At 42.0% G+C, this 71908-nt stretch overlaps 3 protein-coding genes and 1 long non-coding RNA gene across 4 annotated transcripts in view; 3 read left to right on the top strand and 1 right to left on the bottom strand.

Moving 5' to 3' along the window:
• The window catches only part of TRAF5 (TNF receptor associated factor 5), a 29289-nt gene extending 10 nt beyond the window's left edge, over nt 1-29279 (top strand). Inside the window, 12 exon segments of the mRNA XM_033144824.1 lie at nt 1-129; nt 14590-14817; nt 17503-17560; nt 18788-18889; nt 20965-21040; nt 21043-21164; nt 21956-22033; nt 22376-22450; nt 22698-22790; nt 25047-25189; nt 26220-26386; nt 28612-29279. The exon segment at nt 1-129 is cut by the window's left edge and continues 10 nt beyond it. Of these exon segments, the coding sequence (XP_033000715.1) occupies nt 14594-14817; nt 17503-17560; nt 18788-18889; nt 20965-21040; nt 21043-21164; nt 21956-22033; nt 22376-22450; nt 22698-22790; nt 25047-25189; nt 26220-26386; nt 28612-29189 (1716 nt within the window). The 5' untranslated portion in view covers nt 1-129; nt 14590-14593 and the 3' untranslated portion in view covers nt 29190-29279.
• Nucleotides 29280-34042: 4763 nt separating this feature from the next.
• LOC117044653 lies at nt 34043-39384 on the top strand. The gene is made up of 7 exons (XM_033145463.1): nt 34043-34065; nt 34179-34433; nt 36541-36607; nt 37499-37567; nt 38388-38534; nt 39049-39102; nt 39238-39384. The coding sequence occupies exons 1-7, from the start codon at nt 34043-34045 to the stop codon at nt 39382-39384; spliced, it is 762 nt and encodes a 253-aa protein (XP_033001354.1).
• A 765-nt stretch (nt 39385-40149) lies between these two features.
• On the top strand, nt 40150-41780 carry LOC117044727. Its single transcript, XR_004426322.1, has 2 exons — nt 40150-40200; nt 41702-41780. It is a non-coding gene; the product is annotated as an uncharacterized LOC117044727 (long non-coding RNA).
• A 7736-nt stretch (nt 41781-49516) lies between these two features.
• Nucleotides 49517-65229, bottom strand: RD3 (retinal degeneration 3, GUCY2D regulator). Its single transcript, XM_033144823.1, has 3 exons — nt 65089-65229; nt 50825-51146; nt 49517-49879 (listed from the first exon to the last, which is right to left on the bottom strand). Exons 2-3 carry the CDS (start codon nt 51118-51120, stop codon nt 49582-49584), a joined length of 594 nt encoding a protein of 197 aa, XP_033000714.1. The 5' UTR covers nt 51121-51146; nt 65089-65229; the 3' UTR covers nt 49517-49581.
• Nucleotides 65230-71908: the final 6679 nt, after the last annotated feature.

Genomic DNA, 71908 nt, shown 5'->3' with positions numbered 1-71908 from the left:
CCCCTCCCCGGCCCGCTGGGTTTGCACCCCACGTGCTCCTGAGACGGAGCTCAGCGTTTCCTCCGTTGCTATTGGCTTGTTTGGAGTCGACTAGAACAGCTGCTTGGGCGGACCCGGAGCGCTGCGTGAGTAGGTGCCTCAGTCTTGGGTTGCTCTCGAGAGGCGCTGGGACTCGGAGGCAGCGGTGGAAGGACCGAAGGCGGGCGGGAGCTTGTGTGGCCTTTGAACCCCCCGGACAAGGACCTGAGAGGGGCGCCACAGGTGAGTCAGGGTGGTGCTGTAGTTAGAGAATGCCCGGGAGTGGGTGTTATTACCCAGCTATATGGCATGCAAACTGACACTAGCTCATCCGGCAGCAATTGAACACTAGTTTCAATTGCTGTGGAATTGATGTGTGGAATATAAAGACATAGCTAATTTTGTATGTTAAGGTAGAAGCAAGTCCTATAGAACTTGGGTTATTCCCTCAAGGGGGGGGGGTAATAGTGCTAAAATTGCATGCATGTAGTCTAATCTAACTCAGAAGTAAAAGCCCTTTAGGCTCAGTGCTACCTCCTCCCACATAAGTGTGCTTAGATTTTTTTTCTGGGCCAGAAACTGTTAAATAAATTTGTTTCCGACACAGGCGTTTGTTTCCACTGTCCCCCTTTTTCTGTGCAAGGGAACCTGACAGTTGCTCAAAATGGTGGGTGTGAAGGCTCAAGGAACAAAAGCACTTTAGGAAGTTTGGAGGGTTTTCTGAAAAGAAAGGGTGAGAAAAAGTAATCATCTCTCTTGCCATGTCTGTGAGAGAAGTCTGGGCTGCACAGTGGAATTCTGTACTTGTCTCCTCAGAAGCAACTCCTGAGTTTAGCGGGACTTAACCTCAGCAAACTGAATATATCAGATTGCAATAAAGGAATAACCCTTTACGTGGTGAGGAAGTGATGTGGCCCATAGAAAGATTAAAATAGTGTTCTATTTTAATCTGTCTATTTGATTTCTCTGTATAATCTCTGTGAAGCCATAACTATTTGTGTCCTTTGTTGTTGCTTTGTACACCTGAGGTTGGAGTTCTTGGGCTCTGAGAGAATCTGCTCTTGTCCTGCTTCTCCACATGGCAGTACTGTAATTGCTTTTTGAAAGTGAAATGTTATCTGTGTGGTGAATAGGCTGGTATGATGAGTTCTCTCCCGGTGATGATGCAGGAAATCTTGCGAGAGATGGCATTGTGCTAGTAGGCAGGAGGACTTGGAATAACTTTATCTTTTTAGCTTTTGTAGACTTGTTTCTCGGTGGGCTCAACAATGTTAAAATATCACAGTACAATCCTACTATATATGTCTGCTCAGAAGTACCGGTAAGTCCCTGGGGCTTACTGAGGCCATGTAAATGGGCACAGAGCTGCAGCCCTAACCTTGGTTCTGTTGAAAAGTGCCCACCTCAGTGTGTAAAATAACTTACCGGTAAATGAAAAATGCATTGAGGCAAGCTGTTAATTATATATAAAGCTGAACATTCAAATCAGCACAGTCTTCTGGATCATGTTATAAGGTCTGTGCAATTCACATACTGCATTTCCCCCCTTTTTCAAATCCACATGCTCTGTAATTTACTGAATATTGCAAATGGGGCTTTGTGAGATTCAAGGGGAATAGGACCAGTGGCATCAATGAAAAACCCTGGAGAGCAAGAAACCAATGACAGCTGCTGTGAATGTTTCTTGACAAATTAGGCTCATGTTGTGAGAAATCTCTGAAAGCATTAGGTTGCTGTTTTTTGCGTACACCTAAACATGGTATTTGTACTGGATTATAGTCATTCAGAAAATATTAAAGACTTTAATGGTCATTGGCTGTCTCTGTCTGTGGTTAGCACTTGCATTTCTTCCAGGAGACAATAATCATTATTAACTTTTGATGACAGAAGGGTACATGAAGGAATTCATCTACTTTGGGAATGCATATGCCGTAAATAAAGCAAGTCCAGAATAGATTGTACTGTAATGGAAAATCTGTAAATTTCTTTATCAAATCATGATTCTTGTGGTACTGCATATAGATATGAGGGTTTGGAGTTAGCACACTGAGATGGGGAAATAAGGTCTCTGAGTACCGGCGGTTCACACACTCTGAATCCCTGGGCAGCAGTGTTACTTTGTGTAGGGAAAGGCTATATATACATCTACTTTTGGTAAACGGACTCTTTATAAATGGAGCTCACCATCAGTCAAATAATTTCAGTGTGTCGTTACCCTCCTTCCTCAAATAAGGAGCTATTTGCAGCTGAAAATGCACTGGAGCTCTTTAAAGGGTTTCAATAAAAAGCTATTTCCTGCTCTTGCTTTGAGTTGTTTTCACTTACATTGGTAAATGAAAGTCTGTAATCTTAGTAGCAGATCGTGGCTCTCATGGGGTGAGGCGTAGCAGGTTAGATGAGGACTTCCGGACTCCAGTGAGGCACCCAGTGTCGTGTAATGGTTAGAGTGCCGGGCTAGAACCTGTGAGGGACCAGGGTTCAAATCCCCACTCGGCCATTAAGCTCAGTGGGTAACTTTGGGCCAGACACTGCCTCTCAGGCTAAGCTAATTCACAGAGCTCCTTGGAGAGAAAGGTGAGATGGAAATGCAAATTATTATTTTTTTAAGAGGGAGCGGGTGGCGCTGTGGTCTTAACCACTGAGCCTCTTGGGCTTGCTGATCAGAAGCTTGGCAGTTCGAATACGTGTGACGGGGTGAGCTCCTGTTGCTCTGTCCCAGCTCCTGCCAAACTAGCAATTTGAAAGCACAACAGTGCAAGTAGATAAATAGGTACCGCTGTAGCGGGAAGGTAAACAGCATTTCCGTGCACTCTGGTTTCCGTTACGGTGTTCTGTTGCGCCAGAAGCAGTTTTAGTCATGCTGGCCACATGACCCGGAAAGCTGTCTGTGGACAAACACTGGCTCCCTTGGCCTGAAAGCGAGATGAGTGCCGCAACCTCATAGTCACCTTTGACTGGACTTAACCGTCCAGGATTCCATTACCTTTACCTTTTTACCTTTTACCACTTTTCACCATATAGAAAACAGTGCTCAGTATAATCCAATTGTCAGCTGCATGAGAACATAGTTGACTTTTTTGCGTTCTTCCATCCTGTATTAATTTTTTATTTAATAACTACTTCAGTGTCCTAGATATTGGTGGGTGAAACATCTGTATTGCTGTACAGTTTGGGGAATCATAAGATTCAGTCCAATATGTAAATTCTGCTACACGTTGTCTGCCATTTGCAGCTTTGCATTATATTACTTTTACCACATCATTACTAATTTACTGTTTATTGAAACATGTGCCTTCCTCTGCTTCAGACGGGCTTCCTCATTTTCATAGAATACATTGTTCTTGTAATAAAGACTAGAGATGTATGTGTAAATAAAATGTTTCCAAGATGAGCATTTTAAAAAAGAAAATTGCGTAATACCAATCTCTTGTATGAAATGCTTAAGATAAAGTGATGAGTTTACAGGAACCTAGATCCAAAATCTGGCGGGAGGAACATTAAAATCAAGAAATCGTGGAGGAAAAAAATATTTTCTCTCTCTCTCTTTCTGCTGCCTTCTCTTATATTTAAAGAAGTCAGAGAGACAATAAATGTACACGGGTGGTATTTTTGTGATGTAATTGGTACTGTTTCTTGAAGCAATAGAGCTTTGAGCTGAAATCCTGAACATGCTTGCTTTGAAGTAAGTATCGCTGAAACAAATACGGCTTGCTTAACACTTATGGACTGAGCAGATAACTGTAAATGAAACCTGAGGGTGAGCCTGAGATAATTGATACCATCATACCAAGTAGTAGGAGAAGCTTGATCATCAAGTAGGAACCTTAAAGATAATGCTTGTGTGTTTAGTCATGACCTCTGCCCACTTATTACTTTAAAATAGTGAAAACTTCATAACACATGGGACACATAGATAGGGTTGAGATTAATATAAATTAAATGAAGCTACCTAAGAGAGGTGATGGGTAGATGAAGAGGGATCTGAGTGAGAGACAGGCCAGAGTGGGTTTTCCTCAAGGTGTGAGGCTAAGGAAAGGGAAGCTGGGAAGACTACTTACTTGTATGTGGATTGAAGGTTAAGAGGAAAGCTACGACAGAGGGCTATATGGTTTATTGACGCGGGTGGCGCTGTGGTCTAAACCGTTGCTCTGTCCCAGCTCCTGCCAACTTAGCTGTTTGAAATCATGCCAGTGCAAGTAGATAAATAGGCACCACTGCGGTAGGAAGGTAAACGGCGTTTCTGTGCGCTCTGGTTTCCATCACAGTGTTCCGTTGCGCCAGAAGTGGTTTCGTCATGCTGGCCACATGACCCGGAAAGCTATCTGTGGACAAATGCCGGCTCCCTCGGCCTGAAAGCGAGATGAGTGCCACAACCCCATAGTCTCCTTTGACTGGACTTAACCGTCCATGGGTCCTTTACCTTAACCCTTTTATATGTTTTATTATGATTATTACTATTCTTATTGGTGTTACTTTTAATGTTTCTTATCTCTCTCTGTTCTTTTTCTCTTGTCTTGTTCTCTCTTTTTCATCTTTTTGATTGTTCTAGATACTATTTTATTGTATTGTGAAAACTAATAAAAAAATTGCAGGGACTGGGAGATTCATGTGAAACAACAGAATAAAGGTATACAGGAGATAAGCAACAATTGGGGTACTCGTAACCTTTTAATATATTTTAATGCTTGATGCATCTAATAGTAACATTTGAGACTTAAGCTAATGGCATCATTTTCTGTGCCTCGTTCTGATGTTTTTCTCCCCCTGCCCACCTACTGACAAGCTGAAAATAGCAATACTTCTAAACTGGGGGTGTAAGTTTGTTTTAAAAGCGAACTTCTGAAGAAAGTCAGTAATGAAGCAGTAATGGATGGTTTGTAGTTGACCAAGGTGTAATAAACGAGCTGTTCCACTGTTCCTTTACAGGGAGGTGGGTGTCTTTCAGGGTTTCTTTTACAACTTTTTTTTTAAAAAAAAAACCAACATAAAGGCTCATAATTATGGTGCTGTGACTAAAACCATTGTATGAAATGGAGTAATCTTTGAAAGAATAGAAAAGAATCAAGTAGTCTTTTAGAGGAAACTGTGTTCATTGTAGGAAGAACTGTGAGTACCTATCGAACCCCTGAAGGGAATAACTAAAGATGTATTGTTCGTGATCAAGAATAGGAAAAGGGTGGGGGAATACATTGTTTCAGATGTTTTTAGTATGAAGCATTCTAGGGTCATAGTTGACTGATTTCTGCTTTTCAGTGTTTTAATAGCCTTTAATCATATTCATCAGTATTATTTTTCTAGAAAAAGAGGTACCAGAGCTCACCATAAATACCTCCTTTGTTCTCTTAGAATGGCAGTGGCGCCCATGAGAGGTGCCGGGACTGAGTTCCGGCAAGTTCCGGCTGGAAAAAAGCCCTGATATTGATTGATTTAGGATGTTCCAGGTGCTTACAGTTCGGGGTGTGATAGTTAAATAAGGCAAAAAGTAATGTGTGAACAGGTTCGGACTTTTTATGATGCTTAACCATTACTCAGGAACAATGTGTGATATTTGGTGTTGGTCAGACTTGGAGCAGGCCTGTTGAAATGAATCAACAAGTCAGTTGCTCTCAGTAAGTCTACTCTGAATATGACTAAAATATATTAACTAAATTTTGTAATATAATGCCTGAAGATTGCCAGATTATATTTCAAGAGCACACTTCTTCAAGCTCATGGTTTTTCTTATAGAAGGGCTTTAGATCTAACATATATGTAGAGTTTTTTAGGATATAAGCTCTCCTGTAGAGGGTTCCTCTTTTCCTTTATCTTTTCACCATAAATTAGGCTTGATATAGCTAAAACTAAGTGTGTACAGGCGTTCCCCCCCCCCAAAAAAAAGCTTACATGGGGGACACGTTCTGGGTGCCCATGCACATAAACAAAAATTGCGCAAGTGTGGAGCGCTCTCTGAACATCCTTTAAAGGCCACCTCTGCCGCTCTCCCTACAATCTGAACCAAAGATATTGCATCCATAAAGTACCCATAACTAGAATTGAGCCTCTGGGGCAGGCTGGAGGACACTTGGAGAAGCGGCTGTTGCTGTGCTACCATGCACGTCAGCTGTTAGGCAGGGAGGCAGCCTAAACAATGCCCCGCTGCACTTCCAGTCTCTTCAAGTCTCTCTCTGCCTTCACTGACATCCTCTGTCAGGACTCTCCAGTACTCTTCTGCCATTTCCAGGTTTGAATTGAATTATTTATTTTCTGGTGTCGTGCGTATATGCAGTAGCACCGGGGGGGGGGGGCGCCTGTACTTGTATTGCTCACATGGAAATCAAACAAAATTTCAGTGCACTCAGAATTGGTTTTCTTGTTATTTGAGCTTACTCGTCTTAAAGGTAAAGGTAAAGGTAAAGGTGTTATGTCGTGGGTTCTGGTAGCAATAAGTCCAGCAACACTTCTTAGTGAACAGCTCTTTATTATAGGGATAGGACAAGACTGGGGAATAGGGGGTAGGGAAAGCTCTATTTATAGACACATCGGAACAGAGGGAAAAGATACATTTTAGCGGGAACCAATAATATTCAAACTTTCCGGCGGGACCCAATCAGGCTGTGGATTGTGATTGTACCTTTTAAATTGACCAATAACATTACTTAACCCGGCTGACAGAATATCTTATTTAATACACAACAAAAGGGACCCCTGACAATTAGGTCCAGTCGTGTCCAACTCTGGGGTTGCGACGCTCATCTCGCGTAAATGGCCGAGGGTGCTGGCGTACAGCTTCTGGCGAACCAGAGCAGCGCACAGAAACACTGTTTACCTTCCCGCCACAGCGATTCCTATTTATCTACTTGCACTTTGATGTGCTTTCGAACTGCTAGGTGGGCAGGAGCTGGTACCAAGCAACAGGAGCTCATCCCGTCGCAGGGATTCGAACCACCGACCTTCTGATCAGCAAGCCCTAGGCTCTGTGGTTTAACCCACAGCGCCACCCACGTCTTAGTTTCCATTTATTATAACCATGGGCTTATTTGAGGTAAAGTAAAGTGAATTGGAATGATCGAGACTAGAGCTTTCTGCCAATAGGAAAGTGATTTCTGTGAACCGCCCCGATTTCTGTGAACCGTCCTGAGACCTCCAGGTATAGGGAGGTATATAAACCCAATAAATAATAATAATACCGTAATTCATCTGACTGGATTAGCCAGTCTTCACAGCCTTCTCCTTTGCATGAGGGTTTTGTCTGGGGTCTGCCGGTCTCCCTTCTGGTCCACTTCTCTGGTGAACAGAGCAGGAGCAACGTAGGAAGGTGTGTCTAGGAGGAGACAGGGTTAAGTACGCCAAAGTATGAAGAATGAACCTGTCAACCCAGTGTGCAGCAGCTGTGAAAAAGTCGAGATTAGGAAAGGGGCTGGAAATGACAGCTAGTATCATAATTCGGCTATACAAGTCTATGGTTTGTCCAGATTTGGAATACTGTGTTCATTTATGGCTGCCATACCTATAAAAAGATATTGCAGAGCTGGGAAAAGTGCAGAAAAAGACAACTCTCCTATGAGGGAAGGTTACCATGTCTGGAGCTTTTGGGGGGAGGATGGGGGGATATGTTAGAGATGTGGGAAATTGATTTCAGCAAGGCCTTTGACAAGGTGCCCCATGATATTCTCGTAAAGAAGCTGGTAAAATGCGGACTAGACAATGCTACCATTCAGTGGATTTGTAAGTGGCTGACTGACCGAACCCAAAGGGTACTCATTAACGGCTCCTCTTCATCCTGGAGAGAAGTGACTAGTGGGGTGCCACAGGGTTCTGTCTTGGGCCCAGTCTTATTCAACATCTTTATCAATGACTTGGATTGAGGGCATCCTGATCAAGTTTGCAGATGACACCAAATTGGGAGGGGTGGCTAATACCTCAGAGGACAGGATCACACTTCAAAATGACCTTAACAGATTAGAGAACTGGGCCAAAGCAAACAAAATGAATTTTAACAGGGAGAAATGTAAAGTACAACACTTGGGCAAAATAAAAATAAAAATGAAAGGCACAAATACAGGATGGGTGACACCTGGCTTGAGAGCAGTACATGTGAAAAGGATCTAGGAGTCTTGGTAGACCATAAACTTGACATGAGTCAACAGTGTGATGCAGCAGCTTAAAAAGCCAATGCAATTCTGGGCTGCATCAATAGGAGTATAACATCTAGATCAAGGGAAGTAATAGTACCACTGTGTTCCGCTCTGGTCAGACCACACCTGGAATACTGTGTCCAGTTCTGGGCACCACAGTTCAAGAAGGATACTGACAAGCTGGAACGTGTCCAGAGGAGGGCAACCAAAATGGTCAAAGGCCTGGAAACGATGCCTTATGAGGAACGGTTTAGGGAGCTGGGTATGTTTAGCCTGGAGAAGAGAAGGTTAAGGGGTGATATGATAGCCATGTTCAAATATATCAAAGGATGTCATATAGAGGAGGGAGAAAGGTTGTTTTCTGCTGCTCCAGAGAAGCGGACTTGGGGCAATGGATTCAAACTACAAGAAAGAAGATTCCACCTAAACATTAGGAAGAACTTCCTGATAGTAAGAGCTGTTCGACAGTGTAATTTGCTGCCAAGGAATGTGGTGGAGTCTCCTCCTTTGGAGGTCTTTAAGCAGAGGCTTGACAGCCATCTGTCAGGAATGCTTTGATGGTGTTTCCTGCTTGGCAGGGGGTTGGACTGGATGGCCCTTGTGGTCTCTTCCAACTCCATGGTGTGGAGAAACGAGTAGGAAGAAGTCGCCCGCTCATAATACCAGAGCATGGAGTCATCCAATTGAAAGCCCTTTTTAGAAATGCACAATATGCTTCTGCAGTCCGGAAAATATCTGACAATTTTTATGGCTTCCTTGGTAAAGAGCTATGTTTAATTGTTTATACTTGGTCAGGATGCTAGATGAGTACATGTAGTTCTGTATATCAGATTGGTGTGTGCCTTTATGCAATCTTCTTGCAGCTTGCCTAAAAAGGGAGAAATACGATTAAAACCTATTTAAGATCCAGAATGGAAACACCAAGCAATCTGCAAAGGGAGACAAATTTGCAGATTAAAAGCTTAAATAAATGTTTGTTTGATTTTAAACATCTTGGTAGCTTTCCTAATGTTTTAAAGATGGGCGGACACTGATATTAAAAACTCTCTGCGTGAGAGATAAAGGTAAAGGGACCCCTGACCATTAGGTCCATCGTGGACGACTCTGGGGTTGCGGTGCTCATCTCGCTTTATTGGCCGAGGGAGCCAGCGTACAGCTTCCGGGTCATGTGGCCAGCATGACTAAGCCACTTCTGGTGAACCAGAGCCTTGCACGGAAACGGCGTTTACCTTCCCGCCAGAGCGGTACCTATTTATCTACTTGCACTTTGACGTGCTTTTGAACTGCTAGGTTGGCAGGACCAGGGACCGAGCAACGGGAGCTCACCCCGTTGCAGGGATTTGAACCACTGACCTTCTGATCGGCAAGCTCTAGGCTCTGTGGTTTAACCCACAGCGCCACCCGCATCCCGAGTGAGAGAGAGCATATGGTTTTTTGAACACAGGTCTTATTCCTTGTTAAGTAGACACTACCAGCCTAGTAGTACTCTTACACCATATTGATTGATAACATTTTTAAACTATGCTGCTTAAGTACCCTCCTACTTGAATGCTACATTTACTTTTCGACTTACAAAGTTAACACACCATTCTCTCTAGACTTCATACCATGATATTGGGGGTCTCCATTATCCCTTTCGGACTGATTGTGTGCCCTTGTCATATTCAACTGTTGTTGAATTCTGTTTTTGTAATTCACACCTGACGGTTGTTCAGAAGTCCACATGTTCTTGATTTCACATCTGTGCCAGTAATCATTTCCATCTCCGTCCTTACTGATGCAGCACACTGTGTGCAAACCAAGTCTTGTCTGTTTCCTTCCTATTTCCTTTGATTAAAGTCTGCGAGGCACTGATAGCAGTAGGGTACATTGAAAGGTAAACAAACTTAAATGATTACTACCTGTTTCTCATTTGCCCAGATTTATTGGACCCAGACCCTGTTTAATCCCTGGGGCTTTCCCTGGGGCTCTTCTCAGAAGAGGAGACGTTTATTGGCAGTGTGCCTAGATATGAATTTTTAAAAAAGGTTTCCCATAAAGTGCTTCGCTGTGGGTGAAATTGACTGGGACAGCAGTTCTCAATCTTTTGCTCCCTGTGGACCTCTTGGAAATTGCTGTGTGCCTTGGTGAATCACTTAAGGCTTTTGTCTTCAATGCCAGCATCATCAGCAAACCAGCAACATATTATGAGAATTGCAGGGTCTTAGGACAGGCTGCTGAAAAGAGATATTTAGATGGAAATTGATAGACTGTACTACTGCTGTATTATGAAAATGATCTCTCTTGACGCCAATGCCGCTCCCTCTCCTCAGCATGGTGCAAAAAAAGGGTCATGGGACCTATCTAGCCTCTTCCATAAATCCAGGCCAGCAGTGGTCAAAAACATCCTGAGATCTCCATTGTCAGAAAAGAGCAGGGCCAAGTATGGATTTACTTGACAGTTATGGTGACCACTGTTCACTATAGCACCTTGCCCTAAAATATGAGGTGAATGACTAGAGGTGCCTTTTGAAAACAAGGAGTAATAGGGAAACCGTTGAACCTGGAAGGAAAAGGTTCTTGGCAGGTTGACTTGCAGAAACAAATTTTCTTCTGGGCCTGCCTAGATGCTTAGTGCAAAAATTCAAGCCTGTCCTTGGAGGCTTGCTAAAGCAATACAAACTTTTACACAAGTCCACCTTTCCTGAATTCCCATGCCATCGTCATCTTTTCGTTCTAACTTTTTAATGGTGCTTTTCTTGAACTTTTTTTTTTTTTATTAATTCTGCAAGTAGTCTTACTGCTTTGCACTTGCTGTTTACTACTCTTGAGTTCATGGGGAAAGTGCATTATTAATTTATTCGTTTTAAAATCAGTGTAATGACAACCACTGTTATGTAACTGAGCATAATACAAAAGTGACAAGCATATCAAAATAATTGTTGGTTGCTTTAAAAAAAAAAAACACCAACCCCACACAATTTAATACAACAATGCAATGCCTCCTTTACAGAAGTATCATAGCACCTCAGTGTAGGAACTTACTTACAGGCTTGTCCTCTTACCCTACTTAGAGAATAACCGTAAAGCCAACAGAAAAACATGTGGATTCCCATTAACAAAAACACTTTTGTCTGATTGACCTGGCCTGCAGTAGAAGTGGCAATTGCATGCATGACACCACGCACTGAGGTGCAATTCAAATGCATGGCAGATTGCTCATATGACAGCTTTGCTAAATCACTGTTTGCTGGATTAGTGGTATAAAAGGTAAAGGGACCCCTGACCATCAGGTCCAGTCGTGTCCGACTCTGGGGTTGCGGCGCTCATCTCGCTCTATAGACTAGGTGATAATTTTGATTTGTGTGTCTGAACCATATGAAAGCTTATGCAATAAAAAAAAACAAAAGTTATTCTTCCCTTGGGAAATCATGGTTTCAAAAAAATGTAATTATAGGCAATGAAGGCGTAGTCCCCTGGTTTTTATTAGTTAGTCCAAACCTTTACTTAGGATAGTAAACCCAGTTTATATTCTGCCGTTGAATATGTTCAGGACTGCCACTGCAAATTTCTCTATCATATCTTAGGTTTTTTTTAAAAAAAAAGTAAAGGTAAAGGACTCATGGACGGTTAAGTCCAGTCAAAGGTGACTATGGGGTTGCGGCACTCATCTCACTTTCAGGCCGAGGGAGCCAGTGTTTGTCCACAGACAACTTTCTGGGTCACGTGGCCAGCATGACTAAACCGCTTCTGGTGCAACGGAACACCGTGACAGAAGCTAGAGCACACGGAAACACCGTTCACCTTCTCACCGCAGCAGTATACCTATTTATCTACTTGCACTGGCCTGCTTTTGAGTTCGCTCCATCGCAAGCCCAAGATGAGGCTCAGTGGTTTAGACCACAGCGCCACCTGCATCCCTGTATCTTTGTACCAACCTTGAGTTGTGTAAGAATGAATGCTTTCACCCTTCCAGTCATCCACGTGTTTCGCTTGTTCTGTGCTGTCCCTTTTTGGCACAGTAGAATTCACATAAAAGACAAAAAATATCCTGTTTTCAGATTCTCAGTAATCAAGTTATTTTAGAATAAAGGCATACCAAATTTCAGCATTCTGCCTGTGCAAGTTTCTTAACAGTTTTGACATTTCCAAGAATGAGTCATTCCTAAGTATCTTCCGTGTGTTCAGCTGTTATGAAAGGTACCACAGAATTTCAGGCTGTGCACACTTATCCAGAAGAAAGCCCCAGTAAGCACACGGGGGTTGGCTTTGGAGTAAATGTGCATATGATTATATGGTAAGTTTTTGAATGCTGTATACGCTCAACTCCCAGTGCAAGTTCCTTGCATTTCTATAAAAAGTTTGTGTGTGTGTGTGTGTAACAAATGGAAACAAAAATTGAAATAACAAAAGCAAACAAAAACTGAAATACCAAAAACTGAGAAGTCCTTACATAAAAGAAAACAATAACTGTACAGTAATTGGAGCAAGAAAATGCTTTTTTATGTTGGTATGTTCTCTCATCTTAAAATATTTGCACAACTCTTATGGGAATACTTAATACCATCATTAATTTAAAAATGTAGCTCCAACATGAAGCTCCTTTTTAGGAGCTGCGGAGCTCTTGATTTCCATGTCTCTAATGTCTATAAATACATGAGTAAATATGCAAGAACTCAAGAACCACTTCTTCTGTTTTTGTAAATAACATGCATCTTGTTTGTTATAATATGGAAATCACAGGCATGGGGAGCAGAAAAGTAGAAAGAAGCACTAATTGGCATTAACCATTAGGAAAAACAGCAGCAAATTAGGGAGTGCTGGGGGAAAAAAACAATAAAGCCAAAGCAAATGCTGTACATTATATTCTTTGTTCCTTTTTAGCTTGTGTAAAAATGCACGTTTTGAATTTAGCCATAATCATGTTAAAACAATGCAGTGCTTTAAACATGAAGCATTCTTAATATGCAGTGTCCCTACAGCAGTTTGTTTTAATTCATATGGGGGAAAGGTAATTATACTCTGGATTTTTAATGAGGCATTCAAAGGATAATTAGCAGTGTTCCTCAACCCTCTAAAAACAAAGAGAGAGAATTTAAATTTGCCCTTTAAAAAAAAAAAAAGCCTTACTTTTGTTTGTAGATCTAGTGCTGTGTGGTTTTGTTTTGTTTTGTTTTTTGCAATAGTGATCATATTATGGGTGTTTTTAGCTTCCTGCCCTGTGCAAAGGCTAATCAAAGGCACTAAGTGTATATAAACTGAACTGCAGCAAATGTTTTTCACTGCAGGTTTATTTAGCAGCCTCAACCAATCAAGTACCTAAAGCTTGGCAAACAGTCCATCAAACCCCCAAACACATCTGCATCTGATTTGTAGCATAAAATGTTTCTTAACTGACCTGAACACACAGGCTACCATGCTACTTCTCTGGAGTAATTTGGCAACATGTTTAGGCTTTTTTGTTAGTTTCCGAAGGTGTCTGTTAAGCCTGTGATGGATTTTTGTAAAGGAAAATCCCTGTTCATTTCCTTCAGGCATAAAAAGAAAGGAGGACGAGTGGTCTGGGATGTGAGTTACTTGGGAAGCAGCTTGCTAGTTGCTGAAGGGAAGAAGTCCCTTACTCCCTTCCAGCCTTATATTTCTTCACAGTAGGAGCATAGGAAGCTGCATTACACTGAGTCAGTCTGTTGGTCCATCTCATAGAATCATAGATTCTGTGCTCAGTGTGTGTTTACATATGCAGACTAGCAGTGGCTCTCCAGTGACTCTCCGAGCAGAGAAGAAATCTCCAACCCTACCTAGAGATGCTGGAGATGGATCTCAGGACCGCCTGTGTGCAAAACAGATGCTCTTCCACTGGACTTGCTTCCTTTCCCCTAAATGAGGAAGTCCCATTAAGGAACACAGGCAACCTACAACCCGGCTAATGTAGAAGCTGAGAGCGTGAGCTGGGCTGTCCCATTCAAATCTCATCTCTGAGGTGCCCAGTCCTTGTCAATGTTGAATAGCATTGAATGGCATTTTAAGAAGATAGTGATGTAGAACTGTGTGTGTGTGTGTGTGTGTGTGTTTAAGAACCACTTGTGTGTGGAAAGTTAAATGCCATATGTTACGACTTGGGTTTGAGGCAGGAAACGTACAAAAGTATAAACGTAGAGCATTTGCTTCCTGTCTCACACGTTTGAACTCTGTGTCCTTTGAATGCAAATGGAAGAAAATGTGCACATAATATATATACACACACCCTGCTAATGTCTGAGTGATACTGTAAAACATACACCCTGGGAGAATAAATTAGTTTAGACCCATTCAGATATAGTCAAGGACCACAGAAATCAAAGAGGGAGTGCTTCCTTTCCCCCCATGACTGTACATATTGAGCTGTTTGTAGCTCCAAGCCTGATACTCTTTAAGATGTGAGGAAAGTATAATGACAGGTTCTCAGCTAGCACCTCTGTCTTCATTCTTGTGTTTGTAGCTCTATGCCCATGGCCAGTGAAGACCTTGCAGGCAACTTACCAAATCTCTACATTCGGCAGAATTCTACCAGTGCCATTTCCTTAGACTTTGAGCCTAATGCCGACTATCAGTTCGTGGAAATCGTAGAAGAGCGATACAAATGTGCCTATTGCCACCTGGTCCTTCACAATCCACACCAGACGGGATGTGGGCACAGATTTTGCCAGCGTTGCATAGTCTCTCTGAGGTAAGAAATGTCCCTTCTCTTATATTCAGATCCAAACCCTCCCTTTCCATCCCTGTAAGGTAAAGGTAAAGGGACCCCTGACCGTTAGGTCCAGTCATGTCCGACTCTAGGGTTGCGGCGCTCATCTCGCTTTATTGGCTGAGGGAGCCAGCGTACAGTTTCCGGGTCATGTGGCCAGCATGAATAAGCCGCTTCTGGCGAACCAGAGCAGCGCACGGAAACACCGTTTACCTTCCTGTCAGAGCGATACCTATTTATCTACTTGCACTTTGACATGCTTTTGAACTGCTAGGTTGGCAGGAGCAGGGACTGAGGAGCGGGAGCTCAACCCGTCGTAGGGATTCGAACCGCCAACCTTCTGATCGGCAAGCCCTAAGCTCTGTGGTTTAGACCACAGCGCCACTCGCGTCCCTGAAAACTATGTAAATTGTGTTTGTGTGAGGGCTGGGGAACAGGATCCTGCTGGGCAAGTGGGGGTGAAATCCTGAGCCTCCCCCACCCCCTAACAGACCAGGTGACCAGGCAGGTGAGTAGCGCTGCCCACCTGTCAGTCACCTGACAGCACCATAATGCCAGGTGACCCAACTTCAAAGGAAATAATCACGCACTCCTGGTTCTTCCTCTGCTGGAGAGCTTGAGCTCAAGCTGTGCTGCAAAGGAAGATCCCTGCTGTAAAAGCAGTGTTTGCAGCCACAAACTCCAACTCCGGATCAGCTACACTCAGGAATTCCTAAGTGAATTGGATCCCAGCAGGGTTTACAGAAACCCTGCTGTCAACCAGGATGGGCTCCACCCAGGAGGTCCCAAGTATAAGCAATCCCAGCAAATTCAAAAGGCGCCAAATCCTGCCTATTAAGGAACAGAAAGGAATGAACTTTAAGGCCCCTGATTCTTCCTTTACTGCTACATCTTTACCTGCCCCCAGTCACATTATGTTGGGTGTGGGCTGATGGATGTGGCTTGGGCAAACAGATTTGTGGGCCAAATGAGGACCCCAGCCAAGCCTAATTATTCCTACAACTCCACAAGCAATGTGAACAGCACATTACTATAATCCTAAGGTGTGTTAGTTTTCCTCTTGCTTTAGTCATCACATTTCCCCGGGGCAACTTTTTAAATTTTTTGTGGACATCTGAGGCATGAGCAGTGCAATATTAAAACATTCTGAAATCCCATTGACTTCAGTGGAGGCCCTTTAACCACATAACATACTTCACTTCTCAGTAAAATGAATGGGGATTGGATACACTTGTGTCTGGTTCACATCCATATGTTAGATGTGTTGTGATCTTAAAAGAGGCTTATTATTGCAGCTTCCTATAGAAGCTGGTGGGTTTTTCTTTCTGGGAAGTCCCTCTTTCCAACACTTGAAAAATTATAGCAGTGATATTAAAGTGCTACAGGCTTGGTGTGACTTTGCCATAGAGAAGAGATGTAGAAAAATTTAAAAACGAAACTTTAGCTCTGTCTTGTAAAAGCACCCTTTTGATTCACCAAAGTTTCACTTCAGAGTCATACTGGTTTCTTCCTTTCTGAAATGCCCGCACAGTTACTTTCTAGAGTGAAATTGAGACGCTGTAATCCTAAAGTGTCACTTTACAGGTAGGTAGCCGTGTTGGTCTGCTATAGTCGAAACAAAATAAAAAAAAATCCTTCCAGTAGCACCTTCGAGACCAACTAAGTTTGTTATTGGTAACAACAGTGTATCTGGAGAAGTGTGCATGCACACGAAAGCTCATACCAATAACAAACTTAGTTGGTCTCTAAGGTGCTACTGGAAGGAATTTTTTTACTTGGAAGTAATTCCCATTTGTTTCCGTTACGCTTACTCCCAAGATAACGGGGTATAGGATGGCAGCCTAATGCTGCACTACTGTGCACATTTACATGGAAGTAAGAACCTCTGAGCACTAAATATGCATAGGATTGTGTTGTGTGTGTATTAAGATTTATTGATGAGAAAGTAATAATTGATGTACCATGCCCTTGGATCACTAGTGTGGTGTAGGGCAGGTTTAAATGAAATAAATAAGAAGCAGCCCTTGCTTAATGACTCACTAGTTTCCTTTGTTTATATAACATAGTTTAACACTGGGTGGGGAGCCTACAGCCTTCCATATGTTGTTCTCCTACAATTCCCATCATTCCTGACCACTGCCCATGCTGGCTAGGGTTGTTGAGAATCCAACAACATCAAGAGAACCACAGGCTCCCCACCCCTCTTTAAAAGGACTGCTTTGATACTACGTTGATTTTTATTCAGTTTTTCCTCTTTCTGCACAGTTCTTAGCATTTTTATGTGCTCTCAATTTATGTGACGGTTATTACTTAATGCTCAGTTAAACTACTTGTTAGGTTGCCGGCTTTGTTAATTTAATTTCCTCTTGCAATTTCCCTTTTGCTCTCTGTTTGGTAACATGACAGCGGGACTCCAATTTAAAGAGGTGCTGCGAGTGTAGCCAACAGACTCTAGAATCATTTAAAATGGGTGAGGAGGACATTTTTGAGAAAAGGGTGTGCTGAAATCAGCACCAGTCTAATGTGCAGCAAGATGAGGGATTTTAAAAATAATTTTAAAACTGGAATTTAATGGGCCAGTCATAATAGGCATATAATTTTGATCCTTTTCCCAGAGCAGATTTTTTTAAAAAAAACAAAAACAAATATAACCTCTGATCTCTTTAGAGAACTGAATGCTGTACCCACCTGTCCTGTGGACAAAGAAATAATAAAACTACACGAAGTAAGAAAATAATTTCTGTTTACATTCTTTGGAGGGTGCGGGGAGTCAATCGATTCAGCAGTTTTGTCTGCAGTATTATTTGCATGTATGTGAAGAACCTATTAAAGTTTGGGGCCCAATGAGATTTTCATACCAGAATGTTTAAATAATTTTAATCATCAAAACATGAAGAACAAACTTGGAAATCCAGAACTCTCGGGAATGGCCAGATCTATTTCCCCTCCTACTCCTGTTTTTAGGGAAAGTGTGTTTTACAATTGTGAAGCAAGATTATGGCTTCCTACCAGCCCTTCCTGGTAAGATCACATCATGCTAACACACTCAAGAGCTTTTGGGCTGATCTTTATGATCCTGATCTGTATTATGAGGTGAGGCATTTCCTCTAAAATAGATACTGTCTCAAGCCATTTAGGGTTTGTAGCTCAAAGCCACCACTTTGACCTCATGCCCAGAAAATAAAACTGCACCTACTGCAGCGGCAGAAATATTATCTGTTCATTCATTCAGTTTATTTCCTGCCCTTTATCGATGGTGGCAAACACATCAGTAATAATAAATTTTGAAATCGGCTTAAAGCATTCTGGAAACCAGTGATTTTCAGGATTGACAGATGCCTGGGTAAATAGCAACGTTTTAAAAACTTCTCCTAAAAGTCAACAGTCGGGGAGAGAAACACACCTGGACAGGGAGGGCAATTCTGCAAATGGGAAACTGCCACTGAAATGGCCCTGTCATGGGTCAGCACCATCTGACCTCTGGCGGCACCCCCCAAAAAGGCCTCCCCTGCCAATTCTGGGGTCTGAGTAATGGAAAGGTGCTGCCTCGGACCCACCTCCACAATAGGGCAGCTGCGGGTTGGAGAGAACTCAAAAGACAACAAACCTGAATAACGGAAGATGGAGCTGTGTATGGAACTTGAGGTGGGTATTCTGTGTGGTGGGAGGAGGAAAGCTGTGATTTCTTCACCAGCATAATCCTTCCTGTTCAGGGGGTTTGTCTGATATAATTTATGCTCATCTGATGCCTAGTTGCCCTCACTCCTCTAGAACCTTCAAGCATTTGAAACTAGCATTAGCCTCACTCCCCAAACTTCAACACTGGATACTTGTTTATCACATAATTTCCTCTGTAGCAAGACTGGCTTTTCATTAAGTTTTAAAAGATTATAGTGAATTACGGCCCTTCTGTGCGTGCTTTGAAATAAGCTTTTATACTCTTTTTATTTAGGTTTTCAAAGACAATTGCTGTAAAAGGGAAGTTCTCAATTTGCAAGTGTTTTGCAGAAATTCACCAGCCTGTAATGCAAAAACGTCTCTGGGGCGATATCAGGTTTGCATTCCTCAATTCTTTATATCAGCTGAGCCAAGTTTTGATGTCTTTCTGCACATATTGCTGAAGCTACCTTTCCCCCCCCCCCTTTTTTTAATATACTTTTTCCCCATTATGAGTATGAGAAGCACCAGCCTGTGTGGGTGGGAACGCACTGCAAATAAAAGAGTAAACTGCTTGTTTTACTCACTGGAACCTCAGGTTTTTTCTCTCTCTCCCTATTAAATAGATCTCCTGTGGTTGTGGAAAAAAGGCAGACCACTGGCTTTGACCCTGCCAAATAAATGTGTGCTGAGGGCATAGGAGGGTGGGTGGGGGAGCATGAAGCGTCTGTATTCTTCCCATCCAATCCCTGCAAGTTCAAGGTGAATAGTGCAGCTTCTATGATCTTACCACTTGATGTTATGCGCATGGATTTATAAATCAGGCAGCAGTGAGCAAGATTGGATGCAAGTAATTTAGCTTGTCTACCCACAGCTTATTTATTACATTTATAAGCCACCTTCCCCCCCCCGAAAGATGCACAAGGTGGTGTAAATGGAGGAGCATAAATGAAAATTGTCTTAATTGTGCTAGACGTGCTTTATATTGGCATTTGGGGCATCTAAAAGCGGGGGGGGGGGGCTTCTTTACAGTACAGTGTAAAAGCCTAGGAACATGCCTAGGTAGAAACCAGTGTGGTCTGAAGGCGAACGTTTCGTAGGCAGAGGTGGAAGGGACCCTGAGAGTCAACTAGTCCAACCCCCTGCAATATAGGAATCTCAACGTAGAATAATGGATATAGAATAATACAGTCTATAGAATAATGGAACAATAACCCTCTGGGGCAGATTTGGGGACAGCACAGGGGGAGAAGGAGGAAATTATTTAGATGAATAAATCAGAAGCTGCCTTATATTGAAATATATAAAAATAAAAATTAAAAAATTGTCCAGTAGCACCTTAGAGACCAACTAAGTTTGTTCTTGTTATAAGCTTTCGTGTGCATGCATCTGAAGAAAGGCTTATACCAAAAGCAAACCTAGTTTGCTACTGGACATTTTTTTAAAAAAAGTTATATATATTTAAACTGCGTCAGACCAACACAGCTATCTACCTGAATCTGCCTTATATTGAGTCATGCCATTGGTCCATGTAGCTCAGTATTGTCCACTCTGGCTGGCAGCAGCTCTCCAAGGTTTCAGACGGGATCCTCCCAGCCCAACCTGGATATGTCAGGGATTGAATTTAAGACCTTCTGTATCCAAGACGGATGCTCTACCCCAGCTTTTCCTGTTAGTATTATTATTACTACTACTACTACTACTATTATTATTATTATTATTATTATTTATCATATGAATTTATATACCGGCCTACCGTGTTTCTCCTAAAATAAGACATAGCCATAAATTAAGCGATAGCAGGATTTCTATGCATTTGCGAAATATAAGCCATTCCCCGAAAATAAGCCATACCCCGAAAATAAGCCATAGTGACGCGGCACCTCCCATTAAAACAGCCTGGAGAGGCGTGGCTATGCAGCGTACCAATGCGACGTGGTTAAAATAAGACATCCCCTGAAAATAAGCCATACTGTGTTTTGTTGAGGGGAAAATATATATAAGACGGTATCTTATTTTAGGAGAAACACAGTATACCCAGAGGTCTCAGGGCGGTTCACAGAATAAAATCAAAATATAAAACCACAAAATACATAATCAAAATAAAAACAACCCAATAACACCCCCCAAAAATCCTACATTTTAAAAGGGCATAGTAGAAGGAAACAGGACTCTGAAACCACCAACAACAACAGAAGGAGGATTTGTGCATGGCAATGGGAAAGGCTGAGGCTTATGGAGGGGGAGAGAGAGAGAGATGGGACTGTCCCCACAACAAATGCTTTATTGAGAAGCTGTGGCTCACTGCATTACTCCATGATTGTGCGCCCAAAAGTCCAAGAAACCAACAGAATATAGGCACAATGTTGTAGACTGGGGGTTTTAGAGAGACATCTGACCTTCCTTGCAGATCCCAAAATGCAGCATGTTTATGTGCTTCCTGTACATACTATGGTGATGTTTACGATCCAGGTAATATATATGGTAGTACATGATTCTGCTTTACAGGATCACCTGCAACAGTGCTTGTTCGAAAGCGTGCAGTGCACTATGAAGGATGTTGTGAAAAAATGATTCGGAAGGATTTGCAAGAACACCTAGGTTTGCAGTGCAGCTATCGGAAGGAACTGTGCCAGTACTGCAAACAGCCTGTGACTTCAATGGATTTAAAGGTAAGATGTGAGTAAAAATGTTTCCAAAACACTGTGGAAAACCCTAAATGTGACTCCTCCCTCTCTACATATATGAGCAATCACACACAAACATATATATATCCCTCTTTTTTCTGTCACAGTCTTGGAGAGCTTAAAGTATGATGATAACATGTACATCTGTTTCTGTTACATTTGCGTCAGGTGTAGCATTGCAAGCCCAGGCCGCTGTGGTGTGTTGGGTGCAGGCCAATAAGCTGAGACTGAATTGTCTGTGCATGTTTCTAGAAATAAAAATTAAAGAATCCAAGAACTCTGGCCAGGCGGGAGATCAGTTTTAAAGTCTTCAAACAGTTTTATTATACAGAAGCAAATTCCAGTCGAAATAAATTCCAGGACAAGGCCCTGTTTCGCTAATTCTTCCGCAGCTAGATTTTCATGGTCAAGGTGTACCAATTCTCTGTATGCTCTGTAGAAGAGAGAGATAGAGATGAGAAGCAAGAAATAAATAAATAAAAATCAGGGAAGGACGTAATGACAATAAGTATGTAATATGCAGCAAGTTAGAAATGCCTACCTATATATGAAAACCACAATCGACTGGAGCATTGTGCATTCCTCCCCTCCCCCTTGGAGTGATGGAAATTGCGCAAGAGTGCTTGAAAAAGCACTATTGTTCTTTTCAGTTGGACTTGCACTGTCGATTCCTAGAGGGGTGGTCACCACGATTGCTTCTGCTTTTTGGTTTTGTGTTAAGTAGAGCCAACCTCTTCAATTTCTCTTGAATAACAGATTTCCCAATGTGTTTTCAGACTCACGAGAGAACAGATTGTCCTGATTATCCCTTGATTTGTCCCCATGGCTGCCCACAGATAATTCTGACAAAAGAGGTACAATGTTATTTCTGTTTCATTGCAAGATAACAGTGATGTTGAGAGAAGAGAAAAATAGTCCCTGGTTGTTGCTAGCCTGTGCATATGGCATTACGAGTTGCCGCCCTTCTTCGTGTTAGTACCGGTAATTATGTGACATTGCCATCCATGCATAATGTAAAAGCACAAAGTAGCATCCGTGGACCGCTTTGTTATTGTCATTGTCCATGACTAGATTTGGTGACGATGCAGAGAAGTAATCTAGTTCCTTTTCGTACTACTTTTTTAGGAAATTAAGGTCATAATGCACACACCTTCACCTATATTAATGTATGATTTAAAATTTGTTAATATTTGCAGGTAGACAAGCATGTCGTAATATGTCCAGAGGTGAAAATTGATTGTCCGTAGAAAAAGTATGGCTGTTCAACAAAGGTATTGTAAATGGTCCCTACAGTAGATGCTAATTCTCCAAGCACAAAACGGCAACTAGCTAACCAATGTCTCTTTCGCTTCATACTCCTTTTTTTGTTCCTCTGGTTTAATTTTTTCAGAGTATCCCTGCTGAGATTTCTCCTTGTTAGGTTTTTTGTTTTTTTGCTTTAGAATGATTTTTAATCTGTTTAGTTTATAATGTGTCAGGTTAGCTTTGTTCTCATTACATGTTTATATTCTCATTTAGATTAAAAGAGGAAAACTTTCAGAACATGAGAATATGTACTTGAGAGAACATATGCTTCAAATCTTAGATAAGAACTCAAAGCTGGAAGATCAGGTACAGCATGGTATTTCCTCCCAAACCCTTCAGCTTCTAAGTGGAAACAAGCAACAATTCTAAAAATTCAAAGAGGTTCAAAAGAGGCTAAACTTCCCTTAGTTCCACAAGTGTCTTACACATGTACTTGTGCAATTTGCTAATTTGGAGAAATTACTACTGCTTGCGAGATCTTTATTGGAGACAATTGTCCACACACACACAGTAGCTAGTGGGGGGGAAAAACACACTCCACTTTTACATACCCTCGTTACAGATTCACAGTAGCGCTTTGCAGAAGGGAGTATGCAGATTAGCAAGAAGGTAATTTGCCTCAAGTACTTTTTCATGTAGCAAACTGGAAGGAAGGATGAGGTTTGGTCGAAAGTATAGATGCAGACAAAAGTCTGGAGCCCTGGGCAAAAAAGTTGCTAATTCAGAATCTGTAGCTTGCCAGTTATCTTTTTTTTTATTACATGCAAAAAGTACCCTTCTCCCCCTTTGAAGCCCCCTTCCCTTTGCATTTCCATATGGTTGCAGTTTTGTTGTTATTACGTTAAGGTCAGGGTACAGTGAAAGCTTTTGTGTGAAGAAAGGGCAAGTAGTAACACTAATCTTCCATATATCTGTTTCAGTTGTATTTCTGCAGTGCTTTTGGCACCCTTATTGTTCTCTGAAGGGTGTTTATGTGTTAGGGGCCATTTGGTACCTTCCAACATTTATAATGTGTAGTGATCCTTCATTTGAATAAGATGAACTTAGAAAGTAGTTCTTGAAACAGGAAAGCATGATTCAGTTCCTCATGCCATGCAAAAACTGTGTGGGTGCGCGGGTGTGAGTTTGTGTCTACAGAAAGTCACTGTGAGGTTACATTTCACTTTTCTTATGAAAGAAAAAACCACCTGAATCTAGCAGAATGGTACTCATTGATGCATATTTAAACCACGCCCCCGAAACAATGGTTTTGATGTTGGCTACACTTGTTGGCTACCACTATTGATGTGTATAGCATGCATCAGTTGGGGGGGGGGGGGATTATACACACTGTAAACTTTCCAGGATGTCCTTGTTGGCATCCGTCTGCCTTGGGAGAGACAATGGAGGAGTGTGCCCTTTGTGGGTGAAGTCAAACTGTGGGAGAGTTACAGTGCCTGAAACCGATGCAGGACAGACATGTTTTGTTTGCAAACTGAGGCAAAATAATCTGTCATAGTCCCTAGGCCACGGGTGTCAAACACAAGGCCCGCGGGCCGAATCCGGCCCGCCAGACCTCGTCATGTGGCCCATGTAGCCGCCCGCCGGCCGCAGGGGCGGGAGGGAGGCTCCGCGCCGCCTGGGGCGGGGCGCTGTGACGTTGCGTCGTGATGTCACGACGCAACGTCAGGACTGAGTGCGCACGTGCAAAATGTTGCGCGTGCGCACTCTGTCGCTGGGCTCCCGCTTCCGCAGCGACTTTGCGAGCCCTCTGAGTGAAAAAAGCGGCTGGGGGGCTGCCGCGCATGATCGGCAGCTGCCCACCCAGCCGCCTTTTCACTCAGAGGGCTCGCAGCATCGCCGCTGATAGCGGCAGCAGAGCGTCAGCAGCAGCAGAGCCCAGCGACGGAGTGCGCACGCGTGAGATGTCGCGCGTGCGCAACTCCGCGCTGGGCTCCCGCCGCTGCTGACGCTCTGCTGCGCTATCAGCGGCGATGCTGCGAGCCCACCGGATGAAAAGGCGGCTTGGGGGCAGCTGCCGATCGCGCGCGGCAGCAGCAAGCCCAGCGACAGAGTGCGCACGTGCGACATTATTACAAAAAACAGTAATATTGAATGTCAGTGACAATAATTTATGATATAAAGAGTGGACACATAGTCCTACAGATACAACCGGCCCTTTGAGGGTGACCAAACTGCTGATGCGGGCCCCCGATGAATTTGAGTTTGACATCCCCTGTCCTAGGCAGTGGACAAAAACAGAGAGATTGTTAAGCCTCTGGTGGGCTACCATACCTGTTGTGTGGGTCTATGTAGATCACAAGCTTAAAAACTGGACCCAGTCGAAAGTGATTGTGGGAATTATCCTTGGGCTATTACTTAGCTTGTCCATCTCTTAACAGCTGAGCAAACCTCTGGGTTGTATTCAATTTTAGCTCTGTTCTGAGTTAGACATGACTAACATGGGTCTACTTTGAGCATTAGCTGGATATAACCCTTGTTTCATAATTCAGTTTTTTATCAGTTTTTCTGAATCTTTAAAAATAAAATGTTAAATTTACACCTTTGCATTTCATTTTGTAGATCTCTGACCTTTATAACAATCTTGAACATAAAGAGAGAAAAATACAGCAGCTAGCAGACATGGTTAAGAAGTGTGAGAGAGATTTCAGGCATTTTACACAGCTGTACGGTAAAATAGCAACTTACTGGCAAGCACTCAGGTAATCCCACCCTCCTTCTTAACAGAGTTACTGCTTCAAAGAAAACACAACAGTATCTATGTGGAGATACTGCCTGCGCTGTGTTAATTCAGCTTAAAATGTGAGGTTTTCTGGCTCTGTTTAGCCTGGGCATCGTTTCCATTTTGTTTTCATAGTTCATTCACATGCTGAAAGCAAAAATAGATTCCCACCTCCCTGTGCTTTCAGATTGCACATGTGTGGTGATTGTGGCCTGCATGCATTGGGTGAAACCCACGTAACTGGGATACAAAATTGAAGTTTGCACGCTCTTGATAAAAACAATTATTTATGCAGCTCCATAAGTGAGCATAAAAACATTGGAGACTTATGGCACATTAAGGACTTAACAATTGTATTATATCATAAGTTTTGCAATCTATGGTCCACCCAATGAAATGTTTTCCTGATTAGCATATATTCATTTTCCTGTTGGGAGGGGACTGCAAACTGTGAAGTCAGAAAGAAATGAAATGCAGAAAAGTACAGTTTGGGATATGTAACTTGAGAATTCCATAAACCAACAAAATAACAAACAAGTGTAAATCTCCAAGAACCTCCCAATCTAAATTTTAGCAATGGAGGTGGAAGGGTACTAGGAACAACCATTTTGTTAAAGCTATACCATGGCATGGTACTAAAGCAGAAGGGTTAAAACCGTCACAACAGTTGAGGAAGGAAGGAAATATCCTGAAACCGTTGGCAAAGATCATTGCTACAGACATAGCATCAACCGTGAAACGTGGGAGTAAACAAAGAGGACCAGGGGATAGAAAACTATTTGTGCAAGACAACGCCTTTTGACTTTTTCGCCTCGTGCAATTGAGATCATGACGACAGACGATTTATGATCCTAACTGAAAAGAAACCTTTGGGGAAACTCTAAGGAGGAGGGAAATGCAGTCAATGTTAGAAGGCTTTAATAAACAATTTATAATACTAGTTTGTCATCTTCAGTTTTACTTTAAAATTGCATGTCTTCTCCCTTCTCTCTCATCCCCACACCACCGAAGACTTTGGCAATTCACATTGATAAATCTGCCTGCCTGGAAACACAAGTGAAACAGCTGGTGCAGATAGCAAATCAGCAGCAGAGTAAATTCAGTCTGAGGCCACTTCTGGAGACCATTGATAATATAAAGCAAAAGGTTGCTTACCTGGAGTCATACGAGCAGCGTTTAGGTACCTTGGGGATTCTCTCTTCCTAAAGTGTTTTGGTGTTTATGGGGGTGGTAAGCTAGTTATCATTTGCTTAGGCTAGTTTACTTAAGATCTAAAATTTTAAAATGCCATTGAGGGGAGTTGAGGCTTTTACAAGTTCATTCGTGTACTTTTCTCAGCAAAACCACATGGCTACCTAGTGGCACACTGGTCTGCTTTCCCTATGTGCTCTCCTTTGGAGCGCTAATGCTTGAATTGTTATTTTGCTGGTCTTTTTTTGAGGGGGGGTTAAGCATGCAAGGGGTTGTGCTCTTTTAAGTTTTTTGTTTTTTTTACAAGAGGTTTGGATGTCAAGAGTTTAGAATCCAAATCCACATATCCTACTGAAAACAGACAGACTACTGACTTCAGCGTTGCCCCCCAATCTGCAGAAAAAGTAGGTTGCATCGCAAGGAATGGAGCTGTTATTGCCAGACTCTGAACAGTTGCTCTAGATCGGGGGTCAGCAACCCGCGGCTCCAGAGCCGCATGCGGCTCTCTGACAGGTTTGCCGCGGCTCCGGCATGCCCCCTTTCAATGCCCTTTCAATAATAATTAAATGGTTATCGGCAGGGGGCAAGAACCAGCCCGCGCGCCAGGTGCTGCCAGCAGCCCTGTGGGAAGCTTTCCGGGCAGCTTTCCTGCACTTGAGGCGAGCGGCGCTGATGGGAGAAAGGCGTCGCCGACCTTTTCATCTCTCTTCTCCCACCTCCAGCGCGGCGGCAAAGTTTGTTTTGGCCCGGTGGGATGAGCCTTCCTCCCTCCTTCGCGCCCTGACGGCGGGGGCTCCCTTCACCGACTTCCCCGGGCTCAGTCACCCGCTTTCGCCCCATGGAGAACCCGGCGGGCGGCAGCACCATCCCAGCTGTAGCGCCCACGGAGCACCAGCCCCAGCTGCCCCCTGCAGCGGGTGTGAATGGCGGGGATTCGTCGGAGCAGCCCGGCGCCGGCGCCGAGGCGCTTTCTGCGCCACCGCCGGGCTCCGAGGTGTTGCCAGAGAGCAACGGGTTGGTGCTTCGCCAGCGCTTGCTGCGGGCGGTGTACGTGCTCAACGACGGCCCCAAGGGTGGCGCGCTGCGATTCCCCCCCCAAACCTGTTTTTTGCTTTTTGGCTTTTTGCCTTGCTCTCCCATCCCCCCCTCTTTTTCTTCCTCCCTCCTTTTTTAATCCAAGGGGGGAAATCCCATTTTTAAAACAAACAAACGAAAAACAAACAAACACCCCCACAGCTGCTGCAGCCACTCTATTTGAATTTTTATTATTACCCTTTTCTCCCTCTATCCCCCCTTTTTTTTCTCTTCCCCTTTTGTTTTTGTTTTCAAAAAAGGAAAAAGAAGAAAAAGATTTTCCCCCTTTATTTTTATTTTTAAACTACTACATATTTTAATAGATATTCTCCCCACCCCACCCCACCCCCAATTTATATTTTTCCACCTCACTTTTCCATTCCCACCCCCATCTGTTTTCTACCCCGTCTCTTCCTTTCTCTCTTTCCCTTTGTGTCCCTCCCTCTCCCTTTCTAAACCAAATTTCCCCCCCTTTTTCTTTCTTTCTTAGTTCGCTTGCCAACCTATCTTAGAGGGGGAAGCCCTCTCTCCCACCCCCCCCCCCCCCCCCAAAACAACTTTGAGCTGAACCCAAAAAACCGGGGGTAGATCACTGCTGAAAGTAGATCACAGTTTCTTGGGAGTTGGCCACCCCTGGTATAAGACATGTAACTAGAATAAAAAATTTAAAAAACCAAGCAAATAATTGTAATAACTACTGTAATAAAGCACTGCTATAATTATATATAATTTCCCTAAAATTTTGGTTTCATTCGCCTTTCCATGCTGAAATGTCACAACCTGAACGACCATGGCTTGCCCCCCCCCCCTAGTTTTGATCCTGGGTACGCCCCTGAGTCAATGCAAAAAAGTAAGAACTTATTCTTGTTGTTTTTACTAATTATACTTTGCATTGGCTCCTATATGTTATTTATTATTATTGCATTAAGGTAAGAAACAATATATGCAGTGTTATATTTGTTTTAAATGTCGCAATGGTTTTGCGGCTCCCCCTTTGGAAATGGGTCCAAGTGGCTCTTTTTGTCTTAAAGGTTGCAGACCCCTGCTCTAGATAGTTAGATGTTAAATATGTAAAAAATGATGCCTAATACAAACTCTGTATGTAACCCTCTCTTATCTTCCCACATTTCTTTCTCTTAGTTGTTCTGGAAGACTTGTCCAACCAACATGATGTCCACCTCAGTATCCACAGGGCACAACTTAACAAAAACGAAGAACGGTTTAAACTTCTAGAAGGGACAAGTTACAATGGGAAACTGATCTGGAAAATTGTGGACTACAAGATGAAGAAAAAAGAGGCTGTGGAAGGCCACTGTCCCTCTGTAGTCAGCCAGCCTTTTTACACCAGCCGCTGTGGGTACAGGTTGTCTGCCAGAGCATACCTGAATGGGGATGGTTCAGGAAAGGGCACTCACGTTTCCTTGTACTTTGTAGTGATGAGAGGGGAGTTTGATTCATTGTTACCGTGGCCTTTCAAGCAAAAGGTCACACTTACGCTTCTGGACCAAAGTGGGAAGAAACATCACATAACAGAAACCTTTAAAGCCGACCCTCACAGCAGCAGCTTCAAGAGACCTGAAGGAGAGATGAATGTTGCCTCCGGGTGTCCTCGGTTTGTTGCACACACTGTGCTCGAAAATGCAAAGAATACATACATCAGAGATGATACACTCTTCCTGAAAGTAGTGGTGGATTTAACTGACCTTGAGGAATTATGAGAGAACTTTGAAGAGAACTGTTAAAGGTGATGGCTTGGTGATTTAACTGGATTGCTTTCAGACAACAGGAAAAAGCTGCTATTCACTTTGCTGACCTACTTTTATATTCTTTTTTGATAGTTTTGACTACTTCTTTGGTACTTCTTCAACTTGCATTAAGAAAACTGGTCAAGTCTCTGATGAATTTGAAGCATATAGCAAAACTTGGTATTTGAGAGGGTTTTTTATGTCTGAAAAGCTCTTAACTGGGTCGCTGTATCTCAGGAGACACATTATCAGGTGATAACTACAGCAGAATATTCCAAAACCCAAATGCAGGTCCATCAGTTTTGCTCACTCTGTTACAAGCATTGCTAGAGGTGCTATTCACTAGGGAATGTTTGGGGCATTTCACAAGTTGGCGGCAAACGAAAGAATTCTAATGTTAACTTGGGCTGAAGGTTAGATTGACACACTCCCCATCTACCCCACTGACAGCCTGATCCTATGTATTTTTGAATTCATTGGAGTTTGCTCCCATGTATAGAGAGGACTTACTTGAGAGTATTTCTTTTATATATACACACACACACACACATGATTATGTACTGTATAATAGGCCCTATTTCATAAAATGCATGACTGTGGCATCTTTTGAAAGCAAATCTGGGATCTAGGAAGATCCCTAGATCCTGATTTTAAAGCACTTCCGTTAGGTGAAAGTTTTACAAGTAGCAGTCCTGTGGCACTTTGAGGGTGAGTTCACATGTGCGCGCAACACAAACAATCTGATTACCCACAGTTCGATAGCTCCTGTAATGCCTGTTGTGATAGGAGTTGAATAGAAAGAACCAGTCCTTTTTTCTTTAAAAAATGTTTAGGGGTACTCTAATTTTGACTCAAGAAAATCACTATTTTATAGTTCAGATTGGGAAAAATAAATACAGTAAATGGACAAAAGTACAAAGATTCACAAAATGTTTAGGGGTAGCACTGGAAAGAACATAGTTGAGCATCCATAGTTCCACATGAACTTTTCTAGGGACAAATGTCTCCCGCCACCCACTTTATTAATCTTGGGGGGGGGGGTTGAACATTTGCTTTTTTTTTTTTTAATTGCATGGAATTTGGGTTCTCCGCATAGATGGATTACAGCAAATAACACTGAAAAGCACTTTACAAAAGCTATCCCATTATTTCTACGTAAATATGAATGTGATGTTTTCCTGCAAAGGAGAGTCTTGATAGTTCCATAAATGCAGAGATTAATATATTGAAACTAAAAATCCATGGTGGTTTTTTGGGGGGTGAAATCAAGAATTATGAGCACTGGGCTTATTTTTATAAGGCTTCCATACATAGGTGTGTGGCTGAAATCAGAGATACTTTGAAGTTGCCACAAGAACCTTGCTTTAATTCTCTTCCTTCTCCCTTCTTTCTAGTTGATGTAATTTGCCATACTAGGATGTTGTGAGGATTTACTGCATTGATGTTGTAGTTTTTGAGCATGAAAGGGTGGTGCTTTAATAGATATAGCGTGAGGGGGTTTGATGTTGAGTGTGTCGGTGTATTTTCAAAACAACTTGGAAAGCATGTTCACTTTTGTCTAAGCTGAATTGCCATCTTACAAGCACTGAATTATTTTTACTCTTTTTAACGACAGGTTGAAATGCAAGTAAGGCTGTGAGTTTTTTCAGGGATTTGAGATCCAGCCCTGAGGCATTACCATACACTTTGCAATACTCTTTCCCCATCCTCTCAGAGTATGTTGCCTCTTGGCTCACTGCTTTTAATAGCATTGTCTACTATTCTTGTTTCCTTACTATGATGGGGCTTGCAACCACAACTGGAATAGCAGGGTGACAAAGGAAGCATTGTGACATATACCTAGTGGGTTCCAAGTTCTGAAAGATGGAATTCTCTAGGTTGGATTTGCAGCCATATCACTGCCTTGTGTGTTAATTTTTTTGTAAAGTTTCTAATTCTTTTACTAATGAGAATTTGCAAGTCCTTCCCTTTTTTAATACAGGAGGGAATTTGCTTTAAATATTCCATTTTAATACCTGGGCCCCATAAAGTTTACATTTCTGTGCCAATTTGTTGATATGTTCTTAGATATGTTTGATGTATTTATTGCTGTAGTTTTAAACCTTTTATTATGAGTGGTTCACAGTTTTCAATAAATATTAAAAAGCCAATGGTTCTTAAATGACTCTCCTGAATGAAGTATTGCTGAATTCTTGAGCTCTCAAACAGTTTCTAAAACAATGCCTCCTTATTGCCGCCTTAATTTTAGTAGACACAGTAGAACACACAAAACTTGGGGTTGGGGGAAGAGGTTAGGTATACATAATCCTCCAACCCCAAGAAGGAAAAGTAGTCTAGAAATTGATCTAATTTGGGAGGTTATTATTGGGAAGGTAGTAAAATGTAGTAAAACTGTCTTCCCTGATCTCTCACCTGAGCTGCTATGCACTGAGCTGACTGGCTCTCTATAGAGGGGTGGGTGGGAGAGAGAACATTTTAGCTACATTTCTACACGTGTACCTATTGTTCTGTAATAATCCTTCCATAAACCTGTCCAAAATTATTCTCAACAAGTGAAAAGACTGCAATTCACGAGTACTGCAAAATTTTCAAGGGCAACTTTATCTAAGGAATGTAATTTACGTAATTCCTGAGTTACAATCAGGAAGACCACCTTGCCTCACTCCCATATAAGGCAAATGCAGGTATAGGACTCTTGCCTTACTCCTCCCCATTGTGCTACAGTAACAATGGCACCGGCAAAATCATCTTCATCTGTTTATCTCGTGGATACAGCATGAGACTCTTAAATCTCAAGGTTGTGGGTTCAAACCCCACATTGGGCAAAAGATTCCTGCATAGCAGGGGGTTGGATTAGGGGGGACCCTCATGGTCCCTTCCAACTCTTGAGTCTAGGTACCTCAGCAGCTCCTTGGCAAGGTTGCTATTCACGCAGGTAAAGGGAATAGCAATCTCATTTGCCTTTCTCTGTACATGCTGCATAGGAGCCAGCAACTGCTGTACCACACTGCCAAAGGGCTCTCTAACCTCTCTTCAAAACCTCTGCTTTTGGAATGATATAACAAATGTGTTAAAGGCTTTAACCTCTTTGTGCATAGTAATGCCTATTGTTACTACCGGATTTCCCCCCTGAATAATCAACTTTTCAATCCATTTTTGTTTACAAGAATAAACAAAACTAGTTTACAAAACTGGTGGGACCTCTTGCCCACTAGTGCCACATTTACTTTAAAAAAATTGTTGTTGCTTTTCAGGGTGTAAGCTTATATCAAACAACTAGATAAACAAGCATCTTAAAGAACATTAAAGTAGTGTGCACGTGCGTGTACACACACACACACAGCAGCTGGAAAATGTACTAGTTTTCAAACAAATCTTTCTTAATATAGCAAACATCCTCCCTCTCCAAGATGTAAAATGGGAAGTCTATAATAGTTTGCTCAAGCCAGGCTCAGAATGTAATGCGCTTTGGAAGATTAAGAATGTTATGGATAAATTTCTGGAATCAGCTTTGCCCAAGGCATGATGGATAACAGCAACAACCAGGGGAAAGAAAGACATAACATCTTACAAGGACAGGAAGAAACATCATGGACAGAATAATTGTCACACAAGGATACAGTTCCTCACTTGTAGTTTTATAAATCATTTAATGTGTCAACATAAATAGAAGTTATTAATATTGCAGTTGTATAAGGATTATTACAGGAATGTACTGGAAATAAGATTTTGGAACGCAGAAATACAGGTGAAACTCGAAAAATTAGAATATCGTGGAAAAGTCCATTTATGTAAGCAATTGTTTTCATTAGCTACTGGAGTTTAATATATGAGATAGACACACAAGACATGCAAAGCGAGATGTCTTGCCTTTATTTGTTATAATTGTGATGATTATGGCGTACAACTGAAAGTTGTAATGGTTAATTTGGGGTTCTCATCAGCTGTACACCATAATCATCACAATTATAACAAATAAAGGCTTGACATATCTCGCTTTGCATGTCATGAGTCTATCTCATATATTAGTTTCACCTTTTAAGTTGAATTACTGAAAGAAATGGACGTTTCCACGATATTCTAATTTTTCGAGTTTCACCTGCAAAGCAAATAATCAAGCCATCAATTCTAGCATGTGGGGGGGGGCACCTTATCTAAATTATATTTACAGGTAGGTAGCCCTGTTGGTCTGCCATAGTCAAAACCAAACAAACAAACAAAAAATAAATCCTTCCAGTAGCACCTTAGAGACCAACTAAGTATCTGAAGAAGTGTGCATGCACATGAAAGCTCATACCAAGAACAAACTTAGTTGGTCTCTTAAGGTACTACTGGAAGGATTTTTTTATTTTTTATTTTGTTTAAATTATATTTGTATTTGAACTATTGGTATTAATAACTGTATTATAAATGGTTATTGTTTGCTATTATTGGATTGTAATTGAAAACGAATAGATTCTTATATAGAAAAAGAATGTTGTGCTTTTATTCATTCGCAATAAAAACGAGAGTGGGTTTGTGTGTCAATACAGATACCGACAGGTTCAAAAAATAAATGATGACAACGGTTTAAAACACACGGGCGAAGCCAGGATTTATGGGGGGGGGGGGTAGGCTTTAGGTTTGCGGCGGCCAGAACCGAGTTACCTGCAATACAGTTGCTCAGATGAGTATTATTTATTTACTTGATTTTGGGGGGTGGCAGCGAGCTGCCCCCTCACCGCTCAAACAAACAAACAAAACCCCCACGGCGTGCTTCCCCCTCAGCAAGGAAATAAAAAGCTGCCACGTTGCTGCTGCTAATTATGAGCCATTTCCCTTCGATAATGCTCGGTGTGGTTGTCGCAGGGTTTGCCGTTCCCCTCCGCCAAACACCCCTGTCAGGTGGGACTCCTGGAGCGCTCTTACCAGGGAGTAGACCCCACAGAACACAGGGACTTACTCCTGAGTAAACGTGCACAGGCTTCCGGGCTCAGTCCCCCCCCCCCCCCCATATATTCGCTCCTCCAGCTCCCCTCAGCGCGGCGCCCCGAGCAGCCGGGAGTCGAGAGGGAGGCGCCGACCCCGAGTGGCTTTCGCCTCCCGCCATTTCCCGGATATCGGCGCTGGCACTGTCCCGGCAGGCGGCGGTGCTCCGCGTTGTGGTTCCGGGTTCCCGGAGCGCCTGGGGCCACGACGGCCGCCGGTTGCTGGTCGCCTTCGTCGCCGACGCCGCCGGTAAGCGCCGTCCTGGGCAGGCCGGAAGGCCCATTAGCTGCTGCCTCGTACGCCTGGCGCGCTTTCTGGGCATAGTCGGCCTCTTCCCGCTAGCCGCCCGGCCTGCGCACCGCCCGGTCCCTGAGGCGCCTCGTACGCGGTGGGGCTCTGAGTGGATTGTTGTGGTGAATAACTGCTGCTGTTACTGTCGACGGCAGGAGTCTCACCCCACGCGTGTAAACGGGCCCGAGGGACTCTCTGGTTAGGGGGCGGGGGCTGGGTTATATTCGTATTTTGGCTGCCGCGGGGCGCCCCGCGTAAAAAAAAAAGCGCTTTAATTCGGAGTAACTAACTGTCGCCACCGCTCCTAGGAGTGTGGGGTTGTGAACCCCCCACCCACTTCCCCCTCGTGAAAACAACCATCTTTTCCACGCATTACAAATGTGCTGCTGTGAGGGATAAACTTTCCATACTATCTCCTGCAGACACACCAAGGGGCCTTGAAAACCAACTAATGCATTGTTTTGTGGTTTGCTACTGCGCTTATCTGGTATGACTTTGACCTGTTGCCTGGAAACCTTGATAGAGACAGTCCATTGCTGTTTCGCTTTCTCTCTGCCTCTCTGCCTGCCTGATGTTGGACAGGCACACTGGCTTCTCCCTGCCTTGCTCTCCACTTAAGAGCATTGCAAAACACACACACACCCCAGGGGGCTTTCCTCTCTGAGCCCTGGGAAAAGACCCTTGTCCCTCTGCCCACTGGCCTAGGTTGCTGCAATGCTCTCCTTCTGGTCTTCCATTGCCTTGGTTCCATCATCTCCATCCAGCTAAGTTCCAGAGGGATATTTGCAAAAAACAACAGAGAGTCGAGTGGGCGTTTTAAATTTTATCAAATGTATTAATATGTAAGCTTCAGTGGACTAGACAAACGAAGTGTTGCTTGAGTGGGGTGTGTTTCTCTCTCTCTCTCTGTCTCTCTCTCTCTGTGTGTGTGTGTGTGTGTCCCACACAACAGTGAGGAGGAATTGTGAATCGGCGAAGTCAGAGGGAAATGAAATGCAGAAAGCACGGACAGCAGCAACTACATTATTAACAATGACCATTCCTAAAGGAGGGTAAAGGTAAAAGGACCCCTGACCATTAGGTCCAGTCACGGACGACTCTGGGGTTGCGGCTCTCATCTTGCTTTATTGGCTGAGGCATACAGCTTTCGGGTCATGTGGCCAGCATGACTAAGCCACTTCTGGCGAACCAGAGCAGCGCACGGAAACGCCATTTACCTTCCCATCGGAGTGGTACCTATTTATCTACTTGCACTTTGACGTGCTTTCAAACTGCTAGGTTGGCAGGAGCTGGGACCGAGCAACGGGAGCTCACCTCGTTGCAGGGATTTGAACCACCGACCTTCTGATCGGCAAGTCCTAGGCTCTGTGGTTTAACCCACAGCGCCTAGGAGGATTAAGGTGCCACAAAACCGTTTGTTTCTGCTGTTAAAATCATTCCTCCCTCTAATGATGTGATGCCCTGTCTGGTCCAACAGTTCCTTTTCCTTACCGTCAAAACCCTCCATGACTTTGCCCCTCCTTATCTCTCCATTCTTATGTCCTGAAACATCCCTGCTTTTGAGCTTTGCTCCTGTAGCTCCATCACCCCCAGCTGTCCAAAGCTCTTCTGCTCCCTCAGAAGGCTGGCTTTCCCCATTTGGAACTACAGGTACCTCACACATCACTTTTATGATGTAATTTTTTCTCTTTCCTCAAATCCTTCCTCAGTGCCCACTTTTCTCATAAAGCCGTTGGCACAAAACCTGGTGTAACTGCCCAAGTATGTGTAACAGTGAAGAAGGGGCGGGGGAATAACACATTCTCCCTATGTTTTCCCCCTGCTTTCACAGCTCTGCACTTCCTTTTTACCCCCTCTGTGTCAGATTTTAGATTGTATGTTCCTCAGGGCAGGGACTTGGCCTCTTCTTCTATCTCAAGCACTTTGCAAATGGATGATTGTATATAAATAACACATATAATGCTAGCTATCCGGATCTGATGAAGTGGGCTTTAGACCATGAAAACCTATTCCAGAAAGAGTAAAGTAAATGTCCCAAAATTCCTTTTTGTGTTTACTGTTACAGGTTAACACAGTTAGGCTTCTGGAACTTATTGCATGGTAGAGCGATACAGACAGCCATACTACCCCAGGTGAGAGAGAGAGGGAGAGAGCTCATTTTGGTGTAGTTTGACAATCTGTTCAGGCTCCAAAAGCATGACCAAAGTGTGTTGTTAAGGAGTAACTAAGTGTGTTTGTTACATTATTTAACTTCTGCAAGTACCCTGAGTGATTAAATGTGAATAATGTAGCATTTCCAAGGCTACTGTTTTATAGAATTTCAAGAGACTTTCAGCTTCTCTTGGATGGAGAGTTTTTTAGGTGACTAAATGCAACATGAAATCTTTTCAGCGACTCCCCAGGCTTGGCTCTACAAGCAAGTTGTATTGATGATGTGCCACTGGCATGAATATTTTTTCACATGTAGCCATGCAAATCATGCCTGAAGTTACTGCATAGCTACAAAACGTTATGCTAAAGCTGGTCCTTAAGAAATTCATTTTTGCTCATTAGCTGTTTACTTACACACATCATACTGTTGGTGTTACCACTTGTGCACAATTCTTGAACTGCAGTTGAACACTCTAAGCAGTTGAAACAGACTCTAATCTACAGTATATTCTGGCGTATAAGACTACTTTTTAATCCAGGAAAATCTTCTCAAAAGTCGGGGGTCGTCTTATATGCCGGGTAGAAAAATCTGTGGTCGAGTATATCTCAAACTCTGTATTTTAACTGGAAAAGTTGGGGGTCGTCTTATACGCCCAGTCGTCTTATACGCCGGAATATACGGTAAACCTGATATGCCCAAATCTGTTTCAACTGCTTAGATTAGATCAGATGCTTAAAATTCAGTAGTACCAAGGTCAATAGTCTTTCCTGGTAGTGGAAAAACTCCATCTCAACAGGTAGTTTCAGTTTCTTTCACGGAAAATATTTTTGACAATATTGTTTGTGTATATATAAATATATATGTTTCATAGATATGGATAACAGACATGAAGAGAAAGGTGGAGCGCTGTGTGCAACATCACAAGAGAAAAAAGGAAGAGGTAAGTGTAATTGTTGAGTCTGTGACAGTAGCTTCAATAGAGAGCATTCTCAGGTTTTACACTCCCTGAATGTATATCGCTTGTATCAGAGCCAATTAAATGCTAACTATTGGTATACACACCTTTTTTATAGAGCACTTGGGTGTTTTGAACTAGTCTTTCAGATGCTTTGGCACATTTCCAGATTGCAGCACAGTGTGTTTAAGTTCACTCAAATTCTTGAAGGTTTTTGAAGGCATTGTGGGTTGTGTTGGAACTAGTCACAATACTTAATCAGCACTCTCTGAACACTGCAAAGTCAACTTGCTTTATCTTCAGTATGTAACATGCTGTTACGTGAATTAGACTTATTTTCTGAAAGTGTTGTAGTGCAAGATTCAGCCACCTTGCTGAAGCTAAGCGTTTCTGAGTTTCATTGGTGCCTGGATAGATAACCTGGGAATTGCTTGTATATTGTCTTGTGTACTGTTCCATGATGGAAGGAAGATGGGATATAAATGATTCTGTATGTACGATCTAGTTGAGATTCCTGCATTGCAGGGGTTTGGCCTGAATGACCCTCAGGATCCCTTGCAACTCTGCAAGTATATGATTCTATGAAATGCAGTAAATAAATATATGTGTTCACTGTTTATTATTTAATTATCAATTTGATTAATCTGTGTTTTGCCTTTCAGTGGTAGCTAATAAGCATTAAAAATATACTGAAGTATTTTTTTAAAAAAATACCATTTAAAATCAGGATTTTCTAATCTAATGTACCAAAAAACCTAAATCCTAATCAGTGCTCCTGTACTCTGGGTTTTTTTTTTTCTTTAAGAGAGAGAGAAGAGGAAGCGAAAACGCAGCAGAAGCAGGTCCACCTCAATTTCTTCCACTACGTCGTCTAGTTCTTCAACATCCTCATCTTCAAGTTCTTCTTCGAGGTCCTCTGCTTCACACAGCAGAAGCAGCTCAAGTAGTAGAGGTATGATTTCATCTCTGCATTGAAGTAATATGTTTAGTATATGATGGTTTCAAATACTGACAGCAATTCAGCAAATACTGGCAACTTCCAAGCTTAGACCAAGCATAGATCGATAACCTGCATTTTGTAGGAGCTTAACTGTGCAATGTCTTAATGACTTTGTTGTTGTGAGAACCTGATTTAGCACAGTGCTTGAATGTAATAGACCTGATACTCAAGCCAGCAAGGAAAGGAGGGGGCACAACATTGAATTCCATTCATAGACTAAAACACTTCTCCGTGATCGTGTAAACATTGGTGCCAAATTTGATGGTGCCATCTTTAGAGGTGTCCAAATGAGTGCAGTTTGGAACATTTTGGTCTGCAATCTTGATTCAAAATGGTGTCTTGTATATCCAAACATAAATAGGAAAACTAGTTTCCACCATCTCAGGAACTGTTTTGTAACAAAACTCTGATTGTGTAACATTGTTCAAGCCGTATACGTGTTTGATTTTTTTAATTTTAATTATAGATTCTCCCAAATCAAAATCAAAGAAAGGAAAAAGGCAAAAAACAGAACAAAAAGGTAAGGCCAAGATTACGGTAACAGATGAAGCAGAAGATTGAAAATCAGTGCAACTGAAAAGTTCTTCTCTGTGCTTTGTTCACATGTCATGTTTTTTGAGCACAAATATTTTGTAATTTTCTTCTGTGGATTCAGACTGAATATGATTTGCACTCAAACGAGCTGACATGTGACAACCTCTCATGGAGGTGTCATGTGAAGGTTTGCTGGTCTTTCAGCTGCTTTGGTGATGGACCTATGAACTCCATATCCAGGGAAATGCATGTCTCAATTGTGGGTTGACTCACTGCGGATGTTGACTTGAGCTTACAACAGTGATCATCTATGATGGGTTGGATGCTGTTAGCAGATAATTGGGGTGGTCATATGGCTGCTAACAGTGGGTTCTGGAGAAAATGTATCAGTAGGAAGCATGCATACTGACATTTCCATGCATAGATTGGACTTCTATTTAGGATTGAACTAAATGGAGCTCAACCGCTGATTAGCAGGTACCTGTAGTAGCTGGGTTGAGGAACTAGAACTGGCCAGCAGGTCAGATCCATGGTTCCCTGATCCCCTGTGAGCCAAGTTGGATGGGCAGCACCTGTCAGTCTCTCCAGATGTCACAATGACATTGGGAGGCCTGTTTTCCTTTCCCTCATGGTTGAAATCAGGCTGTGTAGCGACAAAGGCACAGCTCTTCTACAAGCACCATCAATCACTCCACAGAAGCCAGTTTGTTTTATGCTGCATTCCCATAGCAACCATTTCTTGACTGTCACCCACAGGACTTTCTCAAAATTCAAACATGCCCACTGGCCTCAAAAGGTTGGTGGACTCTGGTTAGCAACTTATAAATGTTGCCATAAATAAATAGGGAGATTGGTCTGCTAGGTCTCTGTAGGCAATGCATAAATTAATGTGAATCTGTATAGGTGCTCTGTGGCTACTATCAGGCATAAAGAAATGCCTGTGCATGTTTTTATCTGTTTAGAAGAGAAAAAAAGATAAACTGAAGAAGAAAAAGAAAGAAAAGAAAGAAAGGAGAAAAGAAGAGAAAGAAAAGAAGAAAGAAAGAAAAAGAAAGAAAAGTCAGGTCCTGTACAGCTTTCTAAGGTAGGTGCAAGACTGAATGCCTGGCAGTGTCTCAATTTCCCCCCACAGAACTAGACTAGCTCATAAGTGTCTATGATTAAAAGTATTACACAGGCAGTAGAATTACTTAGATTTTCTGTTTTGATACCTTTCTAAATGTTGAACTACTTCTTGCTGTTAGGTCAAACACAGGTGCATATTTATTCTACATTTTTATCTGGTCTTTCTCCAAGCTGCTCAGGGTGACAGGACACAGTCTCCCTACCCCTGTTTAATCCTCACAACAACCTTAAGTTAGGTTTAGGCTGACAGTGTACAAATGCCCCAAGCTGAGCTTGGCTGAATAGAAACTGACACCCAGGTCTTCTCAGTCCTAGTTTGGCCCCATTACCACAAAACCACACCATCAGGTGTGATTGAAGGCAGAGAATGAACTTCAGGAGACTGAAACTCTTTCAGTATTACTTTCACCAGATTCATAGAATCTACTGGTTTAGTCTCTGACCCTGAAGAATCCTGAGTATTTTGTTTTTAAGCTGTTTCCATTGGGTCAGATTTCCCCCCTAACTTAAATCAGTTTAAGATTTTGATTTCCTGTTTGTTTTGGCTTAAGAGGTTCGTTCATTCATTACATATTTGCACATGTTTCTGTTTTCCCTGACATTTAGTAAGCCACACATAATTCTGAAGAAGCGGGCGTGTAGCTTTGAAGTACTTTTGGATCCTTTGCCGTCGCTTGAGACTCAGGTGGTCTAAGGGGCATGGAGTGTCTTCCATCAGTATTGGCTGATGGCCCAGCTGCGCCCCTATCTACACAGGGATAGCCTAACATATGTTGGCTATGCTCTGGTAACATCTAAATTAGATTACTGCAACAAGTTATATGTAGGGCTTCCTCTGAACAAAGTGAGCTGGTGCAGAATTCAGCAGCCGTGTTTCTCACTAGGGCAAGGCGGTTTGAACCAGGTCCAACTGCACTGGCTGCCAGTTAGTTTCCGGGCTCAATTCAAAGTGCTGGTTTTGACCTATAAAGCCTTAAATGGCTCCGGACCACAAATACCCTCAAGAAGCGCCTCCTCCCTAAACCCTGTGATCATCTTCAGATGCCCTTCTTCATGTGCCTTCTCCACGAGAGTTCTGGAGGGTGGCACACAAGAACAGGCCATTTCTGTGGTGGCTCCCCATTTGTGGGGAATGCTCTTCTCAGCAAGGCTCACCTGGTGCCTTCATTTCCTATCTTCAGACACCCGGCGAAAATGTTTCTCTTTAAGGCCAGGCCTTTGGCTGATTAACATTTTAGGTCCTTTTTAATGTATTTGCGGGAGGAAGGTATTGAGATTTCTTGTTCTTGTTTTTATTATGTATTTTGTATTCTCATTTTGTATTTTTATGTTGTGAACCGCCCAGTTGAATCTTCGGATGAAGGACGGTATACAAATTTAATAAATAATAACAACAACAACAACAATATGGATAATTTAAAATGGTACATATTATTTATGTATCAATATATTCTTTTTAGTACTTGAAAGATAAAAAGAAGAATCAGAACTACAGTATGATCCACAGGGAAGAAAATTAAGATGAAAAGTAAAGAAGAGAGGTAAAAAGGATAAAGAGGTAACATTTTAAGCCTTTTTTAGCGCTTCTCTAAGGGGAGGGGTGGAAGGTGGTGTCTGTGTTTACTGGTTTTGTTGTTCCCTTCGGTTGTCGTATCAGAGCCATGTAAATCACAACCCACCTTTGGGTCTACGCCTTGATCTACATATGTATGTACTGCCAATCGTTTCTGTGTGCTCTAGCACTCCTCACGGTGTCCCATTAGCGCCAGAAGTGGTTTAACCATTCTGCCACATGACCCGGAAAGCTGTCTGTGACAAATGGCCAGCTCCCTTGGCCTGAAAAGTGAGATGAGTGGTGCCCCCATAGTCAAACTTTGACTGAACTTAAACTGTCCCGGGTCCTGTACTGCCAATGCAGATGTACACCTCCATTGCAATGCTTTTCCAAAACCCTGTCAAACTCTCTGGGACTATCTTTTCATACAGATGGATATACACATCTGTAATGACCAGTTGCTACTGAAATGGCAGCTGGATCAAAGCTGTAGCTTTTCTCATAATGTTCTTTATTCCTTGAGTTTGTTTAAAAAACACCTCTTTACATCTGAGACCTTCAGTTTTTTCTAGTGAATTTTTTGTTATTGAATTATTTAAATCATTCCCCCTAATGATATAACGAACTTGGGTGACTGAAAGTCTAGGAGTTTGGAAGCAAAACAGAGAAGCACCCCTTACAAAAGGCTACAAAACGACGTTTCTAATAGTTGAACTGGCCTTTTGAAAGCATTTATAAAATAGTTTTAAATTCACTGGCTTTTTATTTCCAGCAGAGATCGAAAACCGTGCTGAACTTCTTGATTTCTTGAACTCTGCGTTGTAGTGAAAATGCTACTAAGCAAGGATCAGAGTAAGTCTGTCAACCTGCTCCTCAAAGCACCAAATACAAGCTCAGAGTGAACAGGTGAAAGCAACTTTATGTGCGATGAGCTGAAATTCTCCTGCTGCGAAGATCCTCCTGTACAACAGTAAAGAACTGATGGCAACAACTTGCCAACAAAGAGCCATATTGCAGCTCCTGGGGACCCTAAGAAACTAGCGTGATTCCTTAAAATGCTTTAATGGAGATGACATGGTTGAATTTTGACCTACTGCACATATCCCAAACTGCATGCAGAAAACAACTTTACCACTGGCTGTCCTTTGTCATTTTTCATGTTAAAGCGACTATTTGCAAATAAGCTCTTTCAAAAAAAAGAGGATCTGTATATATATATAAATTTAATACTATTTGAAGGTATTTGTTTGTAAACGACAAAAATCACCTCTTTCTAAATAGTGTGTATTCTAGAGGAATTAATACAGTATACTTTTGAAACATTGTTTCATTGATGGGATTTCTTTTTCCTTTTCATGTTATTAACAAGCCAAAAGGCAGTTTGTTAACTACGGTGCTAGGTTGTTAATTAAAAATATTCTGGCATAATATAACCATATGTGAATATTCTGCAACTAGCTTGTGTCCTGGTGTAATTTATTATTTTTGTGTTGATCCCCACTGCTTGCTTTTTTGTATACTTGCCATAGTTTATGTTCTAACCTCCTACAGAGGAAATATGTATGTAGGTGCACACTATGAGAATCCCACTGGGCCATCGACTTCAGTAGAGGTCAGTGGTATGCCCATAGACTTCAGTAGACAAGTGGTCATGTAAGGTAACTTCACAATGTACAGGCTTCTATTTTAAAAGAAAACCAAATAAAATCTGTTTCTGAATTTGAATCACATAGCACTTGGTGAATTATGTGCCACACAGGCAAAGTTTAGAGTATCAAGATATGGAAGCTCAGAGCAGAACAAAACAGGCCAGGCCAGTGTTCACAGGGTTCCTGCCCCAAAACGTTATATGTTCTCTCTTGAGAACATTTACTAAAGGAGATGCATGATGGAATCTTGTAGCTCATTCATACCACTCCACATGATTAGGTGCCACATGGGCTGGGGAGATGAGGAGAGAGAAGCATATATCATATTGCACTTTAAATAAGATCAGCACTAACAGAAGGGAAAGTGGACTCTGGACTCTCTCAGCAGCAGCAGCAGCATATGTAATATTGGTATTATTTGCATTAAATTACTAGAGTACTTCTTAGTGTGGGTATTCCTACCACCCCCCAACTAAGCAGAGAGGGATAGGTAGATCTGTAATGCAGTATAGCAGTGGTTTTGAACCAATGTGCTGTGGCACCCCGGGGTGCCTTGAGTGGTGGTCAGGGGTGCTGCAGGCAACACTCACCTCTGTTCCTCTTTCCTTCCCTCCATCCTCTGGTGCCCTCTCGTGTCTCTGCCTCACAAAGGCTTGCACAGCTGTTTGCTGCTGCAGCCCTGGCTACAAGCTCTGCTAGCAAATTGTGCCTCTGGGGCTAGTCAAGGGGTGCTGGTTGCCAGGAGCTGAGGCTGGCCTCGGAGTAAGCAAGCAAGCAGGTCAGGGGAGCCCAGCCAGCCAGTCCAACAGCCCTTGCTGTTGGAATGGACAGACAAGTCCCAGGCCCCTGTGGGGCAGTGTGATGAGGCACATCTCTTTGGGGGCAGGGAGGGTAGCTCAGAGACTAGGAGTGGCAGCAGCAGCTGCCCCTGAGGACTCCCCAAGGAAGAGGGAGAGAGGAGGCTGAGGGAATACTACCCAAGGGAGGGTGTTCAAAAAAGGGCGAGAGGCTGCCAGCTCTGCAGGTAAGAGGTGACATAACTGGGCTCCTGAGCCCCACGGGTACTGCAGAAAGAATGTAGTTGGTCAAGGGAGCCATGGACTCAAAAAGGTTGAAAACCTCTGCAGTACTGTATAACATTCCACAAATTCCAATTGGTAAAATCCCTGGAAGTAACAGCAGAGGGCACTCTGTCCATCTTGAAATTTGTGGCAGAGTGAAATTGACTAGAGAACAGGCCCTGGTGAAGAAGGAAGCATTTTCTAACAGATCTGTACAGAGTACGGTGCTGGTAAATTCTGTTGAAATACTTCATAAATGAACTGGTTGCCAAAGTTGCTTTGAAAATGAGCTCATTTATGTATTCATCCTATTTTTATAGAGCAGATTTAATGAATACACAGTGTATAGTTGCTTAACTCTGCCTCTGTTGCTGTTTGTTGTCCTTCTCTTCCCAGCTTATTTGACCAGGTTCGGTAAAGGTAGGGCCTGACTGATTTTTAGTACGACAAAAATGACTGTTAAACCTCAGTGAAGTCACTCCTTTGCCTTCAAGGGGGGGTGGAACCAGAACTCCTTTCATAGCTGTCGCTTCTACTGCTACTTTGATGTAGTAGCAACTGGTGTGTTGAAGCACAGCCACCCCACTGACCTGAACAGGACTGGAACAGGGCTATGGGAATGCACCTGTGAAGCCAATCTGGGATTACCGCTGATCTGCCTACTGAGCTAGTCTTGCTGCTCCCCACCCCCCACCCCCCACCCCATCCCAGATAAACTGCAGTGCTGCTGCTGTGAGGTCACTGCAGACTCACTGCTAGTGCTTTCATAATCATCAAGTCCTATCCACTTTGAAGCAATGCCTCCATCTGCGTATGGAGTTTGCTGGATTAGTGTTTGGTTGCAGCATATGCCATGCTTGCTATATTCTCAGAGTTGCACACAATTATTTCTGAATTTGCACTGTTGGTGCAGGAACACCATTGACTGTTATATTATTACTATTAAGTTATATAATATGCTATTAAGTTATATTACTTAAGCAAGCGTGGATTTTTTCAACAACTGAGATAGAAAACAAGTAGAAGCCTCATGCAGGAATAGGATGTATATACTTTTTAAAAAGATGGTTTCTTGCATGTGGATTTACTTAACCCATATATGAGGACTATGTTTTGCAAGAAAGTACTGATCAAAACATGAAACAAAAATAGCAATGATGTTATTTTGTGTTAAATTACAGTAGTTCTTGAAGTCAACAAGACTTCCTTTTGCAGAAGCAGTGCTGGTTCTTTTTCAGCACACTTGCTGCTTCTGTATGTTTTCTATGTAATATTTTAAAAGTAATGATTTCCATATAACTTTGAATGTTGCTCTCTACCAATCTGGGCTTGTGGTTTCATAACCTTCTTCCCACCACCTTTAACAGTATGCATTTGCTGATTTAGTTTACACATCAATGTGAGTTCAACTATGGCATATTGAGATTGTGCAAACTGGCTAGAGGGTCCTGGCTGTGGAGGAGAGAGCTTAACCACATTCCTGAGTTTGGTGCTAAGCCAAACCTTACATTCACTGCTCAGCTGACCTAAAGAACCAGCGAGGAGTAAAGCAGCTACGAACTCTTCCCCAGGAGCCAGCACATTTGTGTGTTCACAGTAAGTCTTCCACTCATCAACTTTAGCATTTGTTAGATCTTTCAGTTTAAAGGTCAACAGTTTTGCATTTTAGTTCTATACACCACAACCCTCTGCACGTTCACTCAGAAGTAACTTGCACTGACCCGTTCCACACTTAATACTAAGACAAACCATGACTTAGTGCAAACAAGTAGATCGTGCCTGTTTTGCCCCCTCATCCCCCCACTCCATTCTTCCTGCTGCACTAGGGCATGGGATGGCTTAGCATTACACTCAAATCAAGACTTAGGCTTTCACAAGCTGTAGCCAAGCTTAGTTCTGTGGTTTACTGCTCATGGTTTGTCTGGGGGAAGATCAGCCATGAGCCGGGTTCAGATGTAATGCTAAGTCAAACTGTTTCTTAGCTTATCAAGAGATGAGCAGAGCAGTCACATTCCTCGCTGGGACCCTGCACGTTTCTTTTTTCCTGCCAAAATATTGTTTGTCTTAGCATTGCATTGAGCCAGTAGTTCAGTGGTGATACATATTTAAGGCTGTAAACTGAGAGTACAGTAACTGCCCAGGTCTTGGGCACTTAAGCTACTAGGGTATTCCTTGATTGTAGAGATTTGTAAATTCTGACACAAATGAAAATACATTACATTGTACTAAAAAGAAATTATTTTTGAAAGCCATCTTAATAAGCACTCAGATTGCACAATGGCAGCAATAATCTCGAAGTTCCTAATAACTAGAACACTGAGTATAAAAATCACAGGACAATGGGACAGCTAAAATTAAAGAATGTATTTCAGAATTTAACACAGCAAACAATTGTTCACTTGTTGATACAAAAGTTGGTCCAATGGCAATGTTAGAAAATGGCTTTTTATACTTTTTTGTCAATTTCCCTTATAGATGAGGCCCTAAGACAAAGAGAAACATGTACATACACACTAGAAAGGACAAAGATACCACATGGGAACAGACAAGTTTTTAAAAATGCTCTATCAAATATAGATCACCATAGCCTAAGATAATTCATCTGGGGCACTATCTCCCCAACTGTCCTAGGGTGCTAAACACTTGTGTGGGCTATGGAGAACACAAGCAGGGAGGAACAGAGCTAATACCATTAGCCCTTACATTAGTATTTTTTAAAACATAGTTTCTTTTCCACGTAGGAAAAGCAGTATACAAATTCCATAAACAAATAAATATTCATAGGTGTAGAAAGTGGCATAGCAGTTGTACAATTGTCAAAATATTTTGCATCTCTCTGCTACTGAGTTTAAATGGTCCAGCTCAAACTTGATCTGGCATTTGGAAACCCTGAGTTTGCTTCATATTAAAATAATGCAGTTTGCTGGTGTCTTCAGGAAAGTTTGTGTGTGAGAGAGAGTAAATTCTTTAGTACAGTGCATCCACATTGTTCCATCTTGCGTGGGTTTGTGGGTGTGTAGATGGTAGGTAGGTAGGTAGGTAGGTAAAATCACCCCAGGAGAAATCTTAGCAAAAATAAAAGGGTCCAGGTGGCAGTGGCATACGGTGTGAAACACAAAGCCCTCTGAACCTTTAAGTACTCCATTCACTTACAAGAGTTGCCTGGAAGCAATCACAAATCAGAAACCAGCTAGCTCAGATATCAAGAGTCAATACTCTGTCTTAGTTTCCAGTGGAACACAACCAAATAAGCAGCTTCTTTAGTCAATTAACCTATTGTACCATTTACACAAGATAGTATGGCATGAGCCAGCCAATCATTCTGATAGAAAATGTATACCTGCTTCCAAGTATTTCTGCATTAAACTAAATAAACTGAAAAGAATTTATCTTTGGCTCGATTGTGCCTTATGTACAGATACAGAGTCAGGCCCAAGCAAATATTTTGCAATAATAATAATAATAATAATAATAATAATAATAATAATAAATAAGATTTATTATTTGTACCCCGCCCATCTGGCTGGATTTCCCCAGCCACTCTGGGCAGCTTCCAACAAAAATCAGATGCAAAAATATCACACATTAAAAACTTCCCTAAAAAGGGCTGCCTTCAGGTATTTTCTGAATGTCAGGTAGTTGTTTATCTCCTTGACCTATCTTTAAAAGTTATCCTCTGGATTTATCTTAAGCTACTCGCAAATAATTCCAGCCCTTTCTTGCCACGGTTGTAATTTTTCATCCAGAGGTAGACAGACTGGGCATATTTCATGCATAACAGTGTCTGACATTCAAAAAATATAAGCACGTTTCCTTCTCGTGGAGAAGAAAAACACCACCCAGCTGAAAGTTCTCCTGCACAAGCTCAAATACATTTCCAATTCTGATTTGAAATGTGACAGCAGCTGCTTTAGAGCTGCACCATGGAAACAGCACATCAAAGCGCTTCTCCTTCTAGCATAACAGCCAGTAGCTCTTTCTAGCTTTAAAGAGCTACTAGCAACAAGAAACAGAGAAACTTGCGCAAGCCCTCCATAGTACAGCCTCATGATCAACAGCACTGAAGTGTCTGCATGGATATCTTAATCCCTCCCCACCCCAAGAATAGGGCCCATTTTTCATGTCTACACAAAAGTGGCAATTATAAGATGGGGCATATGCCTGGTTAGGATCATGCAATTACAGCTTTCTGAGGAGGACAGAAAGCTCCCAAAGAGGAATAACATGCTTAGGGATCACCATGATATTGGCTGGTCTTGGTAGCCCATCGTAGCCAATCAGGCTTAGCTTCCCATTCCACTGCAATTCGTATTCCACCAAAAGCTATGTTACTTTGTCTCTCTGTCCATTGTGGCAGAAGGACTTACATACATAAGGACGTAAATTATGTTCTCGTTACATAATTCCACCCCATTCATTTCAATGTAAAAGCACAATACAAATTGGGGGAAGGAGGTAATCAATTACATTTGTGGACCAAAAGCAATAGCAAATACTAATCATATTCACTGGACTGATTTTTCTTCCAGACAAATAAGTGAACATCAGCCATTTCCACTCCAGTTTTTGTCAGAAATCCCCTTCTACCCTATTTTGTGCTGACTACCTGCTGCATGGCAATTGTGTTTGTGGACCCTTTGATATGCTGCTCAGTGTTTGGCTGGGGTTGATATGGCGTGTGGTCCAGAGAGTATGTACATCAGTTGCAGTACTGTGGGCATCAAGAGAAAAAAATAGAGATGTTTATAAAAGAGGGTAAAACAGAAACACAGGGCTGATTCTCACAACTACTTTCTGGGCTTCTCTTTCAGTTTAAAGCAAAATAGGTTGAGTGGTTTGGAGTTCGTCACACATCCCATAGTGCACCAAGCTGGCTGTTTATATTATGAAAACAGGAACCCACAGAGAGATACATGGGTTAAAAGAAGCCCAAGAAGCGTTCAATGTGAACTCTCCACAGAACAAAGAAAGAAAGGACAACAGGACATAGGAAAGAGAGTCACATAAAAATGATTAAATAAGTAAATACATAAATAAGATGGTCTGTTCCCAAAATCTGAGTGTTATAAATAGAGTCAGTAGTCCTTGGTGCTCCTGAATTCAGGCATGCTCCATGCCCTTCTGGCTGAATCGGTGCCCCTCTCAACATCTTCCGAAATGGTCTTGATGTCACTACTGAAGGGCAGAATCCTGGCACGGGACTTGAATGTCATGAGAGAGAGGCTGGTTTTGTGCTTTGTGTTCCACTGCCTTGCAAGCTTCTTTGCCTCTTCTTCCTCTTTGCTCTTCTCCATGGCTTCTTGGAGAACGGAACGAAAAAGCCGAGAAACTTCAGAGACCTCTGGTTCGTATTCAGAAACAAGCTGCCGAAATCTATGGGGAGGAAAGAAGCCAAAAAAAGCTAGTTCATAACTTGGGGTATAAATCCTAAGGCACAAATATTTGCTCTTTTAATCTATAGTTACAACAGCAAAAATCCTTTTAAGATTAAGATCCCTTTTCCAAAATCAGAATATATTCGGTTCATCAAATGGATAATAGACAGCTATTAATCAAATCAATTTTTTTGCCATTTAAATAATGAGGTATTCAGATGAACAGGCATGGAAGTTGCATGTTTTTGCAGGAGAGATGAAGAATTAGAATCACCTCTAAAGGATTTACTACATCCATTACAGATGTTGACTTGATGATTTTACCACCACTTTTTCCCCCTCCACCTTGCTTTGGTTACCATCTGATACAAATTTCTGGAGAGCTTGCAAGTTGGCCTAATAAAAGCTGTATTATTAATACGGATTTTGGAATACATTTATTATGCACTTTCTTCAAGTTATTCACAGGAAGGCTCTCAAAATAGCTCAAGATACCCAGGCTGTATGCTGCATTCACACAAACACAATCAATGTTAGGTCATTTGCATTGCTTCTGTACTGTTCACCCATGTTTGTAAAAGACAGATTATTCTGGCTTATTTATTCCAGTTCAGTTACACAAACGAAGAAGCAAGTGTTTATGCTATCTTTCACCAAGAATTGCCAATACACTGTGAGTTTCATCTGCATGGCCATAAGGATGTGAAACTGGATTTTAAGAGAAAATTTAGAACCAATATTTTCAGCAAAGCTCAGAACACTCCCTTTCAAGCAGCACTTAACTGAGATCTTCATTGACCATGGACATCCTCCTAACCCACTGCAACAGCATTATGATGCTTCTGAGAAAATTTACAAACTGTGGAAAACCAGTATATTTTCCATTTCTGTTGGTGAGCATACAGCCACAGCCAGAGAAGGTTGACATAAGGCTTCAGCATACCTAATAATGACAGGCCCACAGTAGGAGGGATGTATTTTGGAGCACATGTCCTCCAGCTGCAGACGCTCCCCTGGACTGATATCGTAGCTGTGCTTGGGGTAGCTAACTAGCCACCCATAGTCAACACCCGTCTTTATCTTGCGGTACTCGTTCTCTCGTTCCCGATGCTGCTTCTCAGCTTCCTTGATCTGCCAGCTGAGTTCCATCATAAGAGTTTCCATCACCATTTCTGTTGGGCTCCTCTGAGAAATGCGACTGGGGGGTTCATTCCACCCAAACCAGGAAGCCAGCGACATGTTCGCTCTCGCTCTGGCCCCTCACCCTGTAAAAGGGCAAATAGAAAGATGATACACATTGATTTTTGCAATAGAATCATAGAATTGTAGAGTTGGAAGGGATCCCAAGGGTCATCTAGTCCAACCCCCTACAATGCAGGAATCTCAACACCATCAAATTGGTCCACCATCCCATTTGAAACCTGCTTAGCACATAGCTATTAGTTTTATTGCTACACCACCAGACAAGATATGCTTCTCTGACATGAAGCATACAAACATTTTTGGTTTGGGGGGGTTTTTTGTTTTTGTTTTTGCTCAGCTGTTTCTACCAAGAACATGGAAAAACTTTATTCTAGTAAGAGGGAATGATGTGGAAAATGAAGGGTGTGGCTCTTCACCATGCCGGAAACTGCAACATAGTATAACTGCCTTATATAGAATTAGACCAATGGCAACTCAGTATTGTCCTCGCTATCCTTCCTCAACCTGGTCACTTCCAGACGTTTTCCCTACCAATGTTTTTGGCAACAAATCCCATGCTGGCTCAGGCTGATGTGAGTTGTAATCCAGAACATCTGACCAGGTTGGGGAAGGCTGCTAATGGTTCTTCAAGATTTTAGATCAGAGTCTTTCAATCCTGGGTGTTTCCAAGCAGGGCTTGGAACCAAGAACCATGCAAAACATGGGCTCTACCACAATATAACTCCCACCTTGGAGGTCCTTACTTTTTGGCAGTGAAATGTGACATTTTGGCGAGTACAAGCCTTCCCCAAAACAGCAACAGCATAAAATACTAAATAAAAATGCTATGAAGTCAGAACTCTTCCCCTGCTGGATTTAGGGTGGTGCGGGTGGTACCCCCACAGAGGGTGCCAAGATCCATAATCAAGAATATCCATTGGGGGGCAAATTTTTGCTTTGCTCAGGTAAAGATGACCAAAGTCCACCCCTGAGAAAGGGGAAGGTCACATGTGGCTGCTGCAGTGTCTTCCTTTCAAATGGCCATTGAAGGAGCCTAATATTGCTGCACTGAAGCTGAAGGAGCCAAACAGTGTCCCCTCAAAAAAAGGGGGGTCACCAAAACAGAAGCCCCTTTTGCAGGAAGTGCATTTTTTCTGAACCCTCTTCCCCCTGCCTTTCAGGTAGCATGAGGATCTTAGGACCCACAACAGCCAGACACTCCCCAAACAGCAAGTGATAAGTGGTCCTTCAGTGTGAGAAAACATAGGATATGAATATGGTAACAATTATGCCAGCGATCTAAATGAAAGAAATGTATAGACCTTTGGGAGTATCTGCTGGGAGACAGAGGGCTACAGGGGTGGTGGAATAAAAACAATGCTATGTGCATCCTATTATTTTCCATCTGATATTCGACAGGATACATTCAGTTCTGTTATGGGAGCCAGAGAAAGCCTCAACAATCAGCAGCTGAATAAAAAGTCATGTGAAAATCCTCCTGGTTAATCTCAATGCATAATCATCCTGATACAAGGTTGCCATGTGGAACAAGCCTTTTATTCCTGATTGAATTTAGACATCATCATCATCATCAATAAAAATGCAAGCAAACAATTTCTAAAAGCAATAGCAAAATGTGAACACTTTAAAACAAAGCAAAATTAAATTCCACTAGAAGCCAGGAGTAAAAGATGTTATATATTCAAACTACCGTGTTTCTCCTAAAATAAGACACCGTCTTATATATTTTTCCCCTCAACAAAACACAGTATGGCTTATTTTCAGGGGATGTCTTATTTTAACCGCGTCACATCGGTACGCTGCATAGCCACGCCTCTCCAGGCTGTTTTAATGGGAGGTGCCGCGTCACTATGGCTTATTTTCGGGGTATGGCTTATTTTCGGGAACGGCTTATATTTCGCAAATACATAGAAATCCTGCTATGGCTTATTTTATGGCTATGGCTTATTTTAGGAGAAACACGGTATTTGAGACCCAAGTCATTGGGGACTTTATATTTCAGTGTTAATATCTTAAATTGGGCTCTGTAGTTAACTGGTAACAAATGCAAATCTTTCAAGACTGGCATAATGCATGTCCAGTCAGACACATCAACCAGAAGCCTTGCTGTTGCATTCTGCATTAATTGCAACTTCTTGTCTTCAATGGCAACCTCACAAAGAGCACGCTGTAATAGTCCAACATGGAAGTTACCAGCTCCCTGTGGCCCAGCTTTCCTTGTGTAGTAATGACTATATCTGGCAAACCAGCCAGAGCTGGAAATAGGCACTCCTAGCCACTAGGGCACAGTGAAGTCAAGAAGTACTCTCAAGCTATACATCTGTTTCTTCCGAGGGAGAACAACCCTGTGCAAAATTGGCTTCTACCAACTTCCCAAGCTTGAGATTCTGCAACAAATAGTACCTCCACCTTGTCTGAATTCATGTTAGGTCAATGATGCTGATGATGTCAGATTGGAGTATAAAAGACAACAGATTGGAGCTGCAGTTCAACAGCCAACTTCACTGACTGGATACTCAGTTAGGATGATATATGTAAGGAAGATTTTGTCTCTGCTTTCCAAGGAAGCAATTAAAGTCCAAGAGCCCTGTAAACAGTTACAGGCAGCAGTAATAGACCAGAGATGAATTGTGTCAATATAAAGTCCCCTCTTCCTTTTCCTGCTCCTTTCAGTTCCAGGAAACTCATCACAGTGAAGTTAGTGAGCTGGCCCCATTTCCATTCTCTTGCTTTCATGGGGACGCCACAGATTTTCATGAGAGCTGCTCTGCTAGTGTTTTTAATTTAAAGTTCACTGTGGGGCTAATCATCAGATTACACACAGTGGCTTTTCTGTAAGTAAGGACTAAATAACAAAAACAAATGAGAGCTACAGGACAATCTACAGGACAATTTCCAAAGCTATGATGGAAAATACATTTTCATCTAAGCAATTTATTAGATTCAAAATGTTTTATAGCCAGTTTTTATATTAAAAAACTTCTTACAGTTTTCAAATTGGTGCTGTAATAATAATGAACCTTTTTTCAATCATTCAAAGCAATACACTAAATGCAACCATGGCTTTTCTGTGTTGTAAACACCACAAGAAACAACTGGGCTTGAGTTAGTTGCCATAACCTAAGCATCTTTACTTTGCTTTGGGATTTACAGCAAAATCCCATGCATATCTGCTAAGAAGCAAAACACACAGAGTTAAATAGGACTACCTCATAGGCAATAACTAGGTATAGGACTGTAGACTTAGCCACTGCTTAACTTTTCCGGCAATTGTGCCCACACAGATGGTGTCAAAAATCACACTCGTATGCCCTTTTAATAACATAATGTGTTAGAACTCACAACTTCTAATCCAGTGAACAGGGGTTAATTTCTATAGACGAGGTGTAAAAGCTTACAGCTGTCTGGAAGTCCTATCTACAGAAGTCTCCAGACACACAGTACTCTCAAAAACCATAATATCAATGGACTGCACTGGCCAGTTGGTAGGCTTATGTCAAAAAGGCCAGAGCATTTCCTCTTTGAGAGCCTCAGCAGCTTATTTCATGTTAGGGTATGACCTTCCGACATACCCACACGTCTGAATGACTTTGTATAACCTTCTCCAACATTGGGAAGATAGACCCATATGTCTTATAGACTTTTGCATAACCATCTTTAACATTATATTGCGCTTTGTATATTGCACTTTGAATCAGCACTTTGATGTTTTAAAGCATATATAGGCTTTGCCTCTGAGGAAATATCTATGTATACTTTTTGTATGATGATATTGTCAGTTTAGTTCCATAATTAATACATTTCTATCCAGAGATATACACGGTTTTGTATTTTATCTGAGGCACAGATACCATGACTGTCTGTTGTTGTTTCTACTATTTCATATTAGGGGGTGGCCTCAAAGTTAGGCAGCCTTTTTTCTGTTGTGGTTGTGGCGGATGTGGAGGAGCCATCCCTGTTCATCTCTTTCATACACTACCTTCTCTGCCCCCCCCCCCCCCCCGCTCAGTGGACTTCCAGAGAACAGGCAGATTACTCAAACACTGTAAAGACCCATTACCCTCATCACGATCCCCTCTAATGTATCTTTTTTCTACCTTCTTCCGGTTCCAAACTGCACCAAAGCTCCAGACAGCTTGGAGACCTGAAGAAGAGCACTAATATTAAAGGCTTGGGATTCACTGCAAAGTTTTGTTGTGGGTCCCCATTTATTATGTTATAAAAGCAGATTTGGATGCCATCATAAACACTGAGAATTGCATAACACACATTCACTGTGTTGCAATTTCTATAGCTGAGTCATGGTCCAAGGCTTTTCTTAGACAATTTTAAACACACTTAAATGCCATTCCAAACATTCCTTTGTTACAAAAGGTGCTGGTTCTTGAAAGAACTGTCACACATAAGAGATATTCAGTGTCCACAACCAGAGCAAGGACAATAGCTTTAAGTGGGTGGTGTGGGATGAATGTAAGTGCAAAAGGACATGTTTTGAAGGCTGAGGAACCAACATGGCACAATCCTTGGTGCTCTTTCTAACTGCTTTTAAGCACACCCATCTCAAGCAGACCCAGGTCAGGAACTGCACTTAACAAACTACACATGATATAAAGACGACTCAGGCTCCGCTTCCCACTATAAAGTTGCAGCTAGGTGGGGACAAGGCAGAGGGGAGATTAAACCTTCTTTTTACAGTCTTCTTCTTTGCTGCTTTTCTCTCAGCTAGAATTCCAGAAACCCATTTCCACTGCAACTGAGTCCACGACACTACTGACAACAGGTATGTGTTCAGCAATTTCCCAAAGTGGTCAGCAACATACATGTCAGAGGAGGCATTTCACAGTAGGTACAGTAGGAACAGAAGTAGGTATAAGTGTAAACTTCCTACCATGTAATAGGCACATGGTAAAATACATGGGATTGCATGCTTTTTCTTCCTTACCACTCTGGAGGAAGCAGAAACACACAATGGAGAGCCAGGGGCCAGAGAATTTATGTTACAGGGCAGAAGTTTGTGCATGTTCACTTCTGAAGTAGTAGCCCTAAGACTACTTGGTGTGTGTTGATGCTTTTAGGTGGGTGCTTTTTAGAGAATGTAAAAAAGTGTGAACAATGAAATAATCAATGTGATTGAAAAGTGGGTTTAAAATAGCCTTTAAAAAGCACACAGTCATGTGAGGCGGCTAGCTTTCCATTGTTATATTTTCCCCCACAGAAATTTTTCCATTTAGAAATACATTTGTTTCATAAAGTTAATTAGGGACTTAATGTATACCAGTCAAATTGAGGCAACCTCAATCGACAAAATACCAGTCAAAAGTTGTGGTTGTCTCCAAGAAGGCAAATATGTTTATGCCCACAGCGTAATAATAATTTCTAAGTTAAAAATGGGATTTCTTTGAATATAGCAGCTTTCTTTCTTTAGCCTGGTCCTCTGTAGATGTTTTGGATCCTGTGACCAATGGAGTTGCAAGTCCAAAACATCTGGAGGGCACTGGGTTTAGCATTTAGGCCACAGAAAACATGTATTACTCATCTCCCCACTCAAACCAAGTATCAAATAAACTACTTTTGGCTCTCAGAAACAGTTGAGATATTTTTGCAAAACATAAGAATTAACATAACATACTTCTTTGTTTTGTTTTCCAAATATAAGCATGCTAGGTCAGATCCCAAAGGATTTATGACAGTAGAAACTTTTCTAGGAAAATCTTCAAGAAAGCCTACACGTTACAAAAACATTTGCAAACATGCAAATCATTCCTGTGAACTTGTCAGGGAGCCCAGATGACTCAGTGACAAGCCCAGGTTTCCCCAGTGTAATGTACACATTTAAAATGCAACATCAGAAGCAGCCTTCAGCTGATGCAAACTGACATTCACTGTAATCCAATAAAGTGATGGCCCTAGCTGTGGATTCAGGAGAGGGTAATACCAGTAAAAATAAACAGAAGCTGAGAATAGAAATGGTGATAAGAAATCTTTCTGCCCAATACCTTTGCAAAAGGGGGGGTGTTTTTCTTTGTTTCTAAATGTTTGTGGTAAAACTCAGCACACTGCACGCTTATTAAAGCAAAACACAGTCATCTGCTCAGACTCAAGAGTTATGTTTATGCCAACCTCTCATTGACTTCTTACTAAAAACATCTAATTTTTTTAAAGTTCATGTGCAGTTTTTATTAAAGGCTTGCCTTAGCATCGCTAATAAGTAGAGGGTGGATTTCAATATGCCACACAGTAGCACAGAAGTGTTACTTTGAGTTACGATGCATTATACCGATGACCACTTGGCATGCCCACAGTTGTTAGCTGCCTTTCAATAATAGCTGTACTGATTCTTCAAAATCTTGAGGAGAGAAGGCAATCTTGCAGATTCTCCCCACACTCAACACACACACACTCTCAATCAGCTTCCACTACTACACAAGTGAAGGTATTTTCACTGTGTTCATTAAAAATCTTCATTTGTCTGATGCAAATAAATGCAACAAAAGCCCAAACCCACTTTTCCCACTGAAAAGTATCTTTGGGAGGTAGACTGGGAACAGGGAAGTTATGAGCAGGTAAAGATTTAAACAGTTCTCCTCCCTGCCATTTTAAGTGCAAGCTGACTGGAATCGCCAAAAAGCTTGTGCTACATAGAAACAAAAATTTCAGTTCAGAAACTCACAATTTTGTATCTCATCTCAGCAACTAACTCGCAAGATGCCACAATTCTCCTGGTCCCCATTCCCCCACCTACAATAAGGAGATAATATTACCAGTATACCACACACAACTATTGTAGACTACTGAGATAAAGTATATGGCATGATTTAAACACTTGAAACATGGTAAGATATAGATAACAGGAGAATGGTTAAAGGAAAAGCTAGGAGCACAGGAAGCTGCCCAAGTTGGTTTATCTAATTCTGAATTATCTGCTTTTCAGTGTTCGAGGCAAGAGTCTCCAACACTTTTGTGTGTTTCTGACAAGAGTCCTTCCCAGCCCTACCCAGGGTTGCTAAGGATTTAACCTGGAACCTTATGCATGCAAAGAGTCTGCACTGCCCATTCAGCTATAGCCCTTCCCAAAACTGACTTCACAATTCTTTTGCTGTAGCAGAAATCCAAAGACAATCAAGAAGACTAACAGATGTTAAGATTGATTACATCACAAAATGCTGTTTTGATATAATCTGAAGGATCTGGGGTGATGCTTCCAGTACCAGGGATTATGGAGTTAAACCTAAAGATACACTATTGACTCATCCAGTTGTAATCCTCACTTATTCTAATTGGAATCCATAGTTACAAAGTGGTGAGTCAAAGATCCCAATTTAGCTCTCAAATCCTTCTGTTCTTTTTTTGGGGGGGGGGATCATTTGTATCTCTACTGTTAGTGGAAAATATCATATTGTATTTTGACTACTGTGTACACCACTTTTCCAGGCTTCTTTATAATGAGAATTACTCGTTTTTCAGAACTATTTAATGATAATACTCATGAGTATGCAGCTCCTTTTTATCAGAGGCATGGTTTTAACGTGGATTTTTTATCTCAAACAGCAGCTGACTTTGAAGTACCTGACTTAACATACCTCTACACAGTGAACATTGTTGCAACCATTTTTTGCTTATAAGTTGCTTATAAGAGCTGAACAGGTAAGACCTCTTCACACAGAGGATGTTTCCACTGCACTCCACTTAATAACGTTATTAAGGAAGCAATCTTTTCTACTGGATCAACTTCCGCTTGGGAAACAGCACGTTACCGGTATCTTTTCGTCAAGCACAACCAAACAGGAGCTCATTCTCAGCACAACAAATCATCATGCTCAGATTGCTGACAACAGCTTCCGTGAGATAGCATCATCACAGCTATAATGCAAAGTCCTCCTATATCACATCATTTTGGCAACTAGCTTGGAGAGTTTACCACGCCAATGCAACAACTTCCAAAAAGCACTCAACACTGAAGAGGTAACTCTCTGAACCACGTGCTAGAATGACATCACAACTGATGCCACAGTAGGAGTAGCCACTGTTGTGCAGTCCAGATGTTCGCCAATAGTCATGGGTGATGGGAGTTTTAGACCAGCAACATCTGGAGGGCACCACATTAGCTGTCCTTTTCAAACATGCTATGACCAGTGTCACCAAGCAGAACAATCTGCATGTTTATAACATGCACTTCAGCTCACATCCTCATGGCACTGTGCAATAAAGTGCTTCTGGGAAACTACAGAGTGACATAGCAGCGCTTTTTGACTGTGCAGTTCTAGAGATTTTTTTAATTAAAAAAACCCATCTCATCTTTTTTGGCATAGAACCCTAAATTATTGTGGGGCACCCTCCCCATGTCCAACCTGGGATACCATGCATGGTGTGAACTATCAAAGGTACACTGTGGGGTAACATGTAATCTGGGATTGGCACTTTGAGTGAAATAAATGAGAAATGAAGAATCCAGCACTTTCCCACTTCCTCCCAGCAGCAATGTTAGGCACCCTTCACCACTACCTTTTTGCAAGGGAGGACTACAAGGAGTTTGTCTGTCATGCTGGTCATAAATTAAGAAGAGTCTCCACTTATGTGCCTTTTAAATAAAATATATTGGAACAGTAGTTCTAATATAAGAGCCATAGCTCAGTGATAAGAGCATCTACTTTGCTTGCTGTAAGTCCCAGGTTCAATCCCTGACATCTCCATTCCCCTGGAGAGCCACAGAGCCATGGTCAGTCAGTGTAGACAACACATTATATTTATTTACACACATACACACACACAAACACACACACACACACACACATACATATATATATAGGTTTTTCAAATATTTACAAAGATACAAATTACAAAAACACAAATCACATACATTTCTAATGCTCATATATTTGACTCCCCCCCCCCTTTTCTGGTTTCTTTTTAGTTTTAATTTTCATACTGCATTTTCTACATTACTCCATCTTTAAGTTAGTTTTAATTTTCTCTTAATAATATGTTTAACTGCTTGTTTGCATACATGAGTTTTTCGAATATTCCACAAATTTTCCCCTATCTTTAATAATTTTATTCTTCTTCTTAGTTTCTAATTACACCCGTTGACCTTGCAATTTTGGCATAATCCATTAATTTAATTAGCCACTCTTCCTTGGTTGGTACTACATCTTCTTTCCATCTCTGGGAAAAAACCATTCTAACTGCAGTTGTAGCATACATAACTTTTTACTTTTTTTTGGTCTTTTGGTATCTCAGTATCTATGATCCTCAGTAGAAAAGCTTCCTTTTTATTAAAAGTTATCTTAAACATTTTCTTCAATTGGTTATAAATCATTTCCCAAAAAGCTTTTGCTCTCTTACAAGACATATGATAGAAAGTACCTTCTTTTTCTTTACATTTCCAGCATGTGTTTGATTTTGATTTATACATTTTTGCTAATCTACTAGGAGTTAAATACCATCCATACATCATTTTCATGTACATAGTTTCCTTTCAGTGTATAACATGCTGTAAACTTTAGGTCTACATTCCACAACTTCTCCCATGCAGCCATTTCAGTATTATACCCAGTGAATCATCACCGACTTCACCTGCTTGTCTTCTGTTTCCCATTCTAATAACAATTTGTACATTTTGGAAATCACTTTATCATTATTTCTTACTAACTCTTTCAAACAGTGTAGACAACACTGAGTTAGATGGACCAATAGCCTGACTAGGGCAGTTTCTTGTGTTCCAACCCGTGATTTATGCCCAACATGTCAAAATCACAATTACCTTTTCTATATAGCTTAACTACATATCAATTAGATCTTAAATGTGAAGGAAAGCATTCTCAGAAGTGTTCGGAATCAGAATTATCTTCAGACCTTTCCATGACCCATTTATGCCAAAGTATTCCAGTTTAAACTGATGTAATCCCTTTGCAGTCAATGAAATTAAATCAGCTTATCCCCCCAAGTCCATGGGATATGAAGGTCTGAGAAGAATTCCAGCAATGCACTCCATTGAAGCTTATAGCCCTTAGAGCCATGGATCAACTAGCCACATGGTCTACCAGTACCATAATCATCTGGTAGAAAGGATGGGACTTCAGCAATGCCACAATATATAGTGACTTGGAATTCCTTCAGCTAAGGGATTTTGGCTTCAGAAAAGCAGCTTTGGTGGTTGTGATTTTGAGTGGAAAAGCTGTGGTTATGTAGAGATAGATATGCATTTATCCCCTTTTTGCATCCGCTTTGTAACTCTACAGAACCCTCCCTGTGGCTATATTTCCCTCTTTCAAGGTTCCAGATGCACCCTCATCCTTGCACACATCTGGGATAAAAAGAGTTGAAACAGTAAAAAAACAGAGTAGGAAAATGTCAGGTAGGGAAAGGGTTAAACAAGAACTCATGCTTCTCCTCTTAAACAGCACAGCTTTCAAGTTACTTCACAAAAGATCCACTAAGCTATTGTTAAACTCATTTGCATCTTATATTTTCTGAGGCTGATAAGGCCTGCTGGTTCTAGCCTACTTCCCAGGAATCCTGTGCCTCCCCCAGTACTATCATACCGTGCAAGAATATGTATGAAGGCAGTGGCAAATTCACTGCAAAAGAGTGATATGATTTTTCAATGCACCTTGGACATATGCAATACGTTAGGTAAATTATACCTGTCCAAAGAAGCTTTGAAACCAGTACAACTCCTTATCTCAGACTGAAACTTTCAAAAAAACTACACTTGGACCTCCTTAAAAAAAAAAAAGCAACAGTTTTTATTGTTATTTTGAAATATATATTGTTAAATGCATGCAAATTATTTAATTACATAGCTAATGGAGAAATCATTCCCCCAAACTATAGCACAGAAAGAGAGAGTGAAGAGACTGCAGGCAAAGACCAATTGATGACTGTGCAAACGCACTGCTGCAACCCAGAAGTGGCCAGAAAAGGGGGTAGGATAGGCTTACACACACAGGGGTCAGGAACATAACCCCCATGCATAACAGTTGTTGCCTGTACAACGCCTCTCCATTGGCTCAGCTGAGAGGCCATAAATGTGATTGTCATAATTTTCTAGACATTTCTACTCCAGCTGGTGATTACAACTCTGAAGCAAAGAACTAGTGCTCAATGTTGCTTTTGCTTCTTCTTCTCTCCTAATCCCCCTTTCCTTTTGTGTCATGTTTTTGGCTACAAATCTGAGGGTGGGAGCTGTCCTATTACTGATATTTGTAAACTACTCTGGGAGATTTACTTTGGCTGAACAGTGGGATAAAAAAAGTTTTAAATAAGTATCCAAAGATCACGATACCCAGAGACAGGCTGTCCACTTATATCCCTGCACGCAAGCAGCAAACACAAGATGATGCTGACAACTTTAATACTTTTGATCACCTCCTGGGGTGGAGAATGAATGCCTGGGATCAGTACCATCACATCTGCCCAATGGCATCCTTCAGAGGGCTGCTTCATTTGCTCCTACGGAAACATCCACTACCCATGTCATTCCAGTACCATCTAAAAAGCCCAGGGCTGGGAAACCTGTGGCCCTCCAGGTGTTGTTAAAACTACAGCTCCCACCAATGCTGACCATTGGCCATGCTGCCTGAGGATTATGGTGCTGAAACCCAACCTCTATGCTCTGGTAACCTCTAGGTTAGATCACTGCAGCATATTATATGCAAGGCTGCCTCTGAAGACAGCTTGGCAATTTCAGCTGGTGCAGAATTCGGCAGCTAGGCTGCTCACCAGGAGAAGACGGTTTGAGGATATTACACCGATACTGGCCCAACTGCACTGGCTGCCTATTGGTTTCCAGGCCCAATTCAAAGTGCTGGTTTTTACCTATGAGACCTTAAACAGCTCAGGACCACTATATCTCAAGTACCCCCTCTCCCCATATGAACCGATCCAGACACTGCATAAAATCATTTGATGCCTCTTCTTTGTGTGCCTCCTCCAGGAGAAGTCCAGAGGGTGGCAACATGAGAAGGGGCATTTTCTGCAGTGGCTCCCTGTTTGTGGAAAGCTCTCCCCAGGAAGGCTCACCTGGCGCCTTCATTACATATCCTTAGGTGCCAGGTGAAAACATTTCTTTATAACCAAGACATTAGCTGATTAACATTCTGTGGCCTTTTAAACATATTCATGGGAGGAGGAGTTATTGGTTTGTTTCTGCTTTTGCTTTATTATGTATTTTGTGTTATTACTTTGTCAATAGGGATGGTGGGACCTGTAGTCTAACAACATCTGGAAGACACCATGTTGGTTGCCACTGCACTAAATAGCTTTCTTTTAAAAAAAAACCACAGATCAAGCCAATATAGTCCCATCAGCATTTTAAAATTATTATTTCAATGCAGTTTTACCATTGGATTTTCCTTTAAAAATGACATATTTTCAATCCAGATAATATTTTGAGAGTATGTCATGGAGAGCAGTTTTTCCTGACAACATGACAAATAATTTCTACCTTGCAACATTCTCATGGCAGCATGAGCTGATCTGGGAGATTCCTATAAATAGCTTTACAATAACGCTATTTGAGCTAAGCACCTATTTACAGGGGAACAGCAATGATTTAAATCCTATCAAAAAGGCCCATTTTAGATTTGCAGTTACTGAATTCAAGAATTAACAGTACCTACAGATTTATCGCTTTCTACCAAATGAACAAAAAAACACATTTTAGTTTCATAGAAGCTGAAGATATATTTATCCATTTTTATTGAAGATTCAAGAAAGAACTAGACTATGTTTATTTCAAATACCAAATACTAGCTCTTATCAAAGTTAAGAGAGCACTGGTGCAATATTGTGGATGTTGGATGATAATGAGCTTTGGTCTGTGAATCGTGACTTCAGAATTTTGCCATAATTCCCATTAAGGAAATTCAGGTAAACTCTACTTCTGGCGAAATTCCCCATCTTTCAAATTAAAACAAAAGACTTGTCCCTCAGGAATAGTGAGAAGAGAGTCAAGGCATGGGGTGTAGGGCTCTTTGCACACATATAGCCTGCATATTTGCACACACATTGCTAGACATTAATATGTCCTTGGAACAGATGGTTGGTGTTTTAAACTCTAGCAGTGTTTAAAACAACCTGTTGGGGAAAGTAAGGATAAAGACATCATTCCCCCCCCCCAGCTGGTACGCAACACCCAATTATGTGCTTCAAAGCAAGGGGGGAGGCAGTTGCAACCAGAATACCCTCTATACATGGGTGTAGTCAGGATTTATGTTGGGGGGAAGGACACCCACCTGTCAATCATCCTCTGTCTAGCAGATTCGGAATGTCTCAACAACAGTTGTTTCAAATTACTTTCTTTTGACCCCAGATACTCAGGGGAAAACCCTGTCAAAATATTTCTACCAGTTAAGCATTTTTATTTACTTGCTTGATTTGGCATGGGGCAGCTGCAACCCCCCCCCAATCCCACCCCCGGTTACGCCCCTGCCTCTCAATATGCCTACAGAAATCCAGATGCGTTTGTTAGCGCTCCATTCAATCGTTACCTGTGGAACCGAGCGGCTCCATCGCAGGGGCGCAACTCAGAGCCAAGCGCCGCCGACTTCCAGCCGGACTCGCTACAAAGTGAGCCTCCCACCACGGGCGAAATGGGATTTAGCAGACGCAAACGCTGCGCCCGTCTGTCCACAAGCCGGAGCTTGTGCCGAGAATGCGCCGCTTTAAAAAAAATAGAAAATTCTTTCCAGTAGCACCTTAGAGACCAACTGAGTTTGTTCTTGGTATGAGCTTTCGTGTGCATGCACACTTCTCCAGATACACAGATGCACATGAAAGCTCATACCAAGAACAAACTCAGTTGGTCTCTAAGGTGCTACTGGAAAGAATTTTCTATTTTGTTTGGACTATGGCAGACCAACACGGCTACCCACCTGTAACTGGAACGCTTTAAAAAAGTGAGGCGCGCGAAGCCCCCCCCCAAAAAAAGTGAGGCGCGCGCGCTTTGCCAAACTTTCGCCTCTCCCCCTCAGGAGGCGCGACTGGGCTGCAGCCCTTCCTCACCTGGTGCCTGGCGGAAGGCGCTGAGAGGAAGCACCCCGGAATCCAACCCGACGGAGGACGAAGACCCGAAGAGCCCCTCTGCCGAGGAGGTGAGGGGCGAGAGAAAACCTTCCCTCAGCGATCTCAAGCGCCTACTCCCGCCCCTGGCGCCCGAACCGGCGAGAGCCCTCCCTCAGCGGCGCCCGCCTCAGGCTCCTTTTGCCTGCATAATCAGGGCGCGCCCAACGACTTTCCCCGGCCAGACTCCGCCCCGCCGAGCTCCTGATTGGCCGTCGCTATAGCGACCGACCGCCCTAAGCCGCTTGTCCCTTATGGCGGGAGGAGGAGGGAGGAGTTTGGTCGAGTACGGTAGGTGCGGGGCGAGGGCAAGCGGGGGGAGACACAAGGATGGCAACCCCGGAGGGGGAAAGCGGGGAGAGCAGGGGCTGCTGGCCCGCTCTGTTCTGGAGGACCGTCCAAGTGAAGCAAAAATGTGCCCTACGGAAATCCAGGCACGGTGGGCACTGGGAGTGCAAAGAAAGCGATCCCTCAAGCTGCTCAAGATTATGCCTGCAGTGAATGGCACGTGTAATATTGGCAAAAAAACAAACCACAAAACTTGTCAGTATGTTTATGTGTGCTTTATAATTAAGATGCTCTCAGAAGAACCCACATTTGTATTTGTCCATTTTTTTCAAGACAGGAGGAACTCGGGCTGAGCAATAACGAAGAAGTGGATAAATAACAGACCCTCCAAGTGTCCCTGTTTTCCAGATTTAGAGAAGCCGCCCCAGTTTCTGATTTGATCCCGGAATGTCCCACTTTTCCTTAGGATGTCCCTATTTTCATTGGAGAAATGTTGGAGGGTATGGGGTTATCCAAACTCCAAGCCGTCTGAAGGCAATCCTTTATAGGGGTTAAAAAAAAAAGTTTAATGTTTTATTATGTTTTTATATATGTTGGAAGCTGCCCAGAGTGGCTGGGGCAACCCAGTAAGATGTGTGGGGTAAAAATAGCAAACGTAGCATTATGGAATGGGACGTCCTTATTTTCATCAGAGAAACGTTGGAGGGTATGAAATAATATTAAGCAACATAATGGGGTCGATGGCAGGGATAGGTCATAGACTTGAATTCAAGACTATGTGGGGCTTAAGCCTGCTCGCTAAACCACACTCACATTGTTTATATGGATTTGTACTCAAAACAAATCCTTACTGACTTCCGGCGGCTGACGCCATTGCGGGTGGTCGTGGGATGCTTCGGCTGCGAAGCACCCAGTCCATCCCGGGGGTTAGGAGCCCTGCAGCCGCATAGCGGGGCTCCGGTTGGGGTGCGGGAAGAGCGTCCCGCACCCTGGGCTCCCCGGCTGTGCCCGTTGCGGCTCTGAACCCTTCCCCCGCTCCCCCTGTAAAGGGGGAGTGGGGGTGAAGGGACGACGGAGCCGGGCTATAGGGGACATGCCCCAACCGGGATGTAAATGCGGCGACAAAGCCTGTGATGAGCGTCTAAGTTCTACCTGTCTTTGATGAGCTGATAAGAACCCAGAGGCTGTGAGTAATTGATTGACTCTTTGTATTCCTGGAACGATCTGGGGGAAAGAAGAAAGGCAGCCCGCCTCCCTTCCCTTCGGGAGGTGAAAGAAATTAACTCTTTAAGTGACTGCTGCTACAACAATCGATAGAAAGTATTTGGAATTTGAAAACTGAGACTGTTGAGATTTCCCCTCGGGGGTTAATTGGGGAAAAAATATCTCCATTTGAAGTTTTGGTCTTTATACTCCGGCTTCGGAGAAATGGCGACGACTTGGTTTGTCGTGGGAAAAAACTGAAACAAAGGAAGGAAGAGACAGGAACTGAAATTTGATACTCACCCTCCCTCCTAAAATGCTGGACTTTGTGCTCGCACTGGTATCGAACTCTGGTTTAAAAGATGAGGAAATGCTCACTGTCTTGAGGCTGGAACTGCTTAATCGAAAACTACAAGTTTTGAGTGGAATTATAAACAAAAAGGACTTACTTTCCACAGAGGAGGCTTTTCAAAAGTTTTACACAATGGAATCAAACCTTGGCAAAGAGCTGGGAGGGGCGCTGGAAGGATGGTTTGAAATGGCTGGGCAACTCCGAAAGGAAAAGGAACCGATTTCTGGGGGTGGCAGCCCTGGAACGGGAAAATTTACAATATCCAGACTCCGAGGTGGCAGCTCGGGGGCAAGGGACATGGAATTAAGATTTCTACAAGAAGAAGAAGAAAAAGAAACGGAGCAGCCCAGAATGGAGGTGATGAATACCCTGAGGCTCGATGCGGGGTTTGTTGTGGATGCCTGGATCTGTGGACACTTAGAGGAAGACAATTGGAGATTTGGTTCTGGTGAAAGACAGAAAAAGACAATGGACAGAGGGGGAGTGGGTTGAAGTACTAAATGTATAATCCAAATGGTTTGCCATGGTATCTGAAACTGGAGTGTGAAGTCTGTTAATTACAAGTTTATTTTAAATAAGTAAGGAGATATTGAATCTTAAGTTAAAAGCAGCATGATAAAGGATAGAAGAAATAAGTTTAGCTATAAGAATATTTGGTTATGATTTAGGTTATAATGCAAAGATTAAGACAATTATGTTTGTTTGTTTTTTAAGTAAAGTTAAAAAAATTTATAGAGAAAAGTTGTTAAGGAAATAGTATATTGATTTAAAACCGAAGGTGAATAGGCGGGGGAAGTCAAACGTCAAGATTCAGAACTAGAAATTTTTTTTTGCAAGGTATATAAATAAGAAGAAGAATCCTGACTTTATGTGTATTTGTTTTTGTTTTTGTATTTGTAGGTGTGGGGTTGGGTTTGTGTTATATTATGAAAATGCTAATAAATTCTGTTAAAAAAAAAACAACAACAAATCCTTACTGGACCAGCACTTGCCATGTGGGTTTTTTTCTGTTTTAAGGCTTCTCCATACAACTGTGTATATATCATTATTAATTGCTTTTTAGAAGCTTATTTAAACTTTTAAAATAGAGTGTAATTGTATTAGGATTGATTAGTTTGCCTTCCTGTGCAGCACATAGGAGGGTGCAGCACACAAATCCAATAAATAAATAAGCAATCCCCCCCCCAAATGTATCATTTTCTGCTGTGGAGCAAGCCTATCCAAGGTCTTTGATGAGTGGACATTAATGATGTAAGCAGTTGGAAACTCATTTACTGCATACACACAGTACATTTGTACAGGTCCATATACAATGTTCTGCACTTGTAAAAAGGGGGGAGGGAGAAACAGTTATTATTACTGAATATCCAATTATTCTGGTTTCAGGGCACTCAGAGTGACTGAGATCACTGGGGGGGGGGTGTTCCAGTACAATCAAACAAAAATTTAGAACAATGTAAGTCAAAACAATGCAAACTAAACAGCAGTTGAGAGAAGGTAACATTGCTTAGCAAAGGTACACGTTGAATGTCTGTTGAAGGAATTTGGGATTAATTGTTGGGAATCAGTGTATCATTGGGAATCAGATTTTATTCCATGCAATTTACAGTGGTGCCCCGGTAGACGAAAATAATACGTTCTACGAATCTTTTCGTCTAGCGGTTTTTTCGTCTAGTGAAGCGGCAATGTAAACCGCGGTTTTTGCAAGACGAAAAAAAATAGACGAAAAAAATTTGTCTTGCAAGGCAGCCCCATAGACTTTTTCGTCTTGCGGGGCAGCCTCCCGCTAGACGAATGCCTTCGTCTAGCGAGTTTTTCGTCTAGCGAGGCATTCGTCTAGCGGGGCACCACTGTATATACAGGTGAAACTTGAAAAAATTAGAATATCGTGGAAAAGTGCATTTATGTAGCAATTGTTTCATTAGCTACTGGAGTTCAATATATGAAAACCCCAAAGTTGAAATTGTTAATTTGGGTTTCTTATCAGCTGTACGCCATAATCATCACAATTATAACAAATAAAGGCCTGGCATATCTCGCTTTGCATGTCATGAGTCTATCTCATATATTAGTTTCACCTTTTAAGTTGAATTACTGAAATAAATGACCTTTCCACGATATTCTGATTTTTTGAGTTTCACCTGTATTTGCTTCTCTGTATTTATGGTAAGTCACCTTAAGACCATTGTGATATAAGGCAATGGATAAATAAATAAATTGTGTGTGTAATATATATATATATATATATAATCTCTTACCCTCCATCTAGATTCTCCCATGTGTATTTTATATTTTATGGAAAACACTTAGAGAGTTTGATGTTTGTGCAGTATTGAAAGCCTGTTAAATAAATAAATAGAATAGAATCTCAGTGTGGGCAACAGTAACTGGATAAAACAACGAATGCCAAATAAAGCCACAACAGCTGCAGCAGTGCAACCTCTGTAAGCGAGGCTTTGGCTGTGGGAATGTTTAGTAATGTGGATGAGGATATATTGTTTAAGATATCCTACCCCAGCTTGTATTAACAAGCTCCAAACTTAGCAGAGTTCCATTCCCTTTCTAAAACACAGCAGAGACGGTTGCATAGGCTTGCTAAAGCCTCTATAAGAAATATATATTCCTGGTATATTCCCCTTCTTTCCTCTTAAAAGTAAAGACACAACACTTCTCTTTAAAAGTATAAAAAAGTTTACTTACAGCTTTTCATCCTGAGTTACAGTACAGTCTCAGAAGGCAGGCTAGTTTTGTTGTTGTTCAGTCGTTCAGTCGTGTCCGACTCTTCGTGACCCCATGGACCAGAGCATGTATTTACATGTAGTGAAGCTGGTTCCATAGGGAAACAGGCTTCACCTGTGCTCCTCTCGGCTGCAAGCCAAGAGAGCATCCTGCTCCTTGAAGAGACGAGTCCAAAAGAGAAAGATGGAGACTGGCCCTTGTGCTTTTGTGTAAACCTGCCCAGGTGAAACCACACCCATCTCAGGTGAAACCATGGGAGAATCATCGGAAGAAGAACAAGGTGCGGTAGGAGGCGTTGGAAAATAAGATGGCGTTGAAATTATTAACTTGGAATGTTCACGGCCTGAACCAGAGGCCGAAGAGACGCAGAGTGTACCATGCATTGGAGCAGAAAAAATTGGACATTGTCTGTTTACAGGAGACCCACGTAGTGCGACAACATAGACGGATATTACAAAATAAAAGATTAGGCCAAGAATTCATCTCGTCAGACAAAGTCAAGAAGAGAGGAGTAGTAATTTATGCTAAAGAAAAATACAATCCAAAGCAATTGTTTAAAGATGAAGAAGGGAGATATATCGCAATTGAAATTAACGTTCAAGGCGAAAAAATTCTAATTCTGGGACTTTATGCACCAAATGATGCGAAGGCCAACTTTTATAAAAGAATACATGACATATTATTGGACTATTTGGAATATAATATTGTTTGCCTCGGGGACTTCAATGGTGCAGTTTCCACTCTTATGGACAGATCTCAAAGGTCTAAAATAACTAATGAAGGGAAACTGCCAAGAACTTTTTTTCAGATGGTGGACAATTTAGATTTGGTGGACTCATGGAGATTAAAGAATCCTATGGAGACTGAGGCAACATATTATTCTGATTCTCAATTGTCGTGGTCCCATTTAGATTACATCTGGATTTCCAGAGGGTTGGCCCCAAAAATACAGAAGGCCGTGATTTGCCCCAAGTCTTGCTCGGATCATAATCCGGTACAATTGGATTTGACAATCTCATCCAAGGGTTCTTTTAGATGGAGAATGGATGATGGACTGTTGAGAGACTCTAAGGTTGTACAAAAAGCTGCAGCAAAAATGAAAGAATATTTTCAGTTTAATTTGAGTACTCAAGTGGAAAAAAGAATTGTATGGGACGCAAGTAAAGCAGTGATGAGAGGTCTCCTCATAAGTGAAAAAGCTAAGAAAAAGAAAGAACAAAATCAGGAAAAAGAGAGAATATTGAAGCAAATCAATTTATATGAGAAAAAATTGAGAGGACACCCTAAGAACCAACAAATTCAGAAAGAAATAAAAATCTTGCAGTCCCAATATGCTAAGCTATTAAATCAGGAAATTGAATGGAAAATTAAAATGATGAAGCAAAGGACCTTTGAATCAGCGAATAAATGTGGAAAATTGTTAGCATGGCAACTGAAGAAGAGACAAAAATTGAATACCATCACCGATATAAAGGTCAACGGCAAAAATGTAGAGAACCCGGAAGAGATCAGGAAATATTTTCAGAAATTTTATAAGCATTTGTACAAGGAGGAAAAAGTAGAGGAGGAAGTAATTAAGCAATTCTTGGAGAAAAATGGTCTGCAAAAAGTCCCAGAAGAAAAACTGATAACTCTCAACCACCCTATTACGATTCAAGAGTTGGAGGATGCTATAAGAAATATGAAGACTGGAAAGTCTCCAGGACCGGATGGACTAACTGCAAAATATTATAAGACTTTGAAAGATTGGCTAATACAGCCATTGAAAGATATTTGCAATGGATTACTGGAAGGAGGTAGGGCACCAGACACGTGGAAGGATGCGTACATTACATTGATATTAAAACCAGATTCAGATAAAACACAAATGAAGAATTATAGACCCATCTCGCTTTTAAATACGGATTATAAAATTTTTGCAAATGTCATGGCCACAAGATTAAAAAGGGTGTTGAAAGAGTATATCCACAAGGATCAAGCAGGCTTTCTACCTGGAAGATACATTAACAGAAATACAAGAACCATTGTGGATATATTGGAAAGATTAGAAAAGAAGATAAATACTCGAAGCAGCTTTGATGTTTATCGATGCTGAAAAGGCCTTTGACAATATATCTTGGACTTTTATGAAGAAGAATTTGGAAAAGATGGAGGTTGGCCAAAAATTTTTAAATGGCATAA

Source organism: Lacerta agilis, chromosome 3 (genome assembly GCF_009819535.1).
Source record: "Lacerta agilis isolate rLacAgi1 chromosome 3, rLacAgi1.pri, whole genome shotgun sequence".
Taxonomy (NCBI): domain Eukaryota; kingdom Metazoa; phylum Chordata; class Lepidosauria; order Squamata; family Lacertidae; genus Lacerta; species Lacerta agilis.
The sequence above is the reverse complement of the archived record's forward strand: the minus strand, read 5'-3'. Positions and strand labels throughout refer to the sequence as shown.

Bases quoted from the DNA above. Each gene is read 5' to 3' on its own strand.
- RD3 (XM_033144823.1), bottom strand. From the start codon at position 51,120: ATGTCGCTGGCTTCCTGGTTTGGGTGGAATGAACCCCCCAGTCGCATT. The intron at 49,880-50,824 runs GTATGCTGAAGC...TCCTCCCCATAG, and splicing joins TGTGGGCCTGTCATTATTAG to ATTTCGGCAGCTTGTTTCTG.
- LOC117044653 (XM_033145463.1), top strand. From the start codon at position 34,043: ATGCTCGGTGTGGTTGTCGCAGG. The intron at 36,608-37,498 runs GTGAGAGAGAGA...TATGTTTCATAG, and splicing joins AGACAGCCATACTACCCCAG to ATATGGATAACAGACATGAA. The intron at 37,568-38,387 runs GTAAGTGTAATT...TTTTTCTTTAAG, and splicing joins ACAAGAGAAAAAAGGAAGAG to AGAGAGAGAAGAGGAAGCGA.